The sequence below is a fragment of the Drosophila subpulchrella genome, chromosome 2L (genome assembly GCF_014743375.2).
Source record: "Drosophila subpulchrella strain 33 F10 #4 breed RU33 chromosome 2L, RU_Dsub_v1.1 Primary Assembly, whole genome shotgun sequence".
NCBI classification, from domain to species: domain Eukaryota; kingdom Metazoa; phylum Arthropoda; class Insecta; order Diptera; family Drosophilidae; genus Drosophila; species Drosophila subpulchrella.
Window position 1 is genome coordinate 15,369,624 of NC_050610.1, and position 53,695 is coordinate 15,423,318.

Genomic DNA, 53,695 nt, shown 5'->3' on the forward strand with positions numbered 1-53,695 from the left:
AATAAGAAAAACGGATAATAAAAGAATAAAACCTTGGCTGGGCAGGTGGCAGGCAGACTTCAATTAGGCCCAGCCCCACAGTTCAATGCGTAATCAAATCTTGGCCAAAACCCCCTCCGACAAAGCAGTCCCCCTTTTTAGCCAACTGTCAACTGTCCGGGTAATGTGCAATAATTGCCAACTGCCGCAGTTGCCAACTGTCTCGCAAATCAAATATCGCTGCTCCCCTCCGCGCATCCTGCTGCGAATTTGATGCCCCGATGCTGAGAGCATTTTCGGCCTACACCTTTTGCGGCTAATGGGCCCCGAGATCATGGCCAAGGAGTCGGAGGAAGCTTTCTAGGCCCGGCTCAATTCAGCTCCCATTCTCATGCCCATGTGCATCCAGAGTCGCCGCTGAAACCCACGCATTTCAACTCAGCTTTGGGATCCCAAGTGGTCTGGGGTAGATTCGGTTCTGGAAAATTCTGCATATCAAGAATAGGAAAATCTTAAGGATTAATTGCAATTTAAAGATCTCGATGTTCTCATTATGTTATTGAATTCATTGTTATATTTTATATAAAGAATTTTAGCATAGTTAGTTAGTTAATCATTATAAAAAATTGTGTTGGTGCTTTTACAACACATTACGAATGAATTCTTCTTTTTTTGGTCTTTTTCATTAAAATAAATGTTTTATAGGAACCATCTTATAGTACCACCAAATTTAGTTCATGAAATTTAAATTTCGATAGAAATAAAAATAAAATAGATGGTTAAATACGATATATTTTTCCATATTTAGGTGATAAGCAACGCTTTAAGAAGTACCTACCAGTCCATCAATTTTCTCTCCCATTTCACTTCTACTTCTGTTGCGACTTTTTTATAGTTTTAATTGGCTTGTCGCTGGGGAAAGAAGGGGGGCGCCCGGAGAAATGAGATTCAGGCTGTAGGAAAAGAAGAAGGATGCGGACATGGATGAGGAGTCATGTAACCCAATGGGCTGGGGACACACTCGCACAAACACGGGGACAGGGCTAATAGAAGTGATGTCGATAGCACTTAAACACGATATCCGTTTCAATTTGTTTGGATTCTTCAATTTAAAAGGTGATAATTTTCTACTTTATGGCCCTCGACATGTGGGCCACCCATAAAACTGATATCGGAGTAGTGCCTGTCTCGGTCCCTGTCTGTTTCTCTGCTTCTTTTCGCTGTCTCTTTCTGTGTCCCTATATCCCTGAGTCTGCAACTGCATCTGGTGCACTGAGAAAAAGTTACCATGGCATTGGAAACATTTTTTTAAGCCGGAAACGGGATCCTAATGAGGTATATGAGCTTATTTTGCATCTCAAAATATCAAAATAAGAATATTTTTTTAAGTCGGAAACGGGATCCTAATGAGGTATATGAGCTTATTTTGCATCTCAATATATCAGTCCTTTTTTTCCTTAATATTTTAGTGATCAAAAAGATTCTCAGATTCGTAATGGATTTTAACTATTTATGTTATCTACCGAATGTTTTATTATTGAAGATATATTTAAGAATATAGGAAAACATTATAATAAAACACTAAAAGATTAACAAAATCATTAACATTGAAGATATCATATCACTTCAATAATGATCTAAAAATTAAATATTCCTTGCATATTCTTTGGTAACTTATTATCTTTCACATTTAAATTTTTAAAAATCATCTTATTTTACTTCAAACTTAAATTATATTCTCTCAGTGCCCCGAGTTTGGGACAATCTTGTCCATATACATTCAATACACGGCCAGTGTCAAGTTCGAGTTGAGTTCGATTCTCGTTCTTGGGGCTGCGGACATGGTATCACTCGCTTAATTTGTTATTCGCTGGTTTTCACACTTGATAATTGTGGCAGTGGTGCGGATAAGGAGGGGCCCATAGCTATAGCTATATACCACTATAACCAGGTACCAGCATCAACCATCGGCGGATGATCATCATTGACCACTTTGTGGTGCTGGCTTCGCTCTGTGTGGGCAGTTTCATTGCCGTTGTTGATGTTGATGTTGTTGCGCCTGCAATGACTTCAGTTTATCAGCCTCCAAGTCCGGGGAATGTCTATATCTTTTCTTCTTTTATTTTTTTTGGTTCTTTCCTGTTTCTTTTTTTTTTTTTGATTGCCGAACTGAACTTTAGCGATTTAATGCGTATGCACACACACACCGACTCGTAAAACAAACAACAGCCAGTCTCTAAAGTCGGAGGCGTTTTAGCATCGCGTTTTAATGGCCAACTAAATCAACAGACAATTAATTAGACATTCGACTGCGACAATGGTCGCTGCTCAGCCCAGAAACCGAAAACGTTTCCAAACTGGATTCAGATTCGGAATTGGAATCATGATCTGTTATGTTTGATGATGCAAATGCAAATTGCTTTTGGCTTTTGCTGGGTGGTCTATTCAGAAATATATTCAGCAGAATTGAATGAATGCCGCGATTAGCATAGCAGATCTAGTGTTTTGTCTTGGCGACTGATAAGCTCGGATTTTGATTCGAATCGAGGAGGAAATCGTAAAAGCTAAAGTTTCTTTTAAGCCCAGACAATGAGTCTATCAAATATTTTTAAGTTCTGAACGAGAAGAAGGGGGATTCGGAATGAAAATGACGATTAGGTGATGATTACTCAATGGGTTTCTTTAAATAGGTTCGATTAGCAGGTGTGACAGAACAATAAAATTAAACAAGTATATTGTATTCAAAACCCTGAGCTGCAAGTATCAAATTATTCATTTATACTCATTGTATACAATTATATTTTTAAGGGGGTTTCTTAATTATGAAAATAATACTATTTTTCTGTAATTCTGTACTTACATTTTTAAATCATCCATTCTTTCGGAATTATTCTTTTTGACCTCGAAGTTGATTTACGTTTTAAGAAATGCCCCCTCGTCTTTCTGCTTTTTTTAGCGATAAATATTTCTAACAACTTCCTGGACACCCCAACCTCCAAATTTTCATATATTACTCATCAACCCTCGATCAAGTATGGCTCTCATGAAATTATCCAACCAAAGCTCGAGTCCCAACCCATCTGCAACATTCAACTACCATACATCATGACATCGTTGGAGGCGGCGGCCTTCTCTGAAAAGTCCGACAATCGAACGAAAAGCGAACCGTAAAAATACTACACAATACACAATGCGAAATCATATCACTAGACATGGCTTACAATAACAGAGCCCAACTTTGACTGAGTGCTGCGATCGCTAAAGAAGCGAAGAAGTGAGGGAACTTTTACAGTGAATAACTCGCTCTCCAACAATGATATTAAAAATAACAATTGTCTTCAGTGGTCTTTAACACCCGCACCGCTGATAGACAACAAAAACAGCAGAGCAGCAAAGGCAACACGAGGAAAAGAAACACTTGAGTGGCACATAAAAGTCACATCGACAACTTCGATTGACTAAAGAAAATATTGTACATGAACAACGAATCCAGCCGAAAGCGATCGATGGATCGACGAAATGGTTCGGTGGACCAACCAGCGGAGAGCATTTTTGAATACCTGAACAATCATAAAAATAATGACGTTGCACATTCCGAGAGCAGACCAAATCCCAAGTCCCCATCCCAAATCCCAAATCCCGATCCAACTCCATCGTCAGCTGCTGCCGATGATGAGCTTTTTCAGCCACACAGCAAGGGAGCTGCAGTTGGCCAGAGCTCCATAAATTAGTGATATTGCATTATTATGAGCCGACTGGGTATGAGCGGCACGGCGAGGTCAACGCGGCGTATGCGCAATTTTTGCAGAAAGTAATTCTCACAAGTTGGGTTTTGTATTGCTGAACTTGGAGATACCTAAGAACATCAAAATGTATAAACTTTTGTTATATACTTTATACTACTAAAATGTACTAAAAGTATAGAGGCTATAATGAATGAATTATATTTTTTGAAAATCAGATGAATTTTTTTTGGTTTTTGGTTGGGTACAAATTTAGGATCAATGATCTATTGATAAAAAAGTTATAATCAAAAAGAATTTTTAATTTAATTTAATAATTATAATAATTTCATTTAAATAATTAAGTCCTCCTATTGAACTATATTATTCAACAATTCTTTATTTTTAGTTTAGTGATTCTATAAATTTTTGAAATAATGGCCTTTAAAGCCATTCATTTTTAGGTTAGCCAGTTGTTCGAAATACCCCACTCCATTGAATAATAACAAAGCTCGGGCTTTTGCTTCCTTGGAAATTTTAGCATCATGTTGTGATTAATGAAGCATAGCTGGGGCCCAACTATTGACAGCTTATCAGGGTTCGTCTGCCGCCTGGAACCGAGGGTTTTGCTGTCCATCTTCCAGTTTTCCTGGCCGAGTAGAGGAGTCTGTCTCTTCCTTCTGGCCAATTGTTGGTTTGCGTGTTGCGTTGACTAAAGACTTCAATTCGGCTTCAATCATTTTATTTAACTGATGATCCGACTGCCGCCGCTGCTGCTGATGGACGGCATTTTGGTAAGCGTTTCGGGATTGGTATTTCTTGTTGGTGGCATCATCACGCAACTGCCATTTGGAGCGTTTTGGCTACCATAATATCATATTCGGGGCGAGAGCCTTTGGGGCACTTAACTACTTTATAGCTTCTTCAATATCGCATACACTTGTGAAGATCGGGTCGAATGCAGAAGTTCTTTTATGGTTTTTATTGGGGGACCCTAGACGACGCAGACACAAATGTTAGGATGGGGCCTGTGTATTTCGACGATACGCCCGATATGGTCGTAAAACCAACGGTATAAGTCGGTTGATATTCACCCCGTTTTATAGGACTGAAGACGTCACAAAACACGAACAAAAAGAATGGAAAACAGATTTCCAAACGCCACACAATCAGGGGCTTCTTCTCATATCGCACTTCTGCTAATAACCAATTTTAATTGGCCATCAACCAAAAAAAAAAAAGAACTAGAGGGCATACAAGCAAGGGAAAACGGAAAACCCAAAACGTGGCTGAGATTATGGATAATAGTCTGCGACTCTGGCTGTCGTATCATTTCATCGGGTCCATATCCATATCGGCTATAAATTTCTCTATCGTCTTTGGTTGTTTTATTTTCGCCATTGTGTGGGGCCTGCGATAATATCATCGGGTTGGGGCGTGGAATTTATCGTGCCAGGTGGCGGGCGGCGGGGGAGCTCCGATATCAAGTCGGTGGAGGAGCAGCAATATTTCACGGCCTGATGGATGGCAGATAGATCGTCCGCCGCACAATACGGGATGGTCACCTTCCGATGGTGTGATATATAGACTCAAGCGGTGGTAAACATAAATCAGACAAGCGGCTTGGTGTGGGGCAAAGGAAAAACCTCCGAAATGTATTGATAGGAAAGTAATGAGAGGTTTTGTTGTTAAGTAGATATGGACCCTGCTGTTTCCTGCAGGAGATTCCCCTTAATAATGAGACTACATATTTCATTTACCAACATTCTTAAGGCATCTTCACAATGGTAACTATAATTTCGATAAACAGTCAATGAAAATAATATTAAGTAAACATTTTGGAAAGAAAAAATGGAGGTTTTCACGATGCAAATAATATATTTTTGCATTTCATCGCAATAAGTTCTTCCATTAGTTTTTCAGGTCGGCTATTAATCAATTTTAAATTTATACGAAAAATCCTTTCTTTAATTTATTTTATTAAAAATTTGTATATCATCTAGCTGCCCAAATTATTATTTTTTATAAAAGCAAACTTTCTTAGCGAGTTTCCCAGGACACCCAGAAACTCCGCAGCAATTTCAGCTTTCTTCCCAAACTAAACCTTCTCACTTTGCGACCGTTGCACGCGCGTGAACTGCGACCTTTTGGGAACTTGGCAGCGGCTCCTTGGCCGCCGGCAATAAATGCAAAATGAAGTATTCAAATTCACAGGCTGATGCGAAAGACGTTATTCGGGGCCGATGCCGAACCGATGATGATAATGCCGGCAATAAAGCGAATGGCAACTGAAATCGCACAAACTGGTAGTTGGCTGGGCTTTTAAGCCTTTTAAACTTCAATCAAAAATTCTCAGGCACAATAATAATAATATTGTAATTTGGCTGATCCGAAGAATGCTGCGTAAACATGAAACCTTTCTCTGACCGGGCAATCCTTTGGATGAATACCTCGAATCTCGAATCCGACAGATGCCAACACGTAAACGATTCGCAGATTCGCAAGGAGAAGTTAAAGACGGATAGCTACCAAAATTGCCGGGGCCAAAAAGGAAGATTTTATGGCGATGCGAGAAGAGCCGAAAAATTCTTTGATGAAATTTCCTTTTCCACCGCGATCTTTTGGCCATATACAAATTGGCTGGGCCATTAGTCTTGGCCAGAAAAGAAAAGAAACACAGGGACTTAAACGTTTTAGTGGCTGCGCTTAAGACTTTTGCCGCAATTTTTCCACTTGAGTTTATTACGGCATTATAACCCTAACCCCAGCAAGGGAAAAAGAGAAGTTCCCACAATTTGTTGTCGCCCCATTCGAGGGGCTATTCTTTCGATTCTGGAGAATTCAGATTCCCTTTATTTGGAAAACAATTCGATTAGAATTGACTTCTGTCGAGTGGCGGAAAAAAAAGGACCCGGGAAAATACTTTCACGTAATGCCCTGAAATGGACATCGAGCGATAACAATGAGCCACATTAATTGTTTGCTATTGTAAAAGACCCCGTCCCCCTTTTCTTTCTTTTTTATATATCTTCAGGGACAATAAAAACGCTGACGCGGCCAAAAATAAAATTCGAAGATCCATGCGATTCCACAAGTGTCTCTCGGTCTGCTCTTCTTTTTTTCACGCACTTTGTGAAGTGGTTAGATAATCCATTGTTTACGGGGGATGATCGGCGAGAAGAACAAACTGAAGTTGAAGAAGGCCAGAAAACCGTTTGGTCATTTGGCAGCGGGAAGAGGGAATCGATATTGAAATTCGTCTCACGTTTGTTTCTTGTAATTGCAGCTAACTTGGCAGACAACCAGGCATCTGGATTGGTCATGGAATGAGTCTGGCATCAGTTGATTTTGAGAAATGAAGCTACTGAAGTGGAAAATTATAACTAATTTAAGTTTATAAGAACACAAGAAGGATTAAAAGATAACAAAATAATAACATTTAACACCTTTTACAGATAAATATATAGAAATACACTTATTTTGAATTATCTAATGCCTAAACGTATTACTTACATTTAACGATTCTTCTAATAAACATTTTCTGTATAATAAAAAAATATTCACATGAATATAGTTTGTATATCCAAATTGCTTACAAATCAATTGATAAAACTTGGGGTGATAAAGTTTCCATTTTGTAGGTTTTCAAAACCTTCCCCGATCAATCAAACCTCAAATGGCATTCCAATGTTTCTAACCACCCTTCAAGGAAAAAGGAAGGACTGCACTTGACCGAAAACAGTTTTGTTTACCCAACCACCGCCATTACCATTTTATCTTAATCTATCAACCACCTTTCAAAACCCCTCCACCATTCATACGAAACAGATCCATCGATCGAAGCCGAGAGAACCCTCTCTACAGAAATCAAAACTCAATGGGAGTTTCAACAATCGCATTGGGGCGTTTTAAGAATAACAACAATAACTAAGAAAGGAAAACGGGCAGCATCCAAGAAATGAAATCGAATTAAATGATGTGTATGAAAATGAAAATAATACAAAGGTAAACAACAGCAACAACAATAAGATCGGGTGGGGAAAAATGCGCAACACAAAAACCATACAATAAAAAATCAAGAAAAATAACTACAAAAACGCAAAGTATCCACAATGCTGTTCAGGTGAGGGAGATCTTACTCTTGTGCACTTGGAAAAATATATGAATTCGAAATAGAAATTGATATACTATTGGTTGATATATGAAAAAGAGTAAGATGTGTGGTAATAGATAGAGCTACATATATAGTTAGAAAGTACTCTAAGTAAATGGTTTGAAATAATATGGGTAATATTCAAATTAAGACTCGTATAAGTTCAGAAATGTTAAGAAAATACTGTTTAACCCCTTTTGTTTAATTTCTTTAAATTATAAAATTAATTTTATAGGATGCTAAGCTTTTTATATTTTTCCCCAGTGTATCTTGTAGAGCTGTTGTCGATGTTGCTGTTGCTATGTTGCCGTGTTGCTGGCGGCGCTGCAGACAAGCAACATCGAACGAAGCGACAGAGACTCTTAACCTTTGACGCCCGAACAATGAAGTGGTTAAAAGCAAGACATTAACACACAGACATACAGGCGGCATCTGGAGGGGATCGAGGGAGCCGAGGGGACCACGGACTTGTAGCACTCGAGTGGAATGACAGAAATTAGTGAAATTTATTATTGATATCCACTTGAATTTATAGAGCAGCGAACAAAGGAGGTAACCCTCTTTTTTTTCCCCCGGATAAAAGGTGTATCTTTGTTGGTCAGGCGGCGGTGGCGTCGTAGTCGTCCCTTTGCTTCTCTATTTTTCAGCTGCTGCAGCTGAAATTGATGGGCGAGAAACCAGTGGATTTGGTTTTGGCCCGATCTAATGCGTGTGATAAACAGGTTCGCCTGGTAGGTGTCGCTTGGCCCATAAGTTATGGCCCAAAGACAATAAAATGCACACCGGGCAGCAGCGCTAATAGCCGATAGATACTTGACTCACCGCTGCGATCCCATCTGATCTGATCTCAGATGCGCTTTCTTTTCGTTACCAACTTGATTTGCCTTTATTGTACAATACATATTGAGCCACCCAGAACACCCGCAGCAATATGAAAACGAAAAGATCGGCAGCAGCCGATGAATTTCCGAGAAAACTTACGCACAACAATAGAGTTATTTAGGGCCGAACATTATTGATTTGAAATATCACACGAAATAACCAAAGTGCGCGTTGAAATAACAGGCCAGATCATTGCTGGCTTCTTGGCCATGAAAAACTTGGGACACTCAAAGAAAATGTATAATAATTTGGGTTCTAACCTTTGGTATTTGAATAAATTTATATATTTAGAAATTGTTTAGAAATTAAAATAGATTTTTTTAAAAAAGCGGGGAAGTAATGGATGAATTTCGGTATGAAATACAAGTTTGTATTCATAATATCTGAAACCCTATTCTGAAATCCTTCTTATCATGATATACATATAAGTTCTTTGAATCTGGAATGCTTAAATATTTAAACTATTTTTTTTGAGTGCATATTGGAGAGCGGTAAAAAGCCGCCGAACGCCGAACACACTCCACACTTGAGGGCTGATGCTGATGGACTCGAGTGCTTGGGGAACGGGCGAGACTCCACCTCAAGTTCCAAGACTCAAGACTGAAGACGCGGGACCAGAAGAAACCCAAAGCCCCGAGACAGGGAGGAGCACTCTTGAGAGACCCTCGTGCTCGTGCCCCGTTTCAAATGTTTCGTTCAAAAAAGAGGAATTGTGGAACCTTTAATTAAACGGTGGCCTAAAATATGCAAACGAGCCGGAGTCGTCGGAGATGGGTGAACCGAGAAGTGGGACCAGGCCAGTCCGACTCATAACTCATTTCCGAGCAGCTGGCAAGCAGCACTTTGCATACTCAAGGCGCTGCTAAACGGATCACGCCCCACTTTCAACACAGATATGTGTATATCCAAGGATCAAGAAACAAAAAAAAAAAAAAAAAACAAAACAGAACACACGTCCTTCGGGCATTCGCTGATCTTTTTTCGGCAGTCAGGTGGGAGGATCCAAGCGGGCAGAGGCTACTGGACAAAAAAAGCCTGGGCTTTCTTGCAATTTGCATGGACCGTGAACATTTTGATTATGGTTTTCGGTTTCTGGGGCCCCCGAAAGAAATCTCATTTAAAATCGATTTATGCAGGAATTAAAATTCAGTTTAGCCGGGCAACCCTTTTCTTCCTCCAGCTATCCGAAGCTCATGCCCATTCCCATTCCCATCCCCATTCCCTCGGAACTGTCCATCAGCCGGACTCTACGAAGTTGAGAAATTAGTAAAACTCATTTTGCATTTTTAGCCTCTGGGCTTAAACTTAATTCGGAAGCACAGCAGGAGGTTCTAAGTAAATAAATGTGCCTCGAGTCGGAGGAGGATTCTTCAACGGAGAACCGGAGGAGAACTGAGGAACCCGAGGTCTTGTGTTGGTTCGTTTAATTTGCATTTTATTGCTGGCTAAAAGGAGACGCAACCTGGTCGGTGGAATTCTGCGACTGCAGCCAATTAAGCGTATATTTGCCACGCTTTACAGCTTTCTGCAACCATGGAGCTCCAGTCTCCATTCCTCGAAAGCCCATGAACCGAATGCTCTACTTTGGCCATCCAGAGGAGATAAAAATGATTAAAAGCCTCCTCCAACAGTCAGACAGCATTTTATATTAATTTGTGTATTATCTTCCAGGGACTCTGTCTTGAGAAATTGAAAGTGAATGCTTTTTGGCGCTCGGATTCGAATAAAAGGCAGCAGGAAATGAGTTGCCAATAGAACAATCACGGGTCACCATAGGGGGTGACGATTTGTTTATGGCCACAGGATTGTGGGCCATGTTGTGCGGTGAGGGCGTCTGCAAAAATTCTGGCAGTTGTTGTATCATATCCGGTAGAATCCCCGAGAATTGGGAGTTTTAATATTTACAATTTATTATAATTCATTGCTTAAGAATAAATGGAGAAGTATTCAAAGTGTGCAATTTATACTATTTGTAGAGACTTTTAAGACCTTTAAAATCTCCAAAAAATAATAAATTTATAACATTTAAATTAACTTTTTGTTTTTTAATAATAAATTTGCCATCCGAAATTTCCAAAATATATGCATTTATTTTAATGAGTGCAAGTAGTAATTGCCCTTTCACCCTAACCTTGCCAATTCATCTATAAATAAAGTATCCCCCAACTCACCCTAGTAACCATTCGTTTTTGACCCAATGCGAATGCGAAATTGAAAAAATTTTCTTTCTCACGTAGTCGCCTGTCATTAGCTCAATCAGAGAAACGTTAAATCGCATCGCGCATCAATTTGGCCATTTAGGCCTTTGGAAAAAACAGAAACAACAAGTCGACCATTTGGCAGGCAGGAATAAAGAAAGACAAGCGGTGACCGCGAACACGGAACGATGTTATGTTAGGGTTTTGGTTCGGATTCGGGTTCGGTATCAGACCATCAGACACATGACTTCCTATATATACAGAGGAGACTCTATAAATTGATTCACCTTGGCAGCGGAAAATAAGTAAGTAATGTAAATATTTATTTAAAAATGATGCAAAATTTAATACATAATTCTTAACAAATAGAAAAAAAAAGGCTTGAACTTTTCAATAGAATTCTTTCTTAAATAAAAATGCTACCTTTCGAGGTCCCACTGTAAGACCCATGCCCCAGTCAGCGATGCAAGACGAAAAGGCTTCGGCCGTCACTCATTCAAGCCATTCATTCAGTCACTCAATAATTCGGCAGTTGTACGTCTTTTACTACTTCTGGCCGCGAGAAAATTGCAACAATTTGCCATTGTTGCAGTACGATTTTTACTCCGTTTGCTGCAATTAATTGACAAACGGAGCCCCTCGACCCTCGGATCTTTGACTTGAACCACACTCTCTTTGGAGTTTGAGTATTTGTGCATGCAAATTGTATTGAACTGATTCCCACGAACGTTTCGCCTCGGCCAGATGGTTTCGATTTGATTGGACCAGTTCAGTTCGTTCTTCGACCAGAAACTCGGTTTTATATCGGTTCCGATCGGATCTCCAGAGGCATGCAAATCATTCGTGGAATGTTTTGGGGGAAGAAACATTTCACATTCGCACTGTTCTCAACTCGGAATTGGCATTGGATTGGGTGTGGGAATTCGAGTCGAGTGTGATGCATAATCACTTTGGACGTGGCCCAAACAATTCGGAAATTGGTAACCATTGCAGAAATTTGCAAGGAACTGCGCTATTCAATTTGTAGTGGCGCCAGCGAAAAAAGGGGAAGTGTATAGGAATTAAAAAGAGCGAGGAATAAGTTTAAGTACTCTAAAGTGGGACTCATGAATCTCCCAAGAACAATTTCTTGTTTCCTTTTTTAAATAATTTTTTAAAATATATTTACAGAGTGAAATAAACATTTTTTAAAAGTACCATCCTTTTCCTTGTTAGCAATAGCCTTATCGATTTGTATGCATCTATAGAGGGTACTATACCCTAGATATAGAAATTTCACAAGTCCGGTGGTAAGAATTTTTAGAACTCGAACCGAAATTGAAGACATTCCCAAAAAATGATCCCAGTTTATTTCAATTCTCCCATTTTTTTCTGTTTGTTACCCCATCCATTTACCAAAAAAGAACCACTCTTATTTGCAGATGATCTTTGGCCATGCGCCAACTCATTTGTTGTTTGCCCGCTCAAGAACTATATAAATAAACGAAAAGACTTCAAGTACTTCGAAAACAACAAATACGATAGGTCTTGACCTACGGCAAAGATGAAACGAAATATTAATATTTCCTAATCCATTGTAATTATGATTCCCGACCATTGTTTGTCGCAGGTAATGCAACCTTCGGATAAAAAGACAACAAACAGTTCGCAGCGAGGTCTTTTCAATAGATCAAATTACCAAAAAGATATGTCAATTCCTCACGTAAAACGCGATAAGAGATCTGCGTCAAAAGGGGAATAGAAATAGGAAAAGTAAAAAGCAATAACCGACATCTAACCACAGAAATATCGACTACCGCCTGTCTTTTTTTTTCACCCGAAAACCTGGGCCTCTAATCTCTGGCAGGGGATTATAGTTGGTCCAATCAGCGGCAACGCCTGCGGCTAATGAGCTGCCGTCTGTTCCAGGGAATCCCGCAAGAAACCAAAGAAAAAAACATTTTAGGCATCCAAAACGTACGCCCCTGATAATTACTCGGTTCCAATAAAAAAAAGTCACTCCAAAACAATAGAGACCAGATGATCGGTGTTAAGCTGGTGATCTTGGCGATCTTATCGCAGCCCTAGATGTGTGTTATGACTTTTACTTTTCTTTGTCACGATCGTGGTGTGTCGCTTCAAATCAAAGCAGCAGATTAATAATTCTGGGCCCCCACCCATCCCTTTTTATCCAGCCATCGTTTGCGATCGGAAAGATGACAAGAGTCGGTGGAAAAATCAAAATCAAATTAAAAGACAGCAATCAATAATTTGACACGACTTGGGGCGATCGACAAAGGCACAAAAGACCACAAGGATCTATGCACGCTAAGAAATATTTAGTAGTTTTAAAAGTAGTTTAGTACTTTAAAAGACTAACCCATAGATGTTGAACTATGATAAAAAAAATAAAGTTCTCTATAAGATTAAGATTCTTCGACTATATCTTTAGATCTTGAATTTATTTAAATATTTTCAAGTGCACTGTGGATCGTTTGTCGGTGTCCCGTTGTTCCAGATGGGTCTTGAAGTGAACCTGGCTGTGATCTTGAAGCTCTCTGTAGATTTGTACGACTTTTGCGACATTTTGTATGAGGCGATGGATCGATCCGTTCCGATCTGCTCCTCTCTTTCCCATTTCTGCACTGATCCGGATCCCGTCCCGCTCCCATGTCGCCTGCTATGTACAACATCAAGTTTTATCGCTGATCGTGATCATGTAATTCCAGCCCACGCATGCGCACTCGGCGCTCGCTTCGAAGGAATCAAGTTTAGCGCATTCTTATTCGACTGAGACGCAGATGGAGATGGAGACTTCGGCTTCGACTTCGACTTCGACTGGGACTGGAACTGGGACCTTGTGACAGATGGTTGTGAGGCTTCAAGGCATTCCCTCGGATCGCCCAACCCAACTCAGCCCAGGAAAGGAACCGAAAGGAAGGGCAAGGATAGGACAGGCAGGAGCAAGAGGGACTGGTTCCTCCATTTTCCCTACACTTTGGAAAATTTAAGGCCACAAACTAAAGGTTTGGTTAGTTTTGGAAATATATTTTTAAATGCTTCAAAGATTTAACACGTTTTGTTGTCCTTTTTTCGAGTTTTACTTAACAGCTTTTTAAAGATCTGTAATAAATAAAGTAAGTATTAATAATACAAACTAAAAATGGTTGATTTTGGTAATATATTTTAAAATACTACAAAGTTTTAACACGTTTTATTATTATATTTCGATTTCTCACTTAAAGCTTTTTGTAGATCTGCTCATAAGTACTAACAACAGTTTTTAACAAGAGAGAACTTATAATGTTACCTTCTAAGCTTAACCGAAATACTCGAAACCCTTTTTGCCAAGTGCAGCTAGCTTAAGCCTGTGCGATCTTTATGTAAACTGGTACTTGAAATTTGAAATCATGTACCATTTGCCTTGAGACAGACAACGATACTTGGGATGGGATGGGATTGGGGACCTGGCAATGGAGCCTGGCAATCGATGATCGTGTCCCTGAAGAGGAGACAGGAGATGCTCGAGAACCGACGATCGAGGCGGCACAGGAAACGAGCATTTAAAAGCGCGACTATCGAAATATAACGACATTAAGCCAGGCTTTTCATTTAAAGGAAGCTTGTGTCAATACGACGGAGTTTACCTTGGAATGTGCAATCGCGATTGCTAATCTTTTGATGGCGCCGCCATTCAGGATGATCTGGGGATCATCCTCGCGATGATCATAATCATCCGCAGGTTGGCCACTAAGCGACATAATTGCTACCGTGAGACTGAAGATCTCGGGGCCCCAGACTCGAGATTCCAGACTCCCGGATCATTAAAAGCTGCGATCCTAATGCGCTCCAATCAAACACACGCGAAACGAGCGTATGACATGTTTGTGCATTATTAATCACGATAATATCTGTATAAATGGTAGAAAACTGCGAGTCCCGGCCAAATTGCAATTTAATGCAAAAATAAATTGCACTCGGAGCTGGACTGGCCTTTTTGTTGTTTTTTTTTGTACCCAGCCAACCGGCAGCCGGAGAGCTGGCAGCTCCCATGATTATTGGTCATTTACTTGCGCCGTTTAGCGCATTAAAATCCAGTCCCCCCACTGAATCCTGAGCTCCAGACTTTTCTTATATAAAGAATAAGGAAATAATTGACAGTTGAAAAGTCTCAGCTATGATTGCGCCTGTGATTCGAATTGTGATTGGGTTTGCTATGCGAGCGTATTTTTGGATTCTTCTGGCAGCATTCTTCTCTCGCTCTTTCTTCTGCACTTCTTTGGGGATGGCGTGCGAGGAGAATCATTTCAATCAACTGGCATTGCTTGGGGCTGAAGAAATCAACGCGTTGACTAATGGCCACAATTTGCAAGTGCTAGCAGGTTGATGCACTTGGAAAAAAGGTTCGCCTATTACGAACGGCGGTTTTATGTATAATAACTTCTTGGAACCCCTTCAAGGTGTTTCTTCTTGACCGCACATCAAAACTGCTCTTAAGATCGTTTATATTTAATAGATTAAACCATTGTTCTATATTTTTTACTAGGAATTTCACGGTTGCTTTAGAGGTTGAGAAAACAGCTGGTTTATGTTTCGTTATCAGGAGATCAAAATCCTTTTATGATTGCCGATTACGTTTGATTCTAGAGAAATTAGTTTTAGAATATTTTTCGGGATATGATGTTTTCTTAAAATATTTTTTGGGAAGAATAAATATTTGAACGTTAAATATAAAATAGCATTCTGAAAAACCGACTAATCTTTTGGGTTAGGGTTTAAGATTGCCTAGTGTGCAAAAATAGTTGGAATTGGTAGTCTCAGCTTATTGGTAAATTTATGATTTTGGCTTTAACAGTGACTTTGCCTAAACCTATATTTAAACCGTAGTGTTAACCGACAAAAACTCAAAGTTTCCAAGGTTAAAAGTACTTTGCGAAAATGCCAGAAAGCCTGCGAAATTTCCTAGGAAGAATCATAAACAACTACTTGCAAAAATTATAAAAATATACGTAAATAATCAAAAAAGAGAGAGATGGCGAGAGAAGAGATAGAGGGAGAAGGCATGAGCGGGCGGAAAAGAGAGGGCGGGAAGAACACCCACTCAAAAGCCAGGCATATTAACCGCAGAAACCGGTTCTCTCTTTCTCGCATCGGGCGCGATCTCTCTTTGTCTCCGATTTGAGTTTGTGTGGGTGAGGCGAGAGAGAGGGAGCAAAAGGTGCTCAAAATACACTGACAAAACGAGTTTGCACCTGGCCGAGGTACACAACTCCAGTTCTCTGATCACTCTTTTTGTAGGTGATCTTGTGGGCGATTCTCTCTTTTACTCTCCCAGAGAGAGATCAGCAGCGGTGAGAGAGCCATAGCGATCAACAAGTGAGCGCAGGTCCGCGATATGTCCGCAGAGCAATGGACTTTTAGTTATTCCGTGATCTTTTACCAATATTGTGTGCAGCGACGGCTGATCGACGTCAAGAGAAGAAGAAGAAGCAGCAGCCGAATCAGAGAAAATAAACAACAAATATAGTAATATATATATGTCCTAACACGTGTGTGTGTGTCTGTGTGGGTCAAGACCGGAAGTCTGATTAAACGGAAATCAAAATATAGAAACTAAAAATCATCTTTAAGATCGTTTACTTAATTTTTCGCGTGTGCCAGCAAGCCAGCAAGCCGAATTACTATATTATTTTATTTGAAAAATCGAAAAGCGTGCCTGCCAATTTGACTTAACTTGCCGGAGACTGCATTTTGTTGTTTTTCGTTTTTGGCCAGACGTCAAATTCGATTTTTATGACTTTTGAAAGCGTGACTAAGACGTGATTTATGATGGCGTGTGGTTTTTAATATTCATGTGGACGCGCTCCGAACCTCTCAACCTGCGTAGGTGCGCCAAACAATAAAAAACACAAAAAAATCACCACGGCAAGCAGCAACATCGCAGCCTCGAGGCTTTATCCCGATATCCAGCTGAGTGTGTGCGTGGATTCGACTTTTTTATGGAGGCAGTTAAGCATTTGAGTGCCGCTGCTGCTGCTGCTGCAGCTGCAGTTGCAACTTGCTGCGATATGCCGGCCAAGGCAGCAACAACGCCAGCAACAACAGCCGATATTGCCGAGGCGCTAAGCGATCTCGAGGCAGGCACAACAGCAGCAACACTAGCCAGCACCGCAGCAACATCGAAGCACAGCAACAAGCCAAGTGCAGCAGCAACACCCACAACGGCGCACAAGAAATCCCAAGAGGGTTGCAACAACAGCAACAGCAAGTGCACGCCAGCAACATCGCCGATTGCCAGTAAAACCAGCAACGCCGCCATGGCAGCTGCAACAGCAACGGCAGCAGCAGCAACTAACGATCTTGCAGCAGCTGCTGCGGTCGTCCTGTCGCTGCAAGGAACCATGGTCAGCAGTCTGCAGCAGGCCGCCTTGCTGCCGGCCAATTCGGCAGCAGCGGCTGCCTTGAATCTCCAGGCCCTGGAATCATATTTGGCACTGCAGCGGCTCACCGGGAAATCGGATGTATTTCGCTTTTCCAGCAGCAATGCCAGCCACAACAGCAGCAGCAACAGCAACAGCAACCATGCCGCCACCTGCAACAGCAACAGCAACAGCAGTGAAACGGAGACTAATGCCTTGCCCTCCTCGTTAATAGACATTGCCAATATAGAGCTCAAGTCGAGCTGCTCATCGAGTTCCTCGGGGGATCCCCCTTTGACGGCAGCAGCAACATCAGCTTCTGCTGCTGCTGCAACATCTACGTCCGGCAGCAACTCTACCAGCACGTCAGCAACATCCAAGTGCCTGCCACTGCCGTCGATTGGTACCGTTAGTGCTGCTGCTGCAGTTGCGGCTGCTGCGGCTGCTGCAGCAGCTGCTGCGAACCAACAGGCGGCACTCGATTGCGCAACTGCCGCAGAACTGGCAGCAGAATGCGATTTACCCCTGCTGGATGGCGAGGATGCATTGTCCTTTGAGGCCGGAGATTTGGACAGCAGCTATGGCAGCTTTATGTTCAATCCATCGGCCTTTAGCCAGGCGGAAACGGACACCGGTCTGCACTCCCTTCAGGCCACCATGTATCAGGACAAGATGAATGTCATTTCGGGGGCGGCAGGGGGCGTGGAAGAGGCGGGCAGCTCGACGGCAGCAGCGGCGGCAGCGGCTGCACAGCGGTCTAAAAAACAATTCATCTGCAAGTTCTGCAACCGGCAGTTCACCAAGTCCTACAATCTGCTCATCCACGAGAGAACCCACACGGACGAGAGGCCCTATTCCTGCGACATCTGCGGCAAAGCCTTCAGGCGGCAGGATCACTTGAGGGATCATAGGTAGGTCGGGATCTTTACTTTATAGGAAACAACAAAGTTTGTTTTTAATCAGTCAATCAGCCAAATGCACTATATTTAAAAATATAAGAGAGCTTAACTGCGCTTTGTTCCATAACTATGCATTATGTAAATAAGCTGTTTACATTTTGACTTGCTAACATCATAGTTAATTTTGCCTTCAAAAAGTTCTCTTAAGAAACATTTGATCATCTCCACATATCTTAAAGTCCATCTTCAATATAATCTCACCTACTATTCCTTTCCCTTATTCTTTTATTTCACAGATACATCCACTCCAAGGAGAAGCCCTTTAAGTGCGCCGAATGTGGCAAGGGATTCTGTCAATCCCGAACTCTGGCTGTCCACAAGATCCTGCATATGGAGGAGTCGCCGCATAAGTGCCCCGTGTGCAATCGCTCCTTCAACCAGCGATCCAATCTGAAGACCCACCTGCTCACCCACACCGATATTAAGCCGTACAATTGCGCCTCCTGCGGGAAAGTTTTCCGCCGTAATTGCGACCTGCGACGTCATAGTCTAACGCATAATTTGGCCGCCGGAGTGGGCGGCGTGGTGGGTGGCAACCTTAGTGATCTATTTGGCTCTGGGTCCAGTTCCAGTTCCGAGCTGGGTTTGCCAACGGGCTCCACCAGCACTTCCGGATCCTCCAGAGACCTGGTGGCCGTCAGCGATTGATCTTGCAACTCTATACTATATATAATACCCACTCAATAAAATTAAATCTCATTTGCAGCTCTCATGAATACGAATCCCTCCATTTCGTAATCGTAATCGTACTTACTAAACAGCATTTAGTTAAGTCTAAGTTTAGTCTTAGTTACTTTGGTTTAAGCCTTGGATATTTGTGACGTAAGCTTAGCAGGAAAGTTTGACTTTGTGTAAGGCACTTGATATGTTTAGAAAATAAGTAAAATTGTGGACTCTTTTTGTACTATCGAATAAATGATAATAGCTTAAAGGAAATTCTGAAAACGTTGTTTATTTCTGAGGTGGGCTATGCGGCTTTTGCTACTAAGAAGCTACTTTAAAAGCGAAATCTAAAAAAATTAAAAACTTTAAAACAAAGCTATCAGCTTTTAATTTTGCACTCTGTATAAAGGAAATTTATATTTTCACTTCCATCTATACGAATTTCTTGAGTAGATATACTGAAATTTCTATGAACGTTGAGCCCTTTTCTCACCCTTTCTACCGCTTCGATTGTACTCTTGTACTTACAGTATTTACCCACTTGTAGCTAACTAAAATCAAATATTTGTACCGATGTTTATCGCCCGAGTGCCAACAAGGGCAATTAATGTACCATTAAAGGTGCACACCTTCAAACACATATCGTACACCTTTTCCAACAAGCCTTTGACAACAAACAAGAATGACAATACTGAGGCTAAAACAAAGAAATATTTTCCCACCATTTCCAGGGTTCAGTTCTCCAGACTGTTCCATATTTCAAGTCAAATAATGTATGACATGCCGGTTGACAAGTGGAGCAGGCGCTATCTCATCGATCGAATGGACCACCCACAAAAGCATATATACATCGATATTGGGCCACCCTATTTCCCACACTTGAAGGAAGAACCAGATAATTTCGGGCGTGTCCGCTGAAAGAGTTTGAAAGAGATTTTATAGCGAAAAGTGGGCTGTCCGTTCCAGAACAAGGGTGGAGCTCCAGCTCCACCAGACTGCCACAAAGTTTACAATTTTTATTATCGACTACAAAAAGATGCGGCCATAACGACACAAACACATACAGTGCACTTCAAAAGGGAACGCCGACCGCGTTTCCTTCCATGGCCATCTTACCCCTTTACTTTATTTTTTATTTTTTTTCCTTAACTCTTACTTCCCGAAAAGCGATCGCCGCGTTTGTCAATCGTTAAACGGATCAATGTAAAGCCGCCTGCAATGTTGTCTTTATGAGGCCTTTGCTGTTGCTGTTGCTGTTGCATTTCCTGTGCTTCAGCTACACCAAACCAATTACAACGATCAAACAACAATTATGGATGAGTCCGAGTTTTGAGTCCCAGTTTGAGTCCGATTCTTGACCAGAGATCGCGGCTCAGTTCTGGTTTGTTTGTCGTGGCCGGCTCTTCTGCCCCGACTTCCCTCCTCGGGTGGTTAAACATTTTAAACACGACCTGCTTGCTGCTCTCAGCAAATATTTGCGCGGATATTGTTCTATTCAATGGAACAAGCGTGCAAGCGACACTGAGAAAAATAATATAAATATATAAATTAAAAAACTGGGAAAGACTATTGACATAAAGCCACTTTTACATTAAATAATAGGCAGTTTTAGTTTCCCAAAAATAAATTTAAAACAATTTTCCTTTAATTTACCTAAGGAAACTTAAATGGAATTTGCCACTTTTATTTTAAAATCTTTTTAAATATACAAAAAAATAATGTTCAATAATTTTTCCGAGTGCATTGACATCTCCCATTAGTCCAGGCTCTAAACAGCCTCCAAAGACTGAAAAAAAACCCCGAGAATGGAGCGTCTCTGGGAATTGCCAGCAATTTCACACTTTATGCGCGACGGCTTCATTTCCACAGAGTGTGTCCCCCAAACCCTTTCCGCCCCTTTCGGTGGTCCCCAGACCCCAAAACTATATAGTACTATCCAGCTCATCCTCCGGCCAAGAGTTGGACATTCTTCCCAAGCGGCGCGTGCGGGAAGAGCGGATGTTTGAACGCTTTCGAGTTGCCAGTTCGGAGTTTACGAACGCTCCAACGTAGCTCCAACCGGCTGTTGGACCGTATTGATGGGAAAATTATGAAATTCATTGTTTGTGTTTGACTAATAATTATGACAGCAAACGCATTGTCGTCATAAATGCGAGGGGACAACCCCGGAAAAAGGGTCGGTGGAGCAGGGGATGCGGAGGGGGCGGGAGCGCACTAAATTCGCTTTGAGGTTTCCGCACCGCCCCAGCCAAAAAAAAATAAAATAGAAGAAGAAAAAAGTCTGACTAACTCTAATAAGCCCATCAACGGCAAACGACAACACGGCAACATTCCACCTTCGATCTGCAACACTTACAGTAACAACGACAACGCAACAGCAACTTTGCACGGAAAAAAGAGTCTAGTAATAATAATAGCACCATAATAATTATGATACTAAGAAATATCATATATTTTCTTACACATAATACTATTAAATATCTATAAAATAATAAATAATATAATAATAATATAATATACTAAGAAATAATATTATAATAAAAGAGTTGACATTTAATTTCTAGGCTTGCAACACGAAATTAAACGATTCTAATCGATTTTTTCGGCCAATTAAATATTTAAAAACAGTTAAGATCACTATCCTTCCATTCCAAGTCAATGCATAGCATTTTCTTTCGGTGTACCAACAACACCATCCAACAATGTTGTTGTCTAGTGTGCGAGGCGTGGCCGTTTCGAAGATTCTTTGAAGTTGGCTATTGCTTTTGGTCAAGGTGTTGTTGTGTAGCTTTGCTTTGCTTTGGTGGACAGAGATGGCGAAGGAGCATGCTGATGATGGGGCAGATGATGATGGCTAAGACAAGAAGAAGAAGGGAAACATTTTGGTGCGTTGTGAAATTTTGTTGCGTTTCCCGGAACCAACGCAAAAAAGCGGAACGTTCTCGTTGTCGTCTGGTTGTTCGACTCTTTTCGGTTGTTTAGTTGTTTGGCGATGTCTTTTTGGGGCGAATGTAAATGTCAGGGGGCTGTCGGCTGGTTTATTTGGTTATTTGGCCACTCTGCCATTTTGGCTCCGGCCAGTTAGTTTGTCGGCACCATTTGCTTTATGATTTGATGTATGTGGCTGTCCGTCCGGTCGTAACTACGCCAATAATTTTGACCCGGCCGCATAGGGACCTCAATGGGAACGAATCCGTGTTTGCTCAGCGCTGATATACGCACCAACAAGGCACTGGGCTTATTTTGTACTATTTTCTAAAACTAAGATTGATTTAATTTATTAGAGATAATCTGGTATCTCAAAAAGTACAATAAAATTATAATATTCCAAATTGTTTAGACCATATATGATAAAAATGTAATCATAACCATTAATACAATTAATTATTTATCAAAACATTGGTTTTTATTTAGAGGTACTTTTGATTAATACCGAAATTAGAAACTGAACAAATTTAGAAATTTTTGAGACTTACTTTTTGTTTTCTCTGTAAGAAAAGCGCATCTTACTCTTTTTTGGGGCCAATCGCCGGCGTTCGCGGACTTGAAAACTCTAAGGTTGAAAGCTGCGCCAGAACTGAGGAAAACGTAAATTTCTGGCGGCGTTCTTCTGCCTAATTAGGTGCCATCTCGTAAACGTTTTCACATTTTTGTTGTTTTTGTTTAGTTTGGGGATAGGTTTCTAGAGCTGTAATTGATTTTTTTGCTTTACACAAAGAAATGCGGGAGGTAGACATAGGTGGCTCGAAATGTAAAACGGTAAAATTATTATTCAGTATTAGACCCGCTAGACTTGACAATAAAATTTAGAAATAATTTGTATCTTTTAGCAGCACTTTTAAATCTATAACCCATCACCTTAATTAAGAAATATTACAAATATTATACAATTTTCTAAGACATTTTATGGGTAGCAATAGTCATTGTTAATGAGTCATTAACTTATGTTGACAGTAAAATAGTTATTTTACCCATTTTATGAATTCCACGAATTCTTCCGATAAACCTTCCCCCAAATGCCCCATCTATGTAGATTCACCCACACCCATTTCCTCACAGCTGTCTCCCAGACACCTCGTCTCCATCTCAGACCCTCGCCTATACCACCCACCCATAAAAGCCCTTTGACAACCGACAAACGATCATAAAGCTAGAAAAACTAAATTTCTGGAACTGCAGTCGCCGCCGCGTCTTTGTGCCAATGTCATCATACAGAAGAAGAAAAGCTGCCGAAAATCGTGCAAGTGAATAGAGAGACCTTGCTTATAAGGTCTGCTGTTGGGCCCTTAAAACACCAGAACTCGTTCGCGGAGGGGAGGGGAAAAGGAGGGGGCGAACGGTGTCCCCAAGTGGTTATTAGATTTTATTGGACGGGACACTTTTGCCGACGGGGAGTTGGGGCACTTCCACAGAGTTCTACAATTCTCTAGAGTTCTCTTACGTTGCGGCAGAGAACTGAAGCATGCATATGAAATCCAACTCGTAGGTCACTACACCTAAGAAAAATATTTGTACCAAAAGGGTTGATTTATAATGATATATATCATTATATTACTTTGCGGACTTTTATAACGAATAGTTAAAAATTTTGTTATTTAGTTCTATAATTTTGTGCCATAAGGTATTTCCTGTTCTCATATCGTTCCCCAAAACTACTCTCTTTCTTTATAGTTGTATATTAAAATAGTTATCCAAGTTCACTTTATTAATTTTGATGTCTTGTAAATATGATCCAAAAAAGTTCAATTGATATGAATTTTTATATATCCTGGTTTTCATATCCCTTGCGATGACAATTACATGTCACTATTTTTCAGTGTGTTCCCATATGCCAGAACCTATAACTCTTGCGCGATGTCGGTTGTTGCATTTTATTGCAGGCAGGCGCAAATGCAAACAAATGCGACAAATGTCGAGTGCACACACATATTTAGAGTTGTAATTGACAGTCGGACGAGTGCAGTGAGGTGGTCTCCTCTCTCTGGAGTCCGATCCAAACTCTGTACTCTCCGTAATCCGTACTCCGTACCGCTCAGTATTCCGTATTCCCTGCCTCGCATTTCGTATTTGCCCACGGCTTGTTTGACAACTTGCCGGGCACGTAGCGCGGAGCAGTCGCCGGATCGACTTGTGTACTACAACCTCACACGGTCGTCAAACAGTGTCAGAAGAAGCCCCACAACTGGACTATACACTGAAAGAAAATCGGTTTTATTTGGCTTAGCGAATGAATCTTAATCTACTTTGTGATAGGAATTGGCTCTTAAGACAGCTGAACTTCATTCTTACTTTTTATAATGCTCTTAATACCATAATGAATATTTTTAAGGCCTTAAATATATTTATAGGTATAGTTCACATCACTTTTCACTTTTTTTCACTTTTTAACCCGAGTGGGGAGAACTATCCCCCATTTTCCCACCGATGGGATCCGCGCATGGTTCACTTTGAGCTATCTTAATTTCGCCCACATATTTTGACACTCTGAAATAATTCAGTTACAAATTTTAACTGATTGAGCTTGTAGGAGACTATTTTTGATAACTACTTGTTTTGTTAATATAATATTATATTTTGAAGGTTCCTGGTACGAATTGAATTTTCGCCGAGTGCAGAGAAGAAAGCAAGAGAGGCAGTCAGATACTGGTCGAGCTTATCTCCCCACGTCGCCCACCCACCGCCACCCCTCCCCGGGCACTACTGCACCCCCTTCGCCACCCTGGACAAACACATTTAGGGGAAACGGGGGGTTATATGACTTTTCGGAAACTGATAAGCTCCGCTGAGCTGCAAGCTAATTGAGTGACGACTACGAGTACGCGGTTAAATTAAAACGAAATCATTTGCAAGCACACCCCTGAGATCCCAGCCCCCGGTACCTCGCCCCCTTTTAGCACCATACCCCTTTTTACACACAGCCACCCCCACCTACATATATATATATATGTTTTACCACGACTACTTCGTCGGCAGTCGACGATGATTAGAACCAAAACAATCAAACAAAACACATCAAAGAGCCGGTGCCGTCAATTTGTCATTAACGTAATATACTGACAAGATTGCTTTGCACGGATATCGCGGACGTTAGTTGACTTACTTATGTATATGTAAGCACTATACCATACCGTACTATACCATGGTATAGGTACCCCTTAATATTTGTCAACAAACACAGAGTTGAGCGTCCGTGAAGGTGTTGTAATACTGTTAGAGTCGGCTATTTTGAGAGTGGCTATTAGTAGAGGGTAGTTGTAAATTTCCGTTTTTAGAGTGAAAAAATGTGACATATTTTCTTTGTTTTTCTTAGGTAACTTGGCTAAGATCTTGTATGCCTAAGGATTAGCAATTTGTGTGGGATTTTTCTAAATCATGAGTTTTCTGAGTGGAACGACAGTGGGGGAAGGAATGTTTGGGGAGTGATTAATACTGCTTTGAGGGGTTTTTTTTTCAGGTAATTTTTGCTAGTGATTTATAATTTTTAAATACACATATATATTTTTTTACAGGCCGAATATTTTCATTAGCTTATAAAACCCTTTGAAATATTATTTTGACTTCACTTTCACCCAAGTCTCATGTCTTTCCCTCAATTACCTTAAGTCCGAGGAGAACATTCACCGACCAATTGAACACCATGTTGACGACTCCTTCACTTATTTCTAAGCCGACAGTTGTGACACGATGACGATCACTTTGTGGTTAATTAGGTTGAGTCCCTGTTGGACGATTACGACACCTAATAACAACGTAAGCTCCATATGAATAGCTAAGTAAAAAGAGAAATATGATGAAGAGCCCGAGGCGGCTCTCCAATCCCCATTTCACTTCATCCTCGACCGAATATATAAAAAACTATAAGCCGATGCACACGAGCGAAAGGCTGAAACATAGATATATTTACACTCTGAGATACTTTTGTACGCTTAATTTAAGAGTTTTTAAAAATATATAAAATATTATAATATATTTTCGTAGTCTTAAAATAGCAAAATGTCTATCATATATATAACTTTAAATATAAAAGATATCACTTTTTCATATAGTTTTCTCCTGTGCATAAAAGGGATAGTAATAAATTCCACGATGATTCCTATACCATACCATTTCCTTAAAACCCAACAGATGCACAGACAGGCGACCAGTCGACTCAATTACGGTTACGTAAGCCGTTTTGCGTTCAAAGATCAACGAAGCATATAACCAAATATATATCCCGGATTTAAAATTCCGGTACCGGTAACCCCGACAACCGTTTTCGGATCCCTTCGGGCTGCCGATGACAGTTTACGAGTGGACACATATATATTTCACGCTTATCAGCACCCTTCCCTTTGGCATTTCAAAATGTGAGGGGACAAATTTCTTCTTCACTGTTATATCGGATATATCCTCTTCCTTTTGTTGCTTTTGCCGTTGATTAGCTTAATAATTTGTACCCACTTCGCACCCCATTTCCAGAATTTCCCTCTCGATAAAACGGGGGATGTTTAATGATCTCCGGATGGGCGTGGCATGGTGTAGATTACAAGCGAAACAGTTGCTACTAATGGATGGTTATGGTTATAAGCAGGGTGGATTGCTCATGGCTCGATTTTTCGGGATGTTTTTCCTTGGCCACCATGCTGCGATAATTGAATAAACATTGGGGCGGGCCAAGGCGCGTTAATGTTTGAAGTTTGCTAGGATTTTCATTCAGTTACCAGTTAAAGTGATGTATATCGTAGCTTTTATCTTCCATAGCCAACGGGGGCGTTACAACTTGATTCGAATCATGACTTTGGCAGTGTTTTGATTTTGTTCTTCTTTGCATATCTGAAATCGAAATCTTTGTTGACTTTTGGGGGAGGTGACCTTTAAAAAATTAAAACTCTAAAGGGAATCTTTTGATCTAGATGGCATAATCGAGTCGTTTTCAAGTTTTTGAAGACATTGTATTTGGATAAAAAATATAATGCATGTAAAGTAATACATTTCGTAGTATATACCAAAAATTCTGTGTGAAGAACCAATGCTATAAAAAACTTCGCCTTCGCATAAACCATCGTAATTAATTTGTTAGACTATCATCAACCACTAAATGGGAAGAAAGAGAAGCGTGAAATACTTTGTATTTCCAACTCTCGAAGGAAAGCTTCTGATTCCAAGCCCGATTTCTCGACCTCTCTCTGATTGATGATCCCAACACGCGACTTCTTTGTACTAATAAATTCCCAGCAAAATTCAGACAAAATTCCTGGCCTCAGAGATAAGGTCCCCAAGAGCAGACACCAAATGAATCCGAATCCGATTCCGAGACCGAAGTGTGGAAAAAAACGATCATCAATGGATCGGGGAGAGCGGTTCTTCCGGTTGGACATTTGACAGTTGCAGCCATAAATAAGCGTACAATAATTTTGTAGCCCTTTGTTTGAGTGTAAACAAATTAGAAATCACACGGCCACAAAAAATTGACCACACTTGGCGTGTGTGTGAGTTGTGTTTACTTAACCACTGATAACAAAGTTGAAACAATAAACATTTTTCTCGCACAACAAAACACACAAATCCACTTAGCCACGCGCGTAGAAAGAAAGCCACCGATGGGAAGAAAGAACAGGGACCACCAGGTCCCAAAAAAAGAAGGCAGCTCGAGAAAGAATCGAGAAGAATTCCATATGATCGTGTGGTTGCGTTGGTGGTTCCACTGGCGTCATATAACCCATGCGAAACAGACGGCAATTTATTGATGAGTTTATTGCAACCACTTCAGGGGGCACGGATCGAGGAGGAACTGAGGGGAGGACTGCAGAATGATGCTCGATGATGTCTATGTCGTCGCATCGGCATCATCATCAGTTGATTCTTTGTATTATTTTTTGTTTTTCGTTTCGACGGCGGGGGACACAATTTGTAAATTTCGTTTTATGACAACGCGCGCCACGTAAAATAAAACCATCTGCGGTGGCTTCGTGTGTCTCCGCTGACAACCGAAGCCGGCACTCGAAAAAAACACTGTATTCAATCATAACCATATTTTGAAAATTAACCACATTTTAACTGCTGATCTAGCCGAAAACTAGAGACCATTTAAAAATCTTTAATACCAAAATATTTCAATATAGGTAAAACAGAAATAAGGTTAATATTTAAAAAAGAACATGATTTTTAACAATCGAGTCTCCATTTTATTTGAATCGGGGTATATATAATAACATTTTAACACAAATCTAAAGCTATGATAAGATCCATTCGTTAAATGAAGATAATTTTTTTACAGCAGCATCTAGCTGAATTTATTTGCTTACATTGTTTCTCGATGCGGCATGATTTCCACTATTTTCATTCCTTTAAAGAACGTAAGTGCAAACCCTGATTTTTATCCAGTACTGGACAAGAAAGCTTAAGACCTCAAACTTTTTTCCAGTGCGACCCAAACTTGAACCAAAGCCACGAGAAGATGGAACCAAAAATGCTAATTTAAAAAATTACGAGTTTCGTTCGCTTTTGGTCACACCTTAAAATGTTAACTTGATTTCAACCGAACTGATCAGACTTGGCTTAGGTGTAGTGTTGTTGGTTTTTGTGTTATTTTGGGAAGTCTTGGCGTATACGGTAGGTCCAGCTCTAACTGTTTTTTATCGTTAGACACGACAAGCGGCAAACTGCCGCTGTTTTTGAAACTCAGTTCCCCTGGTCTTCAAATATAAATAAAACAACGATGCGATATTTATAACGAATATTTATGGCACAACCAATTTTTTTGTTCCTGTCACGAGGTTATAACAAAAGCTGAAAATATTAATGAATCTTAGAGCACGAGTAAAATGCAAATATGCGTTAAATTGAAAGAGGTAGTCAATAGAGTGCCTTAAGCCGTTAGCCTGACTTAAATATGATATATCTGTTTTTATGGCAGCTTGCAATTTAAAATAATTCAATTAACAAACAAATAAATCAAAGAATTAGAATATATTACTGTTATTACATTGTACAAGTATTTATAATCTTCATTATTGTCATTTTTTGATATTGACGAAGTTAATCAGTTATATAAATTTAATGTAAGCATGAACTTTAATGCTCTCTTTATAGATTGCTTAAAGAATGTTTTCCAAATATTTAGGTTTTTGCTTGGTTTCCAGACTGTTTCAGGGACAAGAATCCTCAGAAAAGTTTCGGATAATGTTTTCCCATTCCTGTATGATCTGCATCGATCCACGTCCAATTCTTTCCCCAACAGGCGGCGCTGAGTTGGTGAGTGAGTGTTAAAGGCAAATCATTTTTTAGTACAGTGCAAACGTGGTTCCCCTCTTTTTTTGTTGCTGTTTGGTCTTTTGCCGAAAATATGATTTAACTAAATTATTACCTGGAGCACACCTTAAAGTAATACAAAGGCACCAGCCACCACCGGCCGGCAACAACAATAAAGGAAACGCTTAATTCTGCATTGTTTTATTTTGTATTTTTTTTTTTGTGAGGGGAGCTGAACTGAAACCAAACTAAACCGAACCTAACCGAAAGATGCACCTTCAACCAAACCGAAACCAAAAACAAATCCGAAAACCTCACGGAAAGCGGGCTGAAATCGCGGGAGGAGGGAGTGGTCCCAGTGGAGCAGTCATCATCATAGTTTCGCTGGCTTTCTGCTCGTGGGTGGGTATCATACATTTGAGCAAAACGCCCCTCCATCTCCAGCCAGCTCGCCAGAAAGAGATGGGGAGTCTGAGGCCGCTTGCTGGGTTCGTATTTTTCCATTTTTTTATTTTTTATTTTTCCAAAGCAGGCAAAACGCATCACCATCACAATGTGCCATCAATAAGTGGTAACAGCGTGTGTTGTGGCCACATACCTCTTCCAAAACTGTAGAAAGGGTATACCGAAAAAATGATTTCATAGTTTTTTAGAAATATCAACAAATTTATTAAAGTATTATTCTCAGCCCAATCATAACCTTCGGGGTTTTCCGGTTGGTAACAGATAGGAATCGAGCGTTATCAGTAATGGCAAAAAATGGGACTAGTCTAGAATGTAAATAACAATCTATAAATTTGGAATAACAAGGTTTAAAGCAGCCAGAAAATGAAATCATTAAAATCTTTAAAAATAGCCCCTAAACAAATTTCTTGATGGCTGTTTTTTTATTTTATTTTTTATTGTTCCGTTGAAATGAATTTTATATCTTAATAATGTATGTATTAGTGATCTTGACTCTCACACCATACTTATTTCATGTTGAAGATGACCTGCTGCAAAAAGAAAATGCTGTTTAGTTATTTTAGTTGCTGAATTTAAATACTTACTTTGTAACCGGCTCCTGCTCAATTTCTCCTCCCACGGTAGTATAATAACACCTGCAGCCAGTTGTTGAGTATTCACAGACTTGTATTGGACTGTACTTCAAGGGCATGCCCTCAATTACCATTAAGCTGTAAAATAATACAGCTAGTAGCCACACTATTTTCATTTTTAAAATATTTAGTACGTTTTCGTGTTGATTGTATTACAGTCCAATTGCAACTGAATTGGAACATAGAGATTTCAAACATATTTCATGTTGACCCCAGATAATGTTTGAACTAATCTTTCAACATTATAGTTGTTAATTCGTGGAAACATCTCGCATAACAACAATATATTTATATATATAAACATCACTGCTCGCAAAAATTAAAAAAAAAATTTTTTTTTTTAATATTGCTTTAAAAACGTTTGGTCAAAAAAATATTGTTGAAGAATAAATAATTTTTGTATGAGAAAAATAATCTTTTACACAACCAAAAATATTTTTATAACTTTTGGCAATTTTAATACTGTCATTAAGCCATTTCGCTAAAAAAAATTAGATAACAAATAATATTTTTATGGGTGAGTATAAACACCATTCACATTAATAATAACTAAACATTATTCTAGGTATTCTTCGGATCTTAAATAAAAATTTGTTTTTCCCTTATAGATCACATTGTAAGTTTGATTGTTGTACTGTTTTTTGTCTTAAGCTCTCATAAGCAAGCTAATTAAAGGGGTATCCCTGGACTCCATAGCCCGACGGCGGTTCCTAGTCTTACAGCTGTTGTCGTTAGTGGTGGCGCGTACCCAGATCTCTGTTCATTCGTGAGCGGAACGTCCATCAATGTGGCAATACTCCGGCTCCGGTGGTTGTTGCTTTTGCCATTGCGACTCCGACGACGATCATAACTTGAAGTTCAATCGCAATGCCGCGGGCCATTTGCCCAGCCTTAGTGCCAAAGCCAAAGCCCAAAAGCAGAAGAAGTCGCAGCTGAAACTCAAACTGAGGCTCAAGTTGAGCCGCCGTTGAGGCCCAAAAGCTAAAAATCTGGGGAAGATGAGGCCACGAGGTACGAGAATCAATCGCCCACGTTTATGAATTGCTGCGGCGCCGAAAAAGAGGGGCCAGCCAGGGGTTAAACGGGGGGCGAAAGGGGCCGCAAACCACCGGCAACGTGCAACATTTTAGCTGTCCACTGGGCCACAAGCCTTGTGTTTTTCTGTGGTTGTTTTTGTGTAGAGTGCCTTGCAACCACAAAACGTCGCCACTTGCGCCTCATAAAATCGACAAAAAAAAAGTACAAAAAAAAAAATCAAACCGAAAAGAAAGAAGGAATGGAGCCAGGAAAATAAGGGCTAGGCACACGCGCCATCCAAGACTTTTCCCTTTGCGGTCGGTGCACTGCGAGAAAAGGGTATACAAAAAGCAGGATTAACTTCATAATTCAAGAAAGCGAAGTGCTGAGAATTATAATGCTTCCACAAGACTTGCTCTTGTTAGAAATTTTATTTTAAATCAAATGAATATATATTTACAAGTAATATTCAATTTGTCCCTTAAAGTAGAAATTGTTTTTAAAATGTTTTTTAATTCTGTGAATTCGTTTAAAACGGTTTTAGGAAGCATACTTATCTTCTAGCCAAATTTCTTTCTGTGTTAACCTTTTTTTTCTTTTCTTCTTTTTCGGGTGGAGGTGCAGACTGCACCTCGTGCACCATGGGGTTAACGTTAACCCAAAGCCAAAGCCACAGCCCAAGCCCAGCGCCACCTACGCTCGATGATGCTCCATGGATCCCAGCCATTGGGGATCGGGATCTCTGGAGCGGTGCATGCGACAAATATTTCAACACACAGTCCCACCGCTTCGCTCGCTATTCTAATAGACCGATTTGTCAGGGATCAGATTACATGCCTGCTGACGCCCACATCCGGTGGAGGTCTCTTGGCCAGAAAAACTCAGCCAAAGTGTTGAATGAATGTTAGAGCCGAGACTGTGAATGAACATATTTCACAAACTCACGCGGCGGGGGAGTTGAAACGCCACAGAAAAATGGTTGAGAAAATTTCATTACAAAATGCTCTAGGGGAGACCAAATGGACTAGAGCTTTTATATGGTGGGAAAGATCGCAGATATTTAGGAAAAAAGTAGTACCCACGGAGTAATATATAATATATTAGCGTAAATAGAATACTTTCTATTTGTAATAATAACAAGGAATAGATTAAGTCGTAAGTGTTATTAAGCAGTGGGGTTGTTGAGTTACTTTATATAGATCAAATTTCAAGAAATCTTTTACTAATTAATATATTACCTTTTCAGCTTTTTCTAAATTTTGTATAACTTTATTTAGTTATGTTAAGCTTAAGTGGAGAACACAAGCGACCTTCATATCACAGTCCATTATAAAAGTCCCAGGACTATCCCCTCTTTTAGGCTACCACTTGGCTGCCTCCCTTGGCGCATTGTTTATGGTTAATCTTTATCAATTTAAAGAAATATCTTTGTTTCGACATTTGCACATAAACAGCGTAAAAAACTTTTTGAACAAAGCCCGCAGTGGCCGCCAAGATCAGCGATCCGCTGCCCAATCCAATTCCAATCCGATTCTCCTGGCGATTCTCCAGGAGATTCTTCAGGGTCCAATGCCAGTGGCGTCTCCAACGGAAGCAAAACCACAGGGGGTGGGCGTGGTGGCGGCGTCGTCTACCCCCCGGCCCCACCGAAAAAAGCCCCTTTCTACCCTGGAACAGAGACACCTTGGCCAATGTCTACAGACATATTCTTTTTGGCTGGCATCCCAGAAGAACTGAGCTGACAACAAGAAGCACCAAAAAGCACAATTTTAATGAGAATATATTTTGTGAAGTGGTCAAATGACAGCGGGTTCAACATTGTTCTGCCAACGGAGAGGGAAAAAATAATATTCCGTGAATTATGAAATGTAGGAGGTGGATCCTTAACGAAGCATCCCAAAGAAAATGTCGTTCACACAGCGTGAAATGTTTCTGAAAATGCCATCACCAAAGGCCCCAAAGAACCGGAGAACTCCCCCCCGCTGTTGGGCGATGACTACTACCAGCCAACTACTACTGTGGCTACCCGCAAAATGAAATCAAAGAGGCGGGGAATATATCGGGGGATCAACGCAACGGAGTCCCCAAAAACCCATCCCAATCCGCATCACAGTCGACCATTTATATGGTCATCAATAAAAATAAATCAAAGCGCATTTTTAGAAACCTTTCAAAAACGAAATGAAACGGGGAAGGAGTTGCTAACTATTTTGTGCCGACTTCGTAAATACTCTAGAGTCAAAACTATCAGCGTTTATAAAAATATTATGTATGGTCTGTGCTATGATTTAAGGAACGTGAAATATAGACAGATTTTCTTCACAAGACTTTCTTGTGGTATCATCATTAAATTAATATACCCCTTGGTAGGTGTAGCCAAAACGATAGTAAGGTCACAAGATTTCGGCTGCGGGCCAAAGCTGAAGACAAAGAAATTCGAGGCTATATCTGGAATATGTGTCTGCGAATCCATATATGGAAATTAACAAGAGATGCCAAACCACCTCAGTCACACTTGGCTTAAGAGCTGATTCTGGATCTGGGGTTGAGGTGAAGTCTTGTTATTGCGAGTCCTTGGCGCGTTTGCAAAAACAAACATTCATTCACATATGCCCAACATCGCTACCGGATTATATGAGGAATATAATGCCAACTGTGACGGCTGTCCCTGGTGTTTTTTTTTGTTTTTCGCCTTTTTGAGATCTGAGGATCATCTTCACCACTTGGCACTCTTGGGGCGTCTTGTTAACATATCAACATCATGTCGCACTCTCGTTTGTTCAGTTTTCATTTCATTTCACCCCCTGTCTGGACATACATACAGATATATACAACCCTCCTCCCCGGACATCACTTTGCCTTTTTACGATTATTATTATTTTTACCGCTGCGGCGGGATTCACACGAAGGCGCCTGCTCAGTTCTTTTTTTCATTTTTTGGTTTAAGTGCTGTTTTTTCTTGAGCGCCTCCTTTTATTTATTTCGCATATGGCTTTGCAGCTAATTGGGAATTATTTTTATGCATGAATTGTGTGAAGAAATTGGTAATCATTTGTTGAGCGTAAGCCATGACAGCGGCGACAGCGGCCTGCTGCTGGGTTTAATGCCTGTCCCAAGTCGAGAGCCGATGAGCTAAAGCGCCATCTACGGGAGGATTCGAGCGGATTTCAACCGAGTGTTAGGCAGCTGTCTTCTGAGAAGCTATCGCTGCATCCGAGTGTCAGCCACAAAAATCTAAGCTGTCACCTGAAGATTTCTAATTAAGAAGCAAGTTGCTAAAATGTCTTAAGTGGCTCCCTCTATAGAGAGAACTGAAAAGAAAGAGTTTTGTAACATTTTCAGGAAATATAATATCTTTTGGATCATTTTAAACATGATTTTCGCGTTTTCTTGTTCATAATTAAACAAAATCTTTTTCCTTAATTTGTTTAGTCTTTCTAGACAATCCATCATGTGCCTCAGCCCACATCCACTTTGTGAGTAATAACCATTTCCGCAACGTCAACCGCAGATCTCGTTTCACACATCGTTACAAAATGGGCTCAACCGCAGTGTCTGAAGACAACGCCGGAACTACGATTTGTTTGAGTTTCAATAAGCTCAGCACACACATATTAACACACACGTGAACTCTTGGGAAAATTGATATTTCGCATTAGCGACAGCAACCACTACAAAGGTAATGACAATGAAAAGGTGTCAAAGTCGGGCCGACCGGGTGCGTGGGACTCACATTCTCGGGGAATGGGAATGGGAATGCTGCACATCAGATGCAAGCTGTCCATGGCCATGGGAAACTCGAATCCAATACGAGGATTGGAAGACTGACCAGCTCCGGAGGGGAAACCGTATCCGAAACTGCAGCATTGAACCATTAAGACAAATGGTCTGGCATTCAAAGCCAAAGCAAAATGCTGGCAAACAAAGCAAAGCTCGAAAGACAAATGAGGCGGTGGCTTGGGGCACTCACACAATGTGTTGACACGCTTTTTGCCGCGCAGGAGAATGTGCGAGTATCTCGCAGATACAAAGATACACAGGTACACCGATTCCGATACAGATGCGGCGACAATTTGTCAGCCCGACAAATAGCCGATGTACGTGAGCGAGCAAACCGTACGTGAACTGGGTGACAGAATCTTCAATCTCCTCAAAAAAAAACCAAACAAACAAATAATAAAGAAAAGCGATTATGCAACCCAAACATTTGTCTAGGAATTTCATCGATTTGTTGTGACCACCAGGGATACAAAAAATTAAAAAAAAAAAACGAAAAAGACAGGAGAGAAGCCCGATATCAATCTTGATCTTGATTTCAGTTCGGCGCCTCTTTGATGGAAGCGGCCAAACAAATTCCTTTCGAGCTTTGGCTACACGACACCATGCCGGTATCCGACCTCAATGTGCGCTGAATTGTGTAAACAAGCTGACTCCAAACATACTCGGCATCATCAATTTCCAGAGCAGATCAGCCGACTGGAGACTGTAGACTGGAGACGGTATATCGCTGAAGAGTGGAGAGCGGTGTCGGGTCTTATTGGAAATTATCATAGCAGAGCATCTGAGTTATGCCCTATGCCGTCTCATCGTCGTCGTCTTCGCAGTTCGCAGTTGTCGTTGTCCTGCCGATAATCAGACGCGCTTGGTGGCTCAGATTCTGAGTCGCGACACTGAGAAAAAATTGACTGGGGTGTCAGAACGATCAAACATAAGGGATATCTGAAACTTGAAGTCTCACAACGTGGAGCTAGCTATCTTAACTAAATCCTATGATTCGTATAATTGTTTTTTTTATTGAAAGCCAATTAATTTAAAAGGGTGTGTGTGCCTTAAAAAAATTGGCGCCCAACGTGGGGAATTTTAGTATGATATTTTATAATATCTATTAAAAGCCATATCCGTTGAAAGCCAAATAATGTAATAAGAATAGCAAAAAAGCGTTGTGCAGAAAAGTTGGCGCCCGACGTGGGGCGTTTCAGCCAAATCAATGCAATCCCCTCGAGTATAAGAAAACCATTAAATGCCAAATATATTTATATAAATTAAGACTAGTTTCTCCGGGTGGACTCTCTCGCCTGATTCCCATTCTGACGACTCCTGGCTGGAGCGACTCCACATGCATCGCAGTTGGAATATTTCAAGCGAAATCTGGCCAATGCGGTATCGATTGACTTGGCGACTTGGTCTCGATCTGGATCTCTTTTGCATTGGCCCGGGGTTTGGGCCTTTGGCTGCTTTTTAGCTGCTTTGGCTGCTGCGTTTGCGGCCTTTCAACAAATTGACTCGACGATAATTGAAACTGACATGTGACTAATCTGCACCGAAGACTGCTCAGCTCCGTCTGCTCCTTCAGCCCCATAAGAAACTGGTTGGTTGTTTGGTCGCTTGTCTTTTGGCCTTCTTTTTCAGATCTTTTTCGGTTTTTTTTTTTTTGCCCATTGCCGGTTGACAATCGGGCACTGTACTTTGCGCCATAAATTTTCCAACTGTTTCTCACTCAAGTCCGGGGCCGGCTACTTTGTTGGACACAATTTTCGATTCGATTCGATTGCCTAACATGCGGGCTGGATATTTATTTCCACACACACTCTGTGTGGATTCGGACTGTGTGCATGTGGGTGGCGTGGCTCAGCGGCGCGTTATAGAAAATGTTACTTTTGATTATTATTTATGCGACATGATGAAGCGACGCCTCGCTCGCTTCCAGTCCCGTTTCCCCATTTCCAGTCGCGATCGATGGCCAGAGCGTGAAAACAACAATAATGTGGGAGGGCGGCGGATAGGTAGATGGATGGATTGTTAGATGGATGGAGAAAGTGTCACCAGATAGATCACCAGGTGACGGTGATGTAAAGCTCCAAACTAAACTTATGGTAAGTCTAAAGAGATCCTATACCTTATTAGAGCTCTATAGATTTATAGATAAATATAAAAATGTTATTCTGTTATTATTTTGAATAGTTAAAAGTAATTGTATATCTAAATATTTTACCATCCACCCGCTGAGAAAAACTGACTCACCCAAACTTTTCCATTAATCATCATTACCAGCAATTTCGCCGATCTAGGACTGTGGGTATTTCCCCAACTTTTTTGGCAACACCCACCCAAGAAAGCTCTTATCTCTGCGCTATTTATACACCTTCTGGCATAATGCCTCACTACAGTTTAATTGGAATCTAATGGCCTTTCGTCACTTGCATTTCGAGTGGATACCATAAAGTAATTTCGATTACCAACGAAATAATCATGCGAAAAGAAGGAATCGTAATACAATTCCAGTAGTTTTTTTCATATACATCTGTGTCATATAAAGCTTGTGCGCTTGCTGTTCGATAAAATGTTTATGGGGGCCATAGGTACTGAGAATTTAAGATTTTCTTAGATCTTGTCCGCCCACGAAAACGCTGCGATAGCACTTATCAGTTATCGGAACACGTCATCGAACACTTGGCACACTTAGCAAATCGCATATCTGATCGATAATGTTCACTTAATTAGTTGTCGAAATAGCAAAAGAATTTAAATGCTAGCTAGAAAAAGGACCCGAAAAATGAAATACACTTTGTACGATAGGGTGGCTTTGAGTAGTTCAAGAGGAGCTGGGCTGGGGTATGGATCTGAGATAGGGGTATATGGGATCGACACATTTCGGGCATTGCTCAGGTTGATTCTTCTGGGACTCAGCATTAACTTTTATATATTTGATAGCATCGAGCGCCATAAATTTGGAGACAAATATCCGAAATACTTGTGACAGCTTTTATTTAAGAGGAATACCCTTTCCAAATAAAGCTTGATGCAAACTTGGGAAGATATAGTGAGCTTGAAGAATATGGGTTGCAAAAATACTTATACTTAATAAATTACTTTCTTACTTTCCTTTCATTTAAATTGAACATATATCGACACTTTGCATAGTTGTAAATTATTTATTTCAAAAAATGGTTTGTCAATATTTCCTGAAAATATTTATATTATTTTTATATAATAAAAATTTTAGTTCATTTAATATTCGACTTTACCAGATGTGGTTGGCCCTCTGTCATTCTTCTTTTAATTTTCTTTTTTTTTTGGCAAAAAGAACGCCACAATAAAGATAAACTCTAACATGCTTTATACATCATTAAACATTCCTGCACAGTCGTCGCTCTTTTTATTGGCTGCTCTGGAGCTGCGGCCTTCCATTCACCCCTTTCAGCCCCTCGCAACCTACACCTCTGCCTCCCACATCCCCCACCGACCCCTCTTGACCCTCGAGGATCCATTTTGGGGAGAGCTTGAGAGGTTGAGGTGGTTTGGGTTTTGGCGCAAGCTCTTTTTCAGGTGATTTATACATGACAGGGCGGGTTTGGTGCTTTGGGGCTCTCGTCCCCTTTTATTTCCCCCTGTTACTTATCGTTAAAGTGGCGTGCCAAAGCTACACGAGACCCGATAAATGTCACTGATATTTAATTAAGTCTGGTCGACCAGAAGTCCAAAGCAGGCTGTTGGGGAGGGAGGTCACATAAATGGTATATAGCTGACTTGCATACCGAAATTCATTAGGGTGGTTCATCAGGTTTTTATATCCAATTTAATTACGTTACCGAAGGAAAATAGGTATTCCATTCATTGGTTTTGACTAAGATAAAAACCTTTTTGAAAAACAATATCTTATTTTTTAATCCTCTCCATCGAGCCACCCTATACTCAAATATTTATAAGACTATTCCGGTCATCCAAATCAATCGTAAATGCTTGAAACCGAAACTGAAACAAAGACAAAACTTTTAATTTTATTGTGCCCAATAGCCCCACCACCCGACTCGATTTCACCCGTTCCACATTCCAAGTCCGCTGACTCAGATCAGCCGTAAAACCGACTAATTTATAAGCCTATATACTCAAAGTAAGGACAGGGGTATTGGAATCGGAAAAAAAGTATCTCAAGAATCTCCGCTACCGCTGCACGCGCCATAAATATGTGTTAAGTATGCCTTATATCGAAAACTTGTGTTCATAACAATTTAATTTTGCTTTTGTTTCCACCAGCCAAAGAACAACAATGACAAGAAAACGAGGCTACAATAAATCGGGCAGCGGAACCAAAAACCGAAAGAAAAAAGTTCAGATTGTCGCGTGTCCAAGACAAGACGACGACAGCATCGCCAAATCCTCCAATATTCCGAGCTCGAAGGGAAGTGGATCGCTGCGGTTCGGGATCGGATCTCCAGCGACAACAAGACGACAGAGTCGTGCTAATGGGAATAGTATGTAAACGGATGTTTTAATGTCCAAAAAGTAAACTGCGAAAATACACCAACAGCAACAACTTAAAAATCGTTCGATTTTCAACTCGGAGAAAAAAATGCGAAAACCCAAAAAAAAAAAGCACAACGTATCGATCGGCCGAAGTGAGTGTACATTATAAACACCTACGAGAATTCTTCGCTGGCCGATACACAAGTTTTCGAAGCCCCCAAAGTTAAAAATGCGTACAAATTGCTTTAGGAAAGTGGTGACAAGCTCCTCGATCGACAGCATCATCGAGTAAACAAAAAAAGTTCAAATTGTGATACAAAGTGAATTGATGAATGAATATTGAAAGCGGGGAGGGTCGGCTGATACTTGATAGATTTAAATACGAAAATTTTTATTGTTTATAAAGCAGATAAATTAGTTGTTACAAAATAGGTAAAATTTATAACTTCCTTTAGTTTTATAGTAAATAATAATATTAGCTACATAGTTTTTATTGTCTAAACGTTTTATGACAAATCTTTATACCACACTAACGAAGGGTATTCTAAAATTCCAAATGCATCCAACAGGGGCAGCAAAATGTCGTCCTACAAATTAACAAAAATTCCAAAAATGTTTGACCGTCTGCAAGAAAACTCCTCCTTCACTTTTGGCTTGAATGTTTCGTGCCACATTGATCCAATCATTTTGGGGATGCTATCAACAATACATAATACGCACTATCTCCCTCCCTCGTTATTCTGCATTCCATTTATTATTAAGCATAGGAGAATTTATAATGACCTACAGTTACTAATGGATTTGCCCTTGGTCTAAAAAGTTTGAGCCATATTTATACTTCAATCAAGGATCTTACGTTTTTTTTTTTAATAATAAGAAATATCATTGTTACCATTTTGTAATTTATAAAGTTTTGGTTACCATTGGTGACTAAAGGTGACTAAAATGTCTTTTTAATGGCACAAGACCCGCGCGATCTTCATCGATAATATCGCCTGTGCAGGGAAAAAAGGAACAGGGAGAAAATAAAGCCAGCCAAGGAACCCGGTCAAGCTCGATCGGATTAATCGACTAAAACTGGACAGGGAAGTGAGCCCAGCACCCATCTCTTTCCTTGGGCGTAGTCCTGTCTCTTTCGTTTCGTCTGGAGCCCGCGCCCATTCATGTCATCAAGCGTGGTAAAACATGCAACGTGCCATTAGCCTGGGCGATGGGACACAACACAGTCGAGGAATCGAGGGAACCCAGCCGAAACCCAGCTGAAACCCAACTGAAACCCAACTGAACGGCCGGCAAAATCGAATTCCTTGTTAGATGCATTCCGACAAGTTGTTTCCTGACACCTCGCCAGCAAAATACACTCATAAGCAGTCGGCAGTCTAGGTGTTGGCTGCGATTTTACGACTGCGTAGAGGGATCCAGCGATCCAGCCATCCAACGATACAACCATCCAGCGAAAGCTTGACAAGAGTTTATGAAACGAGCCACAGTCGTCGCCCGTTTTTATATGGGCCGTAAGTTGACAGGCCACTGGCGATCTGGCAACTGGACACGGCTTAAGATACAGTCCTACTTGCCTAACATAAACTATAAGATGATTAATTATTAAACCTTTAGATTATTGTATTATATGCAGATATAAACCGTATAATTGAATATTTAACCGTGAGTAAAGAATTTTTTTAAGCAATTGTGTCAGGATAAATTTTAAATTTAGAATTTATGATTGAAAAAGGGGGAGTACTTATAAAAATATACTTACTGAATGTTCAGACTTAGAAGTTTGACTGTACTTAATGGATCGGTGGTTCAGTGGCTCAGTGGTTCGGTGGTTCGGTGGTTCTCCATCGGGTCCGGTTGGTGAATCATTATCCTCTACACCACTCTTGCGGTTGCCCCGCCGCTGAGTTTGAATTAATTATGAAACTTAAGCGAAGTCGCTGCCGCTTGCAATTTATTTTAATCGCACATTGCTAGGCGCATTTATAATCGATTAGGTTGCCAATAGTTGACCCCCCACAGGAGTGGTGGTGAAATGTGTGTCAATGGCTATCGTAAAATGTGTTAGTTTTATGCTAATGCGCCGGGTTTTATTCATTTAGTTATTCGTCTGGAGTCGTCGCCGCAGATCGCATTTTAATTGCGGTCTTTTCCCGCTTATTAATCCCAAACCAAAATGCTATCCCATCTATAACAATCCCTCCCGCGTGGCTACTGATTTAAGTTGGGCTGGTTCTGCTTAATTAGCCATTGATTTGTTTGCTTCCCGACTTAAATATGTAAATTCAAATCGGGCTACATGACTAATAGGCCTAAATGAATCGCATCAGCTGCCGGTTTTTTATCAATATGAAATGGGACTATCGGACTATATTAACTAATCTTTGGAATTCATCGGGGCTATAACTCAAAATTAGGGATAATGGCTTGTATAGGGAATATGGTTCGAAAAGGTATTAATATTCATTTAGAATCTACCATAGCATATCTAAATATTTAATATTATATATATTTACATAAAACAAACAAAACCTTAGGTCTAAATAATAAAGTTCACCTTGTGAACAAAGTTCCCACAGTAGTTTCTCCCCTACCCCCAAGTCACCCATAACTTTGATCTAATTAATAATAGAGCAAACCCAAAGATATAGCACTTGCCACCGCGCAAAGTAAGGATAGGATCGCATCGGGGTTTTTGGATGTGTACAAGAGCGTATAAGTGGGAAGCCCATCCAGACGCAGACACATTTAATCTTAATCATAACTTTGTTGTGAACACTGTGTGGCACTGAAATCTCCCAGGCAAAATTCCCAGAAATCAATCAGACAGCGACTGGAGGCTTTCGGTAGCATAGCCAACGGTCCCCAGCCCCAAAATAAAACCCATGGGCAGTCATAAGTTGTCTCAGTTGTTCTTCTTTCTTTTTTTTTTTTGTTTTTGAGGGGCGCTGCCTGCTGAATAAACGCATAAATCTGAAAGCCACAAATTGTAACATTGGCTGTAATAAATGCCGCGATCCGCCCACCATTTGCCCATGGGTTAAGGCGGCAGCAGAAGCAGCCACGCTAATCGAGAACGAGGGTTAAGTTCAGGAGAACGGGAAACGAGGGGAACTTGGGACAGACATTTTGGAATTTTCGACAGTTTTTTAGCCCTGAGCCTTTGAAAATTCACACGGGCCTAAACACAAAATAAACAAAATGTTGTGGTCGCAACGGCAGCACCGCAACAGCAGTCAGGATCAGCCTCTCGGGGCATCTTGCTGTGGGGATCCCGAGCTCATAAGCAAACCCAATGCCAGGTTCAGATCCCGAGCCATATTGTCTTAATGCGCCGTGCCCTGTTGCCGCCCCCTTCGTGTTGCCTTTGGATCCGTAACCCGTAACCCCCAACCCCAGTACACCAACGCCCAACCGTTGCCCCAATTAGTCCGATCTGCTTCTGATACGCGCGCCGAAAACGTCGAAATCATCGAATGACCCAGGGCCAAAGGGTTCGGCCTAGAGATGGTACGAAAACATGGGAACCCTTATACCTAAGAATATCAAGTCTTAGCAATAAGAATAATAAGAATATCAAGTCTTATAGCGATTTTTAAAAGAGAAGAATATTTCAGTGAATTTAAAAAGAACCCTATTTTTAAGATCAGTTACAAAATACTTTTTAAAAGAATTTATAAATTATAATTTTTACAAAGATAAGGAACCATCAAACATGTAAGTAGCTAAGTGAATGCTAGTATCTCTAAAAAATTGATTCTTTTATGAATTACGAAAGTAAACCTGCAAATAATTTTTGTATGCAAGTTTTGAAAGCATTTTTCTGGGATGTCCTTATACAAGTTTTTCTTTTAGATAGTTCTCAACCGAAGTGACCCCTCACGCACTCATCTCGAATCCAAGTAAAGACGAACAGTCTCTCACTCTCTCTCTTCCCCCGCTACATATATTTCTCGACCTTTTGACAATTTAATAATAGGTTTTTGGTGAGTTGCACTCGCTGACCAAATGACGGACTACAATGTGGCCCGGTCCACATCCACGGATTGTGGCCACTCCGATGTGTGTGCGCCCACCACATTTCGTAGAAATCCGTGGCGCGACCTCTGGTCCACCGACCATCCCCCTGTCCCCTGCCCCTTTCATCTTCCATCTGGAAACCCTACCTATATGGCATGGTAGCTCCCTTTCGTTTTCGATGGGCGTTAAAATTGGGCTGATCACGTTCCTGCACGCCGTTCACTTAGGTAGCCGTTTATATCTGCGTGTAATCCGAGTTCCAAATCCCAAGATTCACACGGAAAGAAATATTAATAAAATTGAGCAGAGAGCAAAATAACAATGTTCAATGTTCAAAACTCTTAAATACATTCCGATTAATTGGCAATAGATATTATAGCAACTAGTACCCTAAGCTGATCATTATGATCTTCATTTAATTATTACTATTATTACAAACAGAACTACAATTTTAGGAATTTAAATTATAAATATAATCGCAGTTTATATTTGTTTAGTAATATTTCTCTCTGTAGCATTTTCTGATCTTGCTGCATCATCCAAAGCGTCGGCGTTAGACTTTCTCAGTTCTCTGTTTTTGGGCCTGGTTTAACCATGGGTTTTGCGGACTTTTGTGCCAATAGAGCGACTGACTGAATGATTCCGTCTATGGCTTTTGATTTTGATAAACGCTGCTAAATTGTGGCAAATTAAATTATTAAACAACATTTTTTTCCGTTGCCTTTTTGGCGTCTGGGTTTGGTTTTGGTTTGGTTTTGGTTTTGTTTTCGTTTTTGGCTCCGTTTGATTTGGGGACGCTGCAAATTGTTGCAAATTATTTTTGGCCTTGTCTAAGTTTGGCTATATGGCTATATGGGACGTGATCGGAGTTGTGGGCCGTTCTTACGGCCATTTTCAGTTAGTTGGATCGATTTAAGCCGCAATTTGAACCACTTTGATGTGTGGTCGAAAGGGAAGCGGAGCGGGGACTAACATGTCATTAAATAAATAGTGGGGGAGGTTTACAATAATGGATCAAGTCAGAGATTTGGTTCACAGCGTTCTTAGTAAATTCTTTGAAACCATCAGTAATTGCATAAAATTTAATATTTGAATTTGGTTTAATTTTTGTTAAAAACATTTTTATTGTTGAACTACACAGAAAACACCTTTTAACTCACTAAAACTTAGCCAATTAACTTGCCCACCGAATTATTTTCCTCCATGACACATCCAACTTTGGAGATAATCGCGATTACTTTTGCAATTACCCGTCTTCGGTTCACTTTCCCCAGTATTCTTATGAAATGCCTTTGACTAATGATTCAGTTGACCATAAAACAAAAACCTTCGGAAACCAGTTCCGTGATGTATTAAACTTTTTCGGCTGCTTATCCACACGAGATCCCCCTCTTCTGGGTTAAGGCCTGACAAATTTGCTGACAAATTCAAGGCAGCAACAGCCACAAAACTGCCAGCCATCAATCAAACCATTAAAAAGAATGCACCGCAAAATGAGTCAAGTCAACGCCACCTACAAAAATCCGCTGGCTGACAAAGGAGGGTCCCCAAAAAATCAGAGAGGGTTCCGAATTGGATGTTTACACAAAGATAAATATTGGGTCAGTCTTATAAAATGTTATCTTACAAATTATTGGTATGTACAACAAAGTATTCAATTTAAGAGATGGATAATAATATCATTATTATAATATTAATAAGATGATATGATGATATATTCTTTATTTGAACTGTCAACATAATCTTAAATTTTCCTCTGTGCAGGAAACATTCCCCCAAAAGAGACTGGCGAAATTATCAGCAAACATGTTGATTGTTATTGATCAGCGCTGTTGATTAAAACGACGGGATCCCGAGTTGCCTTTTTATTCTCGATTTCAGAGAGGTTCGGGATCGGTATGGGACATCGGATATTTCTGGCCTGGGTGGCCGTCAAAGCGACACTATGTCGCCTGTCAAAATTCTTAATCAAATACGCGGCGGAATGTCATCATTATGCATAAAAGTAGCCTCCTTGAAGGCTCAGCTTCTTCTTTCTGAAGACTGCCGCTTTTGCGCAGGCATTTACAATTACACGGGCGGAGGTTGGAGGGGTAAAAGGGGCTCCTGGTGCCACCTTTTCTAGGCCCCTTTACCACTTGACAGACGGCCAACAACATTTGCGCCACATTTACTTCACACGTTGCCGTCGTCTCAAGCCAAAAGTCTCTCCCTTTCGCTGTCAGTGACATTTTAATCGCATTTGCTGAAACTCACTGAACAATTCGCCTCTTGAGGGGGAATCAAGAAAGGGTTAGCTCATAAAATAGTAGAACTTATACATACTCTAAAAAAGTCAGGGAGTCTAGATATAGCAAGAACCAGTATTTTTACAGATCATTTAATAAAACACACATTACTTAGTAATGTTCAATACGTGTCAGAGATTCGATAGATATTCTTTAAATTAAGTAATAACATAATAATAACATTATAACTTTAAGGAATGAAAACAAGCAGCTTAAGCTCTAAAACTAATTTACTTTCTTTTTCAATATAGGCATGTATGCATTTAATTCGAAGTAACCTGATCATATTGATTCATTCAACGAAACTTCATAGTTTTAATACCCATTTTCATACTCATAATGTTCTCTATAGGAACTGCAACTTCCAGCTGCAGGCTTCTTCTACGACTGTCATTAAAATAGAGGATCGCAAATGCGCGCGACTCGCACACGCATTTTACGAGTCAGCGGCAATCCGCAAGATCTGCCTCCCATTCCCTCTTCAGCTCTTTTTTTTTGCTCACCCAGGTGTATTTCTTGGCCCACTGTGACAAAGTGTACACCTAAAGAAATAAGCTACGAACATGCGATGGAGATTTATTCCAAATACTTGTACTATTTTATAGTTTGTTTACTATAGTTTTGTAAATATTAAAATGAATAAAATAGTTTAAGTAATTCAACATGATTCGACCTTTGCCTTATCGATAACATAATGGCTTCTATACAAAACCAATGCTTTATAAGTTTAGACACATCCTTTTGGGAATTTTTATTTAATCGTTTAAATACAGATCCAATACCATAATACAATAAAATCTTTAATTGTAATACTCAAAGTACAACATTTTCTCAGTGCCGCCAGGGCCTCTGCATAAAGTTGAGAAGCCCGATTCCGAATCCGATTCCGATCCTGAGACTGAGCCTGAGCCTGATGATAGCTTACTTAGTGACTGCGACTCCGTGTGTGTGTAATGTATGAAGCGGATTTTTGCTCGCCGCGTCGCCTTATTTAGGAGATCGTGATAAAAGTTGGAAGTCGCGTTGATTTATGTCAACGCATGGTCTCCGGCTCTCCGGCCGAAGAATCCCTCACCTCGGCCGAAGAAAAGAGGAGAATGCTCCGATCTCATTGAATTTAAGTGCCAAATTAGGAGCAATATTGAAGCACAATTGCCGGAGACTCGGTTCTTTGGGGCCTCTCAGTTCTGGGATCTTGGGATCTTCCTTAGATTGTCAACCGAACTGAAGTGAGCTGTCACGTTTGCGGTCTGCTTATGTCAGCTTCAGCTGCAACCGGCTGCAGTCCCTCAGATTTCTCAGTCCCGCCTTTAAGCCCTTTAAAATGTGTTGTTATGATCGGGCGGCGGCGATAAGTTTTGCCTTCAGATGGGAATGAAGTTGGAGCCGATCCAAGTCTTTCCCAGTCGCCAAGTTGGAGCTGCAATCGCAATCTGGCAGCCTTGCCACAGACTCTAAAGTTACGCGGCATTGGGTTTTAGGTTTTGACTTTCGATGCAAATCATTTTACGTGTTGGCGACATTAAGCGCGAAATGACCCCGTTATCCCACTTGTCATCATCACTTCATAAATTAATGCTAACCGAGGAGGTAGCCAAGAGACCAGGAGGCCAGGAGACCAGGAAACCAGGAGACACCGGAGACCACGCAGTGGGTTTTGAACTTATTTTTAGGACCACGATGGTGTGCGAGGGGGACTAGGAAAAACAGAAGTTGTGCACCCAGAAAAATTTTCAATACAATTAAGTATGTATTAGTACGAAGACTTTAAAATATAAACTAACATTTAAACTAACCATTAAAATGGATTCAAGGTCTTTTTAAAATACTTCCATATCCATTTAAATATTTTGGTGATATAGGTGACATTTTCGAGGGTTTAATATCCCCTAAAAAAATGTATAAAATATTAATATATATATATTAACATTTCAAGTCGCACCTAAGTTTTAGTTCTATTCCTGGGTGCGAATCTCCCCTCCTGCCGTCCCCCTCGCAATTGGCCTCAAATTTGTGCAGACAAATTGGTGCCTGGGTGCCTGGGTGCCTTGGACTTGGCCAAAACGAAACCAAGCCAAAACCAAGTCCAATCGCAGCTCCAACTCCACTGAGACACTGGGTCTGGGACTGCGTCTTTTGGGCGTGTGTGCTCCGCATTGCGATTACGATCACTTTTAGATCCAATATATCAGGGGCGCGCTGACGTCGTACATTGGACGACAATTGATATAAGTTGTGGTGAAAAGTTTAGTGGCATTCAACGATTGCTTTGCTAGATTAAAAGCGACAGGCAGCCAAAGTTGGAACTGCGACTGGGTAGTGAACATGGTTTGGGGCTGGAGATCTGGTCCTGGTCCTGGACCTCGACCGGGATCTGAAGTCTTGGCCGGCCACAAATCTTTTCGGCTTCGCCACAATCACAATGCCGGGCAAGACAAACCGAAAAGCAACTGAAAAAATGCGGAACAAAAATAAATAAATAAAGGAAAATAAGTTAAGAAGCAGGCAGACAAGTCAGCAGACAAATAGCCGCGGGTTTGTACGTGCCGCTTTTGGAATCCGTTCAGTTATTATACATATATACGTTTTATATATATAGATGCGTACTTCTGAGGGTGTAGATTCTTTATATAGAGTGCCTTGCTCTCTGCACTTTATGGTAGTTGGGATCTTTTAATTGCACATACAGCAGCCGCCACAGGAGCGGCCGCCCGTTAGCCGTAAAAAGCTGAATTATGCGATCCTACGTGATGACAACCTGGTGAGGCATTCCAATACGTCGCACTGATGCTATCGGATCGGGGGCTACGACTCTCGGGTGTAAGTATATATGGCCAGACCCACTGTCACTTATTACGTGCAAATTAGTGGTCTTTTAAGATCGAAGATGGGATCCCCTTCGAATTTAAGAATGTTTTAGAAAATATTATAATACCCAATTTTTTTACCCATCTCTTGTGTTTAAGGTAATATAATAAGACATAAGGACACGCATTTTAAAGGTAATTCTCTTTAATTAACAAAGAGCATTAACCTTTCTTTTCCATATCTATACTTAACCTTTTAAAATTAAAGTACATCTGTCAAAACAGGTTTTCCAACAGTTATACCACGCTCATGTAGAGTATTTCAAGTGTTTATCACCAAATGACATCTAATGAGTTAGACACCGTCTCTTAACGGGTCCCAAAGTCTGAATCTGAATGCCGAAAGGTCTGATGAGTTGGAATCTGCTGCTGAGGTTGCTGCCCAGTTGGCCAGATATATCTGCTGCCGACTCGTCGCACCTCCGAGATCAGTTTTTATCAGTTGGAGGAGGCTAAAAACTGGAACCTGTTGCCAAATATCTCGCTTAGATGAGACTGCGTGAGATAAATCTGCCAGACTTGGATAGAAATTTGAATGAGTCAGTCGGATGAGAAATAAGTTTTACATTTTTTTGGTGGCCACTCAGCGGTTATGAAGAGTGGTGAATCAGGCCATAAAAGAAATCTGCATTTGCACTTAAAAAAACCCAAGTTGTCACACTTTGAGAGGCGGAAATGGTGATTGCGCTACCGAGGTGTTGAATCAGTTTTGGGCCTGGCCAAAAAGATGACCGAAATCGATTAATTTAATAGTTAATTTGATGGTTAAATAATCATCAAATAAAAATAAAAGTTTTTTACTATTTTTTTGAATAAGGGATAGGCTCATTAAATAAATATGGACTAGACAAAAATTTGATTGAGAATATTTGGAATATATAATTTGCCGACTACAAAAATATATGTCCTATACATTTGTATCTTTACCTTTGGTGATATTATAATTCGATGACTCTTTTCTAAGCCATTTATATAATATATTCAGTTGACTGCGAGTGGGTGGGCAGTGCCTCTCCCCTGACCATTTGCGATATGTGTCGTATCGAAAAGGATCGGTTTGGCTTAGTTCAGTTTTGGTTGGGTCTCGAAACCTAACCAATGTGCGGCCAAAAAATCAGCGGGTGACGGCGCACACAGCGGGCCTCCGTTTGGGCCTTCTTTCTGGCCCGGATTTGACTCTGAATGTTGACTCCGATACCACCGATACTGACTCCTTTTCGATGCCATTTCGGAGTCCAACTGCGTGGCCGTCGTCCTTTTGGCCGGGAAGGTGGAAACAGTTTAGGTTAATGCCATAAGCAGCAGCAGGAAGCGGCGGATGCAGCAGCCTCTCCAGCGGTTAGCTGGAAAACCACACGTGCCTCGGAAGGCGACCACATGCCGCTCCACAGTGGAGGTCAAAATAATAGAAGTGCCACCGAGAAATGTGAGACCAATCCCAGTGCATGCCAATTGCGAAAAATCGGGCTTGCTTACCCTCTTCGTTGGGAAATTCAGAGAATATGCGTCGGAAGTAGTTGTAGAGTTCACTAAACCTTGATAAAGTGTTCAAACAAAAATATCTAAGCAGGAATATATAAAAGGAACATATAAAAATAAGATATAAAAGGTAATTTCAAATATTTAAATTAGATCCACCTATTTTATTACTTGTTGAAGAAATGTTGAAATGGTATAAGTTAAATTTGGTAACTTAATCAAGATCCTGGCAATTTAATAATATTTTTATTAGTTGAGTTTTATTTTAAATATTTGGGAAGCATAATTAAACCTACTAACATAGGTTGGGACGTCTTGTAAATCGGAAAAGTCAATTGTTTCGACACAATGTTAGATGGCATCAATCAGCTTTTCAGTTGTAGTTGTACTTTGGTAAAAGTACTAAGAAAAGTAAGTTACCTAAATTGTTACTAGAAGCAACTAAATTAAATTATTTCAAAAAGTTTAAGAGTGAGTTATTCTGATTTTATATTTTACATTATATAGCAAAGTAGGAAACAAGTGTTCCAACCAACAGCCCCCTTCCCTACTGTTTACCAGCACCAGGACAACGTTCAAGTCAGCACTTCAGCTACATTTTTCGATCGCCCGGTGACCCTCCCTATTATTCTGACCACTTTTGTACCTGCCGCGATAACCACAGGCCGCATTTCGGCCACAGGCCCAATATCTATATGTCTATATGTCCTGGCCCACACTCACCACAGTAGCTGTTCCAGCATTCGTTTCGCATTTGGAAACGCTTTCATTATGTGCAACTCGCCGTGGGTTTGGTATCTTTTTCTCCCTTTTCTGGGATCCTGCCGCGTAGTGCTAACATTTAAATTTGTGGAAAATCGAACCTGAAATCGGAGTGAGGACTCCCTCCGCGGGGCAAATGTTATGGCTTATCAAAACATAGTCAATATTTAATTAACACGAACGCAGCGGGCCGAAGGGACCTGGAAATTTCGAATTTCGAACTTGGGAAATGATTTATGATCGCATGTGAAATTATATATGCCCCTCTCTTTTACCCGACGGTATTTACGTATTTACCAATTGTGCGAGCCGACAAAGGAGCAGTTGGTCTTAATAGTTTGCTTAATTGTCGGTAAATAGTTAACCTAAATGCTAGGCAAACGTTGCGATGAATTGATTATCGCATCCCTCACAGGTACAGTGGGTTCTCGCAAAGGGGAGATACGGGCCACACATCGGAGGTGAGAAGTTGCCTGAGCACACAGTGCGTACACCCACGTGCTGCAGATAAGAATTCGATCAGTTGTCTGTTTGAAAATTTAGGGTATTATTCAAAATGTGTTTTATTCCTAGTGCTAGAAATGAATTGTTTTCCAAATTCATTTCTTAGTATTAACAAAAAGAATCATTTTGCAGATGAACAAGTTCAGCTCCGAACCGTTTCTTATCTATCAAAACAAATCAAATATTTTGAAATATTTAAGTAATTCTCCCCTTAACTAATCACTGCCTAACTATTCGGTCAATTCAATTGCCCATTGAAAACTATATGTTTACATGTTCCTAACTGCCTTAATAGCAAACAAACAAGTTCTGAATGTAATCACTAATAATAAAGTGCAATTACACAAATATGAAACACGTAGAAATATCTCTTCCATAGAACTACGCTGTAACCTGTCAAGTAACTGATGTTTTGTGTAATTACAAATTAGAATTAATTAACACAATCACTTAAGCCCGCAACTGCATAATGAATATGCGATTCTTTAAAAAAAGCTGTGGAGAAACCTTTATTCAACTATTCAGGCTTTGTGATGGGAAAACTGAACTTTTACTTAAATTTGATTGATATAGTCACCACTTGGCTAATTAAAATTCACCTTTAAACAATTTGTAATCCCCTTGTTGAAGATCTTCATGTATCCCACAGAAAAACGCATTTATTGTTGGGTTTTTATGATTTCTTTTAATTGTATAAATATGTTTATTTAATTACTTATTGTTTCGCCGTTTAAATTAGGTATATTTATAAATTGCTGTTATCGTTTTAGCTGCTTTATTCGAGGAAAATAAAACAGAAAATGTCCAGAGGGAGGATGGCATTATTAATTAATTCATTTTTTTATTATAAATAGCTGGAAAACATTTACAATCTTATTGCCGGGCACTTAAAAGAAGGAAACAAAAACAAAAAACATTTTTTTCATTATTTTTCGTTGATTTTACGCATAATTTTTCGCTTTTCTTTCTATTTATTTAAAATTTAAACTTAAACAAAACAATCGCATATCGTAAATATTTATTTAATAATTGTTTTTATTATTATTATTAATTATTATTAATTTTATGTAATACATTTTCAACGTGTTTTTCTTTCGATTTTAAAATACAAATACTTATGATGTATGTGGTTGGGTGTTTGTTTTTTGATTTCTTGCATTTTTAATAATATTATTAAATTGTAATTAATTTGTATTATTCATAAAATATAGCGAGAGTGGTTGTATGTGTATAAATCTTTAATATTTTTAAGGCAAGATAATTGCAGCTGATTGTTGTCGCATGTTGCTGTTGTAGGTTGTTGCACGTTGCATGCTGCTGTTGTGTTGCTCTGTGTGTGTGGCTGCTGTTGTCTGCATTTTGAAAAGCACAAAAAGCTTTGGCTTAATTGCACTTTCGCTGGCAACACGGGCAACACACTTGAGGAAGTCAGCAGCAACATGTTGCTGTTGTGTTGCATGTGTTGCTGTTAGGTATTTTAGTGAATTCTGCCGGGACTTCCGATGATTTTTCTCTTGCTGGGTGTGGATGGTTAATGTGATGGTTTTGTTTTTACGTCTTCTGGATGTTGCATGTTGCTGTTGGCTAGACGTGTCTCAGAATTTAATGTAACAGTTGCAAGTATAAGTTTTCTAGATGTTATATTTTTACATTATTGCAGCTATTGCTGTTGCTTTCTTCAGTTTTTGTACCTTCAAGAGCTGCATTTTATTATGTACTGCATTTTAGGATGTTGCAAGCTCTCAACTATTAGATGTTGCAAGTTGCTGGTTGCTGGTTGCTATGTTGGTGCTCCTCTATCACTTTCCGAAGCAGCCACGCCCACAAGTGTCCATGTGTAGATTTCTGCAAATATTATTGATAATATGCGGCTGCTGTTGCAATGTTCGCTGGAACTGTTGCAACTGCTGCAACTGTTGCTGTTGTGCTGCGCCTGCGCAACATTTGTATACTTTGTTTTTGTCTGCTGTTGATGGGGGCGTGGCAAGTGCATTGTATAGAACAGATAACCGAATAAATTGAAAACCAACACCTGAACTTAGCATTCCATTCACTATAATTGCTTGTCGTGGCTGTAGATTGCATCTAGTAGCTTAAGCAATATTGCAGTTGCTGCTGTTGCAGGTATGTATATATATATATATATTTAAAGAGTGGTGCATGAAGAAGTAGGCGGGGTGTGTTGCAGTTGCCTCATCAGATCCCATTCATTCATTCATTATGTGTGTGT

At 40.3% G+C, this 53,695-nt stretch overlaps 3 protein-coding genes across 5 annotated transcripts in view; 1 reads left to right on the top strand and 2 right to left on the bottom strand.

Moving 5' to 3' along the window:
• Positions 1–16,352: 16,352 nt before the first annotated feature.
• Positions 16,353–19,177, top strand: LOC119546654 (protein sister of odd and bowel). Its single transcript, XM_037853109.1, has 2 exons — positions 16,353–18,243; positions 18,528–19,177. Exons 1-2 carry the CDS (start codon positions 16,913–16,915, stop codon positions 18,937–18,939), a joined length of 1,743 nt encoding a protein of 580 aa, XP_037709037.1. The 5' UTR covers positions 16,353–16,912; the 3' UTR covers positions 18,940–19,177.
• A 922-nt stretch (positions 19,178–20,099) lies between these two features.
• Positions 20,100–21,054, bottom strand: LOC119546317. The gene is given in 3 exon segments (XM_037852515.1): positions 20,100–20,230; positions 20,888–20,969; positions 20,971–21,054. Coding segments are annotated over 3 exon segments (297 nt in total).
• A 31,073-nt stretch (positions 21,055–52,127) lies between these two features.
• The window catches only part of LOC119548001 (protein drumstick), a 9,965-nt gene continuing 8,397 nt past the window's right edge, over positions 52,128–53,695 (bottom strand). For 2 of the 3 annotated variants that reach the window (XM_037855061.1, XM_037855060.1), the window contains exon 3: positions 52,128–53,310. In XM_037855061.1, coding sequence (XP_037710989.1) covers positions 53,265–53,310 — 46 coding nt within the window. In that variant the 3' untranslated portion in view covers positions 52,128–53,264. The other variant, XM_037855063.1, reaches the window with a different exon arrangement.

Coding starts and splice junctions, on each gene's coding strand:
- LOC119546654 (XM_037853109.1), top strand. CDS start 16,913: ATGGAGGCAGTTAAGCATTTGAGTGCCGCTGCTGCTGCTGCTGCAGCT. Junction 18,244..18,527: donor GATCACTTGAGGGATCATAG/GTAGGTCGGGAT, acceptor TTTATTTCACAG/ATACATCCACTCCAAGGAGA.